Below are 72,089 nucleotides of genomic sequence, written 5' to 3' on the forward strand. Positions count from 1 at the left end.
CTGCACATGGACCAGCCCAGAAGTAGGGCGTCCTGGTAATTGTACCATGGTAGATTTAAGCTGCTTGAGCAGTCATGATGAAGAATTGAAGATATCAAGGGGCGCACTACACTGCAAGCATGGCAAAACGGTTGCTATTTTGGTCATGTCTATCGCATCCCTGAGTGTTCACTGAATCTTCAAAGTCCTTTTGATTCATTGAGAAATGGGATCAAGGCAAGGCCTTTCGTTTTAATAAATACAATAACTGCAGGAATGAACATTAGCTATCGATAACATGAAGAAAAAAAAGTAAGCAAGAAACAATTCACAAATAGAACTAAGAACACATGCAAAGAACTAAGCTCACATCCGAGAAACTTGCAGTAGCATGTTACATGTCTTGCCAAAAAAAAAGGATTGACAAAGATCCCCTGCACATCTCTTCACTATCACAGTATCACTAGTGCCGGAGACGGGCATAGTACATTGGTACTAGTGATCTATAAAAGCTCTTATATGTCTTTACAAGGGAGTACATCATGAGATTCATCTGTACAAAGTATATAGTCACGTGCTCAACTTGTTCGTGCATAAACTGGAATTATTCATCAACAAGTACAGAGGACCCTACAAGTAAAAACAGTCCAGAGAAAACAAGTCCACAGTGACGAAACAGGAAATAATTCTGAATACTAATGGAAATTCCCAGCGGTGATGATTGGTCTCTCAAATCCGTGCAATCTTCAACATATGAAAAACTGGAGGATCACAATGTAGAGACCGATGATTTACAAAAGATGGAATAACCTGTCAACAGATACTCCTACTAAATTTCACCGCTCCAAGGCAACCTGTGTGTGCCGCATTCCACATCATCAAGGTAGCTAGAGTGTCCGAGTCCATTCTAGTCTTCTGAATCACGAGTTGAACATGTGGAGCTTTGGGAGTTGAGGTCCTCACATCTGTTCAAGTGATTATCTACCTTCCAAGAAACGGAGTACCTGCAACCAACAACCAGCATACCACCTCGTCAATTTGATGCTCAATTTGCACTTGCAAATGGCAGATATGTATAACTCACTCACGGGTTTCATACAAGGCCGTGAGCTTGCGCTGTGGTGAATGCACATGAATGCAACTGTTGGGGCGCGTGTTCTTCTCTGGGTAATATGCAATATCATGAGAAGGGTCCACTGGCTCTTTCATGTTGTTCAATCAAGCAGTGGTTTTGCCTATGCAATTGATCAAGAATGGATTGACAATTCGAGAAGCAAAAGTCCGTATGAAAACACAGAAATCTTCTCATTATGATCGCATGCATGCAAGTACTCTGGAGCCATATGCCTGTATTAAGGGTGTAAAGTTACAGTTAAAACAACAATCACACTACTGTTTTGGTCTTCTGGCTAATATGGAATTATCATTAGGCTATCGTAATTCAATGGGAAACACGACACGATTTTTCAAAAAGCCACTCTGCAAGCCCAAAATCAGAGATCCGCACAAGAGAGCAAACTTGACATCCCTAGAAATCACAGGACAGTGTGATAGACGAACACAGAAGACATACCTGAGATTGATACTCTTCAGTTAAGAGCATGAAGTCTTGGCATCTCTGAATTAGGCATCAATGCAAGCCTTCACGTAGGTTACGCAGTCATCCAGAGATTCCAGTTTCCAAGTGCAATGACTGAACCCAACCTTTCACTCGAGGGTGCTCTTTGCACTTGATCAGCTAAACGGCATTTCATCACTAGACTAATAACATCTCAAGTTATACTCTCGTACCTATTTGATTTAGAAAAATGGTGATGCTTCAAACCATGCAGGTGTTATTAACCATGGTAGGATAGGGGGGCTAAGGCCTATATGAGATAGCCCTGGAACCAGGTGGCATGATGGCAGGCCCACTGGCACCACAAGGGCAGAGAGGAAGGAGAGTAGGAATATATTGATTTACCACGCTTATTCAGATTTCTAGTTCATGGTCCAGATGCAACTTGTGCTGCAATTTACTCTTAGGAGTTAAAGTACTGAACTAGTTGTCACTTTGCCAAGTATCACTCTCACTCACTCTCCCTCTGGACCATGAACTAGTTGTCACTTTGAGTTCAAATGAGTGCCTGTCTTGTAGAACGTGTTACCGCATCAAACTATCATGTTTCATGTTGTCAAAGTCTCGCCACGGACGATGAATGATGTCTCCGGTGGCGGAGGCAGAAAATTTGGATTAGGGGGGTCAAGTGCCGTTGAAATAGGTTGGGGAGGGCCGGTCCATAGGAAAATAGATGTTCAATAGTAAAAAATCTCTAATTCAGCACTATTCATCAGTAGTTTAGTAGCAAAACCATGATGTGTCTCTGTGTGTGTGTGTGTGGGCGGGGGGGCGGGGGGGGGGGGGGGGGGGGGGGGGCTGCTGGCATTCCCCTGTCTCCGCCACTGGATGTCTCAATGTGGCAAAATGCAATCCAAACCACTGTTCTTTGTTGGCCAAGATTTGAAAGTATATAAAACATAGCTAAACAAGAAATCCTACTCCATTCACAAATGTATGATGTTCTTTTACAGCCTCTGATGCAGGACTATGACTATAATTTCTGAACATAACATGTTTTATAGAAAACAATAAGCGTGGACAATGTAAAATAATTATGTAAAATGAATAAATTGTACTTTCTCACATATTAGTCATCAAGATTTCTAAAGGTTGACTCTATGCACCCCACAGTGGCATACATTCGAGGACAAAGGTAGTAGTAAACAAGTCTATCTACATATCTATTTTTTACAAAGTAAGTCTGTACCTATCCAATATTTTTTAAGTTTAATTCTTTCAAGTTGATACATTATTTCGCACCACACTAAATGCTCTGATAAGAATCACTACATAATAGGAGTCATATCATTCAAAAATAAACTTCTCCAATGTAAAAAGAACTGTACGGCATCTATACCACCAAAATATGGCAATCAAAGAATGACAGGTATAATTGATTACCCCCAAAGTAAAGCAAGCAATGAGACTCCATAAGCCATAGGTTTGGGTGAGCCTGACACTGACTATCTGCATAAAAGGGAAGGATGATGCTTCTGTAACATCAACATAAGAAGGTAACCAAATGCATAGTAAAGCAAACGTATCACATAGAATGGAGAAGCCATGCAGTACATACCTCCCAACTGCGTGACGAGAAAGTGCCTTTGGTTTGAATATGAATTGGTATGATAATCCTGTTTCTGACAAACAGATCAGCTTGAGCAACATGTATTGGCATTTAGCTGATCAAACGGCATCCTAACTGGATGTTGCTCATCTCAAGTCAGTCATGTAGAACGCGGTGCTGCATGCAACCTGCACATGTGCCTCACTTATATCAAAATTGCACATGTCTTCCTGGCAAAAAAAGGAAGGGATTACCTTTTAGTTAGTTGATGCCTTGATCGAAGTTTTGTACTCCCTCCGTAAACTAATATAAGAGCGTTTAGATTACTATTTTAGTGATCTAAACACTCTTATATTAGTTTACAGAGGGAGTACTGTACAACTTTCTCAACAAAGTATCTGCTTTACTGGACTACCACAATCAATAATTGATCATATTTGCTAAATCGTGACAAGTCTAGCAACCATTATATTCTGCAGGTTTATAAAAGATCAATTATGCCATGAAGGGGTGGAGCTTTCAGCAGATTCGAAACCATATAGAGCCATGTGACATGGTTAGTTTCTAGGGTGAAGGATGATACAGGTTATGATTTGAAAACAACATGACAATTTGTAGGCAAGATTTTCATGGAACGGAAAATCAAGAAAGGAAGGTGTACTGATGGGCAGAAAATTATGTCTACTAAGTTTTAGCAATAACGTGTTTGGATAATTATATAGTACTCCCTCCGTCCCAGAATAAGTGTCTTAACCTTAAAGTTAGTACAAAGTTAAGACACCTAATTTGGGACGGAGGACTCCACATGATTTGTGTGGACACTTACCATCGGACTGAAAGTTACAGACTAAATGTGTGGCCAATGAAACACACCATCTATTAGCATGAACATATCAGTCAAGCTGACTCAAAGAGCTTCTCCTTGGAGTTCACCAACCAGACTGCCAGATGCCTCATGCAAGCCATTGGTCACCATAGCATGTGTCTGAGAACTAATGGAACAGTGTTTATTCTCCATGGTAGACAGCATCTGAGAACATATATCAACATAACCACCTTTGAGCAAACCATCATTTAGAATTTTCCATGCAACTTCATCATGATTATAGCCCAGTTCAAGCAAGTCACAGAACAGTGATTTAGCCTTCTCAAATTCTCCCTCGTTACAAAGTCCCAGTATAAGAAGCTGGTATGATTCAAGATGAGGCTGAAACCTGTGTTGTATCATGTTGTGCACAAATGAAGAGGCCTTCTCAAAGGACTTGGTATCACAACAGCACTTGATAAGTAATTTGTATATCTCTTCATTGGGTGGTATATCTTTACAGCACATATGATCAAAAAGAACACATGCTTCTTCAATGCGGTTGGCTTTGCAGAATCCTGCAATGAGAGAACTGTATGTCGTTATTGTGGGATTCAAACCATGTTTTGACATCCTTTCAAGAAACTGCCAAACAGTATCCAACTCTATGAAGTTCCACATGCCGGAGGTGTCTACATAATGGAAATTAAAATTCTCTTTTAGAAGATGCTTGAGCAGAATGCAGTAGCTCGCATAATCTGGCTCACATGATGCATCCATCATGCGCTTCAGAGTATGAAATGCGCGATCAATATATCCCATATTCCCACAGCCATCAATGAATGTGTTGTAGGTCACTGCATCACGGGCAACACCTTCTCTCTCCATTTCCACAATTAAGTTCTCAGCCTCCTCCACTCGACCTTCCTTGCAGTATGAGTTAATGAATACAGTATATGTGGTTGCACTTGGCTTGTGACCTGATGAAACCATTTCATCATACATCCTTTTAGCATGGTCATGCTTCCCTTCTCTGAGCATTTCGTTGATTAGAGTTGTATAAGCAAAAATGGTACATTTTATTCCCCTTTGAGTCATTTGATCCAGTATCGGCAAAGCTTCCTGCAGCTTCTTTTGTTTGCATAAAGCATGCAGCAGTACACTATACGTGTACGAATCTGGTGTGCACCCCTCACCAATCATGCTATCTATGAGGGTGGCGGCAATGTCACTTTTGCCTGCCTTGCTGAACCCATCAATTAAAATAGTATAGAGTCTCTTGGTTAGGGCTACTCCTTTTCTAACAAGAAATGAATAAGCTTCTTCAGCCCTTCCAGCTTTGCACAGTGCACCAGTTAAGACGGCGTGTAATTGGTCATCGGGTGTCAGACCATTCTGCTCCATCATTTCAAGTAACCTGAAAGCATTATCAAATTCATGCTGATTGCACTGACCTTGAACCAAAGTGGTATAGGTGATAACATCAGGAGTTATTCCATCTTTTTGCATTTTAGTTATCAGCGCCATTGCGTTGTGAAGTTTCTTATCCTGAATTAACCCATACATCAGAGAGTTGTAGGTCCATGCATTTGGCTGGCAATCATCGCGTTCCATCATTTTCAAGACCTCTAGTGCGAAATCAACCTTCCCGATCTTGCAAAAGCCATCAATTACAGATGTGTAGGTGAACACATTTGGAACCAAACCAGTTGCCGAAATTTCAGCTAACAACTCCTTCGCCTCTTTTGACCTATCCTTCTTAATGAGGCTATTGATCAACTTCCCATAAACATGTATATCAAGTTTACACTTACTCAGCATCATATTATTTTTCACCCTGAGTGCATCATCAATCCTTTCAGCTTTGCAGTACCCATCGATCAGGTTAGTGAATGTAACAACCGTAGGTGTAAAACCTCCTTTAACAGCACTATCCAGCAATTGCTCAGCTTCATCCATCTTCCCATCACAGAGGCCATGGATCAAAGTGCCGTATGTCCAGTCATCCGGGCGGCACCCATTTCCTTCCATCAGCTCCTTAATCCCCAATGCATCCTGCATCCTTCCTGCCTTACAATACCCTACGATCATTGCATTATATGTTATAACACTTGGAGCAACACCTCCCCGAGACATCTCATCAAGCAACATCCTGGCGTCGGCGACCCTGCCCTCCTTACATAGGCCGCTGATCAGGAACTTGTATGTGTGTGAATTCGGGGAGCACCCATCAGCCCTCATCATCAAAAACAGGACAAGTGCCTCCCTTACACGCCGCGCCTCGCACAGGCCCTGAATCAAAATGGTGTAGGAGTACTCATTTCTCTGGCAACCGACCAGCGGCATCATCAGCAACAGCCAGCAGGCCCGTCTGATGTTGCCCGCCCGGCAGTAACCCAGCACCAGCGCGTTACACGTGAACGTGTCCGGCTCCAGCCCACACTCCAGCAGCAGCTTGAAGTACCGGTGCGCCTTGGGGAGGTCGCCCTCCTTGCAGTAGGACTTAATCATGGCGTTGTACGTCTTGGTGTCCGGCAGCAGCCCGTCCCCGACGAGCTGCGAGTAGACCCGCTCCATCTCCTCCGTCATGTCGAAGCGGGCGAGCGACCTGAGCGCGAAGTTGTAGCAGGCCGGGGACAGCGCGTGGCGCGCGGCACCCGTTCGGCAGATTGCCCGCAGGGCGTCGGCGGAGGCGCGCGCGTCCTCGGCGGTCCGCGCGCAGCCGAACATGGAGAAGACGAGCGGCTCGTAGCGCGCGGGGGAGCGCCAGCGCGAGAGGAGGTGGAGGAGCGCGGCGTGGGAGGCGGCCGTGTGGCGGAAGCCCTGGCGGCGCGCGACCCAGTCGAAGAAGGCGAGCGCCGTGGCCGGGTCGGGGGCGGCCGAGGGGGCGCGGAAGAGGTCGGCGACGAGGGCCGGGGTCACGGAGGGCGCCAGGCGCTTGTAGGCCCGGCCCTTGTTCCAGCGGCGCGTGGAGAGGACGCGGCCGAGCTCGGCGACGAGGTCGGGGGTGGAGGTGGATGGGGATGGGGATGGGGATGCGGATGCGGCGGCGGCGGCGGCGCGCTGGGGGAGGGGCGGGAGGCGGCGCATGGCGGCGGGGTTTAGGGTTTTGCGGCGGCGGCTGTGAGGGGTTAGTGGGGGTTTAGCCGCGCGGCGGCGCGGGGAGGGGCGGGGGCGGAGGAGGCGGCCGTGCTTCGCTGGCTTTTCTTTCTTTCTTTTTCCCCAATCCACTCTGGTGGTCTGGTCCGTTCGGCGCGACCCGAACCGGAGGCCCCGCTTACTGCAGGGGCAGGCGCGGCGCGCTGATCTGCGCCGTTGGCTGGATCCGACGGCCCGCGCGCTCCCGTCTTGCCCCCAGCCAAAAATTCCCCACTCCCTCCCCCCAACCTTCCGGTCCGACTCCGGCCGCCGTGCGGCTCCTACTCGGAGGGACCAAGCGGCGCCCGCCCCAACTCCGAGTCGCCGTACGCAACTGGAGCCCTTTGCCAATTTATAGGAACCGCACCGTCCACGCCTACACGGCACACCATCCGTCCTCCGCCGGCGTCTCTCTCCGCACGATTTCAGGTACAGGATTGTGCTCAGCATCCACCTTCTGTGCCCGGCGTTGCTTCATCAATCGTTAGAATTAGAGCTGCTTGCTCCGCTGCAGCCAAATCGGATTCCTTTTACACCTCCTTGCAAAGTTACAAGTATAATCTGGGTAACATAAGCATGCACTCCTTAACCGTTGCAAATATAATCTGTGTAATAGTAGAAGTTTGCACTCCTTTGCCTTACAAGAGAAAACGCACAATTTTGTCAAATTTATATAAACGGTAGATTTCACTCAGAGTAGCCTTTGTCAATTAAAACCTTTGGGGGTGGAGGCCTGGGGTGTAAGGTTAACTGTACAAGTCTAGATGTTCAATAGGAGTGTTGGCTTCGGGTAGGATTTTTGTGGCAAAATTTTGTTACTATTTGTTTCTTATAATCAACTATAATAAGTGGCAGATGCATCTGCACCCAGTTTGGCGCCTGGCAAAACTTGGTTTTCATTTTTAAGCAACGATGCTAGTAACCAATTCTTCACAGATTACAGAGGTTTGCAGGTTTATCAGATTCATAATAAGAGTTCCCTAAATCACAAGAGACTCTCTAGTATAGGTTTGCCACCATATATTAATATAAACCCTGTACTCCACTGATGTTCTAATAAGTCCACATTGCTTCTGCCAGGTATCCTTGGGCAATGGAATCAAATGCCGTCAACACAGACGACACTTCTGAAGAGGCGAGGGCACTGCCATTGGCCCTCTTTGCCATGGAACACAACAGCAAGAAGCGGCTGCTGTTCGACGTTTCCAGCGGAAACATCCGGGGGATAACCAGCGCGCTATTTCCAGATGCCTTTGTCGAATTCGAGAGCTGTGGCTGGCTTCTCATGGTCCGGCACAAGCCATTCCACTTCCAAGAGCAGGTCGTCTTCCTAGTCCACCCTAGCACCGGCAGGCGGATCGACATGCCGGTGCTTCGCTCCCCCGACAAGTGCTACTTCGTTTTCTACGCTGATCCTCGTCGTGGAAGTGGAGCTCCCCTGGTCGTTGCGTGCTGTTGACACCTGATTTTGGCACAATGCAGAATGCAATAGAGATGGCCTCAAATGACAAAATATTCTAAATGAGAAATTTCACATTGCCGAGTGGAACAACTTTGATGTTTGGACCATAATCATTCGGCATCATATCAAAGACCAAAACTACACTCAGAGTGTCATGTTTAGGTGTTCTGAGTGCTTTCTGGTCAAGTACGCCTCCAGGACAATCTCGGATGAAGGAATGCTCTACATGAATTGTCTTCGTCTCGTCGAATCGGTCGATTTTGACATAAAAATCATCTCAATCCGAGTTCGTACGCAAAAGTTAGAGCTATCTGGATGCAGCCCTGTCAAGAGGCGAAATATGACGCGGAAGACCAGACATGTCTTGGCAAGTGTCTGATGCAATGCGTGAGTGTTTTGGCCCAGAAGATGGCCTCGAATCGGAAAACGTTCAACACGAAAGTTTTTCGTCTCGTCAAAACGGTCAACTTTGCTTTTGGACACATCTTCATCCGAGGTCGTTTACTGCCTCAAAAACCTTGCCGGGGAAAGCTTGCCGCCGTGAACAGTAACCTTGGGGGGAAAGCTTGCCGCCGTGAACAGTAACCTTGCCAGGGAAAGCTTGCCGCCGTGAACAGTAACCTTGCCGGGGAAAGCTTGTCGCTGTGAACAGTAACCTTGCCGGGGGAGAGCTTGCCGCCGTGAACAGTAACCTGCCGGGGAAAGCTTGCCGCCGTGAACAGTAACCTTGCCGGGAAAGCTTGCTGTCGTGAACAGTAGAAACTGTCGAGGCCAATCCGACCAGATGCTGAAGATGGGCTCAAATACTTATCTAGATGGCTTCGGATGAAGAAGTGTTCAACACGGGAGTTGTTCGTAACGTCGAAACGGTCAACTTTGCTTTTGGAGTCATCATCATCCGACGTAGTATACGACCTGCAGAGACGCTGCAAGAGTCGGACGGTCCAGTCAGCTACGTGAACGAGTCCGACTCGAAATTAGAGATGACCCCGTGGAGTATTCAAGATGGCCTTATTTGGAAAAGTGATCAACATACGGATTGTTGGCCTCGTCGAAGCACACATAATTGATATTTGAACCGTCTCCATCGGAAGTCATATACAGATTCCACAGCCCATGCAAGGAGCAAGACAGAAGATTGGACCAGATTCGGGCTGAATCCGAGTGGGACCAGAACTAGGATTCTAGGACGTGAATTGATGTAATTTTCTTGTAAGGAAAGCTTAGATAAATCCTTTGCTTGTACGGGAAGTCCAGCCGCCTCTTATATATGTTGGGGGTGACGGCCGATTGAACAACACCAATCGAACCAATCAATCTATTACACTTTTGTGCTTATCTATCTTTATTCCCTACCCTTGTATCTTTCTTTCTCGTTCTTCGTTCGTTCTTCGCGTTGGAGGGCAGCGATCCACGAGGCTCTAGGGGCGAGCGAATCGACCTAGGGCAGCCCATAGCCGCCGCAATCCTTGACGGGGTCCCTCCCGGGTGCGCGGGGTTTCGGGTCTGCAAAAACACCCGCCGACTGTCTTGCGTATCGCGCTGTCAGTCGGGTCTCCTTCGACGTGAGCTGCGGTGCATCACCCCCGGCGTCGAGGGTACACGGTGACGTGTTCGTGTGTCAACACACTTTTTGGCGACTCCGCTGGGGAAGAAGATCAATCATCATCATCCACCATGTCCGATCTTCCCAAGCCATCTGAGGTAGACGCCGATAACATCATTAAGCCCAGTCTTGATGAGATATCGGCCGATCATCGCCAAGTCTATGAGGAGTACAAGAAGGCGCGCGAGGAGAAGGACCTGCAGGAGTTCCTTGCAAAATTCAAGAAAGATCGCCAAGGCAACATCACTCCGATTGAAGAAATCAAGTTCCCTCCTCTTCAAACTGAACAGGTTAAACCCTCTGTAAGTACTGCCTTTTCTCCTGAGCAGTGGGCTGAGATTGAAAGTCGTATTGCTGATGGTAACAATCTAGTCTATCAAACTTTCATAGAAAATACTAATGCTCAGAAGAATACATCTCAATCATCTAGTGGTAATGATTGTGTAGCTGCTAGTGTGCAAAACCCTAATCTGGCTTTACCTATTGCATCGGCGCCTCCTGTGCCGATGGCTTATTATCCTACCCATACAAATCAGATTGTGACTGCACCCATCAACCCTATTATGAGCATGCCAGGTTCGGTGGCAACGCCGAACCAAACCCTACCTACAGCTACAACCACTCGACCACTACCAAATTTTGGGTCGACATACATGCCACAATTCTTACCTACAGCTAGTAACCTTACTCCTCCTATGCCACTGCCACAAGCGTCATCGTCCACTATGGATGATGGTCTAGCTAATCTTAGAGAGGAGATGGCTAAGATGCTTCGAGAGAATTTTGGAGTTGAGTTACCTCGGAATCGGATTTACCAAAAGCCGTACCCCGAGTACTTTGATGCCATCCAGTGCCCTTCAGGATATAAAATTCCAGATTTTGTTAAATTTAATGGAGAAGGCACAAAAATCACATGGGAGCATGTTAGTCAATACTTGGCACAACTAGGTGAAGCAGGTTCATTGAATGAATTGAAAGTGCGTTTGTTTCCTTTATCATTAACTGGTACTGCATTTTCATGGTTCTCTTCTTTACCACATGGTTCCATTCGGGTTTGGTCGCAGTTAGAGCAGAAATTTCATGATCACTTTTATAGCGGCGACAATGAACTCAAGTTGTCACATCTAACATCGGTTAAACAGAAGCATGACGAATCGGTCTCCGATTATGTCAAGAGATTTAGAGAAACGAAAAACCGGTGTTTTAGTTTGGTGATAACCGAGAGAGACTTGGCAGACCTAGTGCTGAGTGGTTTGAAAACTCCCATTAGAGAAAAGCTAGAAGGCTGTGAGTTCTTAAATATGAACCAAGTCTTACAAAGGGCTTTGGCTCAGGAAAGCCGAAGCAAAGATCTCAAAGAAGTGCATAGATATAAAGCTGATCGACCAAAGATGAACATGGTGGAATATGATAGTGATCACTCGGACGATGAGGGTGATATTTATGCTACTGAATTTGTTTGGCCATCTAAAGCCAAACCCTTTACTTGCAATGATCTGAAACCGATTGATAAGAATCGTGATGAAGAAATGAAGTTTACTTTTAACATTGCCAAATGTGATAAAATATTTGATGCTTTGCTGCAAGCTAAAATTATTAGGATTTCTCACACTTTACCGCCGTTTGAAGAGCTAAAACGGCGTGCTTATTGCAAGTATCATAATTCTTTTTCTCATGCTACTAACGATTGCAATGTTTTTCGACGACAGATACAATCGGCCATTAATGACGGACGATTGAACTTTTCTGAGATGCAAATTGATAAACAGCCTTTTCCAATGAATACCATGGAGTTGGAGGGGAAGAAACTACTCATTCGGCCAGAGGCTGCCGTATCTGCTAATAAAGCTAATGTCATTGTTGGTGAGCCCAGGAAAGACAAGGAGGGCGACAAGGCCTTGGGGAGACAGGTTGTGCTTGACAAGCAACCCGGTGGCAAGGAAATAATCAAAATCACCATCAAGAATCCTACACTCGGGGGGCAACCGCAAGTGCAAGAAAATATTCGTGCTAAATTCGTCAAGCCCAAGGATCCAGAAGTTGACAAGTGGAAGACGAATGAAGCTAAAGTGCAGCGCAAGAAAATCAAGCCAACTTTTGATATGCTGTTGTCCAAGTATGCCAATCATGCAGCCGGTTCTAGCTCTAACCGGTCATCAAATTTGAAGCGCTCAAGGTCACCTCCTCAGGAAGAATTTCAGCATCATGCAAGGCCATATGGGTCGTGGGCGCCGGGACCATGGATGCCGCCACCCCCCTATGTGCCATACTACGTGGGAGGCTTCGATGGAGGATGGTGGCAGCCCCCAATGGCCCCTTATACTTTTCATCCGGGTTGGGCAGAACCAAGGAGGCCCGTTCATGAGAGACTTTCTTATCCCGCACAAGGCCGTTTGAACAATGGTGTCAATCGGCTAGTGCAAGTTAATCAAAAAAGGGTTGGCAAGCAAGAATGGCGTGTTAAGTCACCAGGTGCTGCAACAGTTGAGTCAAGCAAAGGCAAGGAAAAAACCGATACCGACTCACTTATCTTGGGCACCAAAACATTTGCCATACAGCAGCCAATTGTGCATAGCAAACCGACTGAGCCGATACTTTCTATCGCGCCAAAGCACTCGGCTAATGACCATGAAGCAAGCACCAGCCGAGTAAAAACGAGAGATCCTAAATACACTCAGCCAAAGTGGTGTCCTCCAGGGCTAACAAAGACACAGAAGAGGAAACTACAAAGGTTAAGGAGCCAAGAGATGGCAGAACAAGAGGCTGAGAAGCAAAGGGATAAGTTGTTCAATGACACTCGGCCTATGGTACCTACAAAACAAGTGTGGAGGCCCAAACAAATACGAGATACGGTGGCCTCTACGCCTATCACAGCAGCACCTACACTACCAAAAAAGGACGACGCAATCATTGCATCGTCTACGTTACCTATTGCTTCCTCTTCACTCGAACAAATTTCTGAATCGGTGGATGCACTTGAGGAGGAGGCTGATATGTTGGACTATGAGTCTACACCGGTTCATGAAGGTATGGATATCAATATGGTGTATTACTTGCCTGCTGAGTTTCGTGCTGTAGATGAGGAAGGGGAGGTGGCTCAGCTGGATTTTGGCCCTAAAAACACGATATTCGAGAAGCCAAAAGAACCAGTAACGCATCTGAAACCATTATATCTCAGAGGTCATATCAATGGGTCCCCTCTCACTCGGATGCTTGTTGATGGTGTAGGGTTTCGTAGTAATTTCAAAAAAAATTCTACGCACACGCAAGATCATGTGATGCATAGCAACGAGGGGGAGAGTGTTGTCTACATACCCAACGCAGACCGACTGCGGAAGCGATGACACGACGTAGAGGAAGTAGTCGTACGTCTTCACGATCCAACCGATCAAGCACCGAAACTACGGCACCTCCGAGTTCGAGCACACGTTCAGCTTGATGACGATCCCCGGACTCCGATCCAGCAAAGTGTCGGGGAAGAGTTCCGTCAGCACGACGGCGTGGTGACGATCTTGATGAACTACAGCAGCAGGGCTTCGCCTAAACTCCGCTACAGTATTATCGAGGAATATGGTGGCAGGGGGCACCGCACACGGCTAAGGAATAGATCACGTGGATCAACTTGTGTGTTCTAGGGTGCCTCTACCTCGGTATATAAAGGAGCCAAGGGGGGAGGGGGCGCCGGCCAGGGAGAGGGCGCAGGAGGAGTCCTACTCCTTCCGGGAGTAGGACTCCCCCCCCCAATCCTATTCCAATTAGGATTCCCAAGGGGGGAAAGAGAGAGAGGGGGGCCGGCCACCTTCTCCTAGTCCTAATAGGACTAGGGGAGGGGGAAGTGGCGCAGCCACCTTGGGCTGCCCCTTTCTCCTTTCCACTAAGGCCCATGAAGGCCCATATGGCTCCCGGGGGGTTCCGGTAACCTCCCGGTAACCCGGTAAAATCCTGATTTCACCCGGAACACTTCCGATGTCCAAACATAGGCTTCCAATATATCAATCTTTACGTCTCGACCATTTCGAGACTCCTCGTCATGTCCGTGATCACATCCGGGACTCCGAACAACCTTTGGTACATCAAAATGCATAAACTCATAATGTAACTGTCATCGTAACCTTAAGCGTGCGGACCCTACGGGTTCGAGAACAATGTAGACATGACCGAGACATGTCTCCGGTCAATAACCAATAGCGGGACCTGGATGCCCATATTGGCTCCTACATATTCTACGAAGATCTTTATCGGTCAGACCGCATAACAACATACGTTGTTCCCTTTGTCATCGGTATGTTACTTGCCCGAGATTTGATCGTCGGTATCTAGTTCAATCTCGTTACCGGCAAGTCTCTTTACTCGTTCTGTAATACATCATCTCACAACTAACATATTAGTTGTAATGCTTGCAAGGCTTATGTGATGTGTATTACCGAGAGGGCCCAGAGATACCTCTCCGACAATCGGAGTGACAAATCCTAATCTCGAAATACGCCAACCCAACATCTACCTTTGGAGACACCTGTAATGCTCCTTTATAATCACCCAGTTACGTTGTGACGTTTGGTAGCATCCAAAGTGTTCCTCCGGTAAACGGGAGTTGCATAATCTCATAGTCATAGGAACATGTATAAGTCATGAAGAAAGCAATAGCAACATACTAAACGATCGGGTGCTAAGCTAATGGAATGGGTCATGTCAATCAGATCATTCAACTAATGATGTGACCTCGTTAATCAAATAACAACTTATTGTTCATGGTCAGGAAACATAACCATCTTTGATTAATGAGCTAGTCAAGTAGAGGCATACTAGTGACACTTTGTCTGTCTATGTATTCACACATGTATTATGTTTCCGGTTAATACAATTCTAGCATGAATAATAAACATTTATCATGATTATAAGGAAATAAATAATAACTTTATTATTGCCTCTAGGGCATATTTCCTTCAGTCTCCCACTTGCACTAGAGTCAATAATCTAGATTACATTGTAATGATTCTAACACCCATTGAGCCTTGGTGCTGATCATGTTTTGCTCGTGGAAGAGGCTTAGTCAACGGGTCTGCAACATTCAGATCCGTATGTATCTTGCAAATCTCTATGTCTCCCACCTGGACTAGATCCCGGATGGAGTTGAAGCGTCTCTTGATGTGTTTGGTCCTTTTGTGAAATCTGGATTCCTTTGCCAAGGCAATTGCACCAGTATTGTCACAAAAGATTTTCATTGGACCCGATGCATTAGGTATGACACCTAGATCGGATATGAACTCCTTCATCCAGACTCCTTCGTTTGCTGCTTCCGAAGCAGCTATGTACTCCGCTTCACATGTAGATCCCGCTACGACGCTTTGTTTAGAACTGCACCAACTGACAGCTCCACCGTTTAATGTAAACACGTATCCGGTTTGCGATTTAGAATCGTCTGGATCAGTGTCAAAGCTTGCATCAACGTAACCTTTTATGATGAGCTCTTTGTCACCTCCATATACGAGAAACATATCCTTAGTCCTTTTCAGGTATTTCAGGATGTTCTTGACCGCTGCCCAGTGATCCAATCCTGGATTACTTTGGTACCTCCCTGCTAAACTTATAGCAAGGCACACATCAGGTCTGGTACACAGCATTGCATACATGATAGATCCTATGGCTGATGCATAGGGAACATCTTTCATATTCTCTCTATCTTCTGCAGTGGTCGGGCATTGAGTCTTACTCAATTTCACACCTTGTAACACAGGCAAGAACCCTTTCTTTGCTTGATCCATTTTGAACTTCTTCAAAATTTTGTCAAGGTATGTGCTTTGTGAAAGTCCAATTAAGCGTCTTGATCTATCTCTATAGATCTTAATGCCTAATATGTAAGCAGCTTCACCGAGGTCTTTCATTGAAAAACTTTTATTTAAGTATCCCTTTATGCTATCCAGAAATTCTATATCATTTCCAATTAGCAATATGTCATCCACATACAATATCAGAAATGCTACAGAGCTCCCACTCACTTTCTTGTAAATACAGGCTTCTCCGAAAGTCTGTATAAAACCAAATGCTTTGATCACACTATCAAAACGTTTATTCCAACTCCGAGAGGCTTGCACCAGTCCATAAATGGATCGCTGGAGCTTGCACACTTTGTTAGCTCCCTTTGGATCGACAAAACCTTCTGGTTGCATCATATACAACTCTTCTTCCAGAAATCCATTCAGGAATGCAGTTTTGACATCAATCTGCCAAATTTCATAATCATAAAATGCGGCAATCGCTAACATGATTCGGACGGACTTAAGCATCGCTACGGGTGAGAAGGTCTCATCGTAGTCAATCCCTTGAACTTGCCGAAAACCTTTTGCGACAAGTCGAGCTTTGTAGACAGTAACATTACCATCAGCGTCAGTCTTCTTCTTAAAGATCCATTTATTTTCAATTGTTTGCCGATCATCGGGCAAGTCAACCAAAGTCCATACTTTGTTTTCATACATGGATCCCATCTCAGATTTCATGGCTTCAAGCCACTTTGCGGAATCTGGGCTCACCATCGCTTCTTCATAGTTCGTAGGTTCATCATGATCTAGTAGCATGACTTCCAGAACAGGATTACCGTACCACTCTGGTGCGGATCTTACTCTGGTTGATCTACGAGGTTCAGTAGTATCTTGATCTGAAGTTTCATGATCATTATCATTGGCTTCCTCACTAACTGGTGTAGGTGTCACTGAAACAGTTTTCTGTGATGAACTACTTTCCAGTAAGGGAGCAGGTACAGTTACCTCATCAAGTTCTACTTTCCTCCCACTCACTTCTTTTGAGAGAAACTCCTTCTCTAGAAAGGATCCATTCTTGGCAACGAATGTCTTGCCTTCGGATCTGTGATAGAAGGTGTACCCAACAGTTTCCTTTGGGTATCCTATGAAGACACATTTCTCCGATTTGGGTTCGAGCTTATCAGGTTGAAGCTTTTTCACATAAGCATCGCAGCCCCAAACTTTAAGAAACGACAACTTTGGTTTCTTGCCAAACCACAGTTCATTAGGCGTCGTCTCAACGGATTTTGATGGTGCCCTATTTAACATGAATGCGGCCGTCTCTAGAGCATAACCCCAAAACGATAGCGGTAAATCAGTAAGAGACATCATAGATCGCACCATATCCAGTAAAGTACGATTACGACGTTCGGACACACCATTACGCTGTGGTGTTCCGGGTGGCGTGAGTTGCGAAACTATTCCACAGTTTTTCAAATGTACACCAAACTCGTAACTCAAATATTCTCCTCCACGATCAGATCGTAGAAACTTTATTTTCTTGTTACGATGATTTTCAACTTCACTCTGAAATTCTTTGAACTTTTCAAATGTTTCAGACTTATGTTTCATTAAGTAGATATACCCATATCTGCTTAAATCATCTGTGAAGTTGAGAAAATAACGATATCCGCCACGAGCCTCAATATTCATCGGACCACATACATCGGTATGTATGATTTCCAACAAATCTGTTGCTCTCTCCATAGTACCGGAGAACGGTGTTTTAGTCATCTTGCCCATGAGGCACGGTTCGCAAGTACCAAGTGATTCATAATCAAGTGGTTCCAAAAGTCCATCAGTATGGAGTTTCTTCATGCGCTTTATACCGATATGACCTAAACAACAGTGCCACAAATAAGTTGCACTTTCATTATCAACTCTGCATCTTTTGGTTTCAACATTATGAATATGTGTATTACTACTATCGAGATTCAATAAGAATAGACCACTCTTCAAGGGTGCATGACCATAAAAGATATTACTCATATAAATAGAACAACCATTATTCTCTGATTTAAATGAATAACCGTCTCGCATTAAACAAGATCCAGATATAATGTTCCTGCTCAACGCTGGCACCAAATAACAATTATTTAGGTCTAATATTAATCCTGAAGGTAGATGTAGAGGTAGCGTGCCGACCGCGATCACATCGACTTTGGAACCGTTTCCCACGCGCATCGTCACCTCGTCCTTTGCCAGTGCTCGCTTATTCCGTAGTCCCTGTTTCGAGTTGCAAATATTAGCAACAGAACCAGTATCAAATACCCAGGTGCTACTGCGAGCTCTAGTAAGGTACACATCAATAACATGTATATCACATATACCTTTGTTCACCTTGCCATCCTTCTTATCCGCCAAATACTTGGGGCAGTTCCGCTTCCAGTGACCAGTCTGCTTGCAGTAGAAGCACTCAGTTTCAGGCTTAGGTCCAGACTTGGGTTTCTTCTCCTGAGCAGCAACTTGCTTGCCGTTCTTCTTGAAGTTCCCCTTCTTCTTCCCTTTGCCCTTTTTCTTGAAACTAGTGGTTTTGTTAACCATCAACACTTGATGCTCCTTTTTGATTTCTACCTCCGCAACTTTCAGCATTGCGAAGAGCTCGGGAATAGTCTTGTTCATCCCTTGCATATTATAGTTCATCACGAAGCTCTTGTAGCTTGGTGGCAGTGATTGGAGAATTCTGTCAATGACGCAATCATCCGGAAGATTAACTCCCAATTGAATCAAGTGATTATTATACCCAGACATTTTGAGTATATGCTCACTGACAGAACTATTCTCCTCCATCTTGCAGCTATAGAACTTATTGGAGACTTCATATCTCTCAATTCGGGCATTTGCTTGAAATATTAACGTCAACTCCTGGAACATCTCATATGCTCCATGGCGTTCAAAACGTCGTTGAAGTCCCGATTCTAAGCCGTAAAGCATGGCACACTGAACTATCGAGTAGTCATCAGCTTTGCTCTGCCAGACGTTCATAACATCTGGTGTTGCTCCAGCAGCAGGCCTGGCACCCAGCGGTGCTTCCAGAACGTAATTCTTCTGTGCAGCAATGAGGATAATCCTCAAGTTACGGACCCAGTCCATGTAATTGCTACCATCATCTTTCAACTTTGCTTTCTCAAGGAACGCATTAAAATTCAACGGAACAACAGCACGAGCCATCTATCTACAATCAACATAAACAAGCAAGATACTATCAGGTACTAAGTTCATGATAAATTTAAGTTCAATTAATCATATTACTTAAGAACTCCCACTTAGATAGACATCCCTTTAATCTTCTAAGTGATTACGTGATCCAAATCAACTAAACCATAACCGATCATCACGTGAGATGGAGTAGTTTTCAATGGTGAACATCGTTTATGTTGATCATATCTACTATATGATTCACGCTCGACCTTTCGGTCTCCGTGTTCCGAGGCCATATCTGCATATGCTAGGCTCGTCAAGTTTAACCTGAGTATTGTGCGTGTGCAAAACTGGCTTGCACCCGTTGTAGATGGACGTAGAGCTTATCACACCCGATCATCACGTGGTGTCTGGGCACGATGAACTTTGGCAACGGTGCATACTCAGGGAGAACACTTCTTGATCATTTTAGTGAGAGATCATCTTATAATGCTACCGTCAATCAAATCAAGATAAGATGCATAAAAAGATAAACATCATATGCAATCAATATAAGTGATATGATATGGCCATCATCATCTTGTGCTTGTGATCTCCATCTCCGAAGCACCATCATGATCACCATCGTCACCGGCGCGACACCTTGATCTCCATCATAGCATCGTTGTCGTCTCGCCAATCTTATGCTTCCACGACTATCACTACCGTTTAGTAATAAAGTAAAGCATTACATCGCGATTGCATTGCATACAATAAAGCGACAACCATATGGCTCCTGCCAGTTGCCGATAACTCGGTTACAAAACATGATCATCTCATACAATAAAATTCAGCATCATGCCTTGACCATATCACATCACAACATGCCCTGCAAAAACAAGTTAGACGTCCTCTACTTTGTTGTTGCAAGTTTTATGTGGCTGCTACGGGCTTAAGTAAGAACCAATCTCACCTACGCATCAAAACCACAACGATAGTTTGTCAAATAGACTCCGTTTTAACCTTCGCAAGGACCGGGCGTAGCCATACTTGGTTCAACTAAAGTTGGAGAGACAGTCGCCCGCAAGCCATCTATGTGCAAAGCACGTCGAGGGAACCGGTCTCGCGTAAGCGTACGCGTAAGGTTGGTCCGGGTCGTCTCGTCCAACAATACCGCCAAACCAAAGTATGACATGCTGGTAGGCAGTATGACTTGTATCGTCCACAACTCACTTGTGTTCTACTCGTGCATATAACATCAACATAAATAACCTAGGCTCGGATGCCACTGTAGGGTTTCGTAGTAATTTCAAAAAAAATTCTACGCACACGCAAGATCATGTGATGCATAGCAACGAGGGGGAGAGTGTTGTCTACATACCCAACGCAGACCGACTGCGGAAGCGATGACACAACGTAGAGGAAGTAGTCGTACGTCTTCACGATCCAACCGATCAAGCACCGAAACTACGGCACCTCCGAGTTCGAGCACACGTTCAGCTCAATGACGATCCCCGGACTCCGATCCAGCAAAGTGTCGGGGAAGAGTTCCGTCAGCACGACGGCGTGGTGATGATCTTGATGAACTACAGCAGCAGGGCTTCGCCTAAACTCCGCTACAGTATTATCGAGGAATATGGTGGCAGGGGGCACCGCACACGGCTAAGGAATAGATCATGTGGATCAACTTGTGTGTTCTAGGGTGCCTCTACCTCAGTATATAAAGGAGCCAAGGGGGGAGGGGGGCGCCGGCCAGGGAGAGGGCGCAGGAGGAGTCCTACTCCTTCCGGGAGTAGGACTGCCCCCCCCAATCCTATTCCAATTAGGATTCCCAAGGGGGGAAAGAGAGAGAGGGGGGCCGGCCACCTTCTCCTAGTCCTAATAGGACTAGGGGAGGGGGAAGTGGCGCAGCCACCTTGGGCTGCCCCTTTCTCCTTTCCACTAAGGCCCATGAAGGCCCATATGGCTCCCAGGGGGTTCCGGTAACCTCCCGGTAACCCGGTAAAATCCCGATTTCACCCGGAACACTTCCGATGTCCAAACATAGGCTTCCAATATATCAATCTTTACGTCTCGACCATTTCGAGACTCCTCGTCATGTCCGTGATCACATCCGGGACTCCGAACAACCTTCGGTACATCAAAATGCATAAACTCATAACGTAACTGTCATCGTAACCTTAAGTGTGCGGACCCTACGGGTTCGAGAACAATGTAGACATGACCGAGACATGTCTCCGGTCAATAACCAATAGCGGGACTTGGATGCCCATATTGGCTCCTACATATTCTACGAAGATCTTTATCGGTCAGACCGCATAACAACATACATTGTTCCCTTTGTCATCGGTATGTTACTTGCCCGAGATTTGATCGTCGGTATCCAATACCTAGTTCAATATCATTACCGGCAAGTCTCTTTACTCGTTCTGTAATACATCATCTCACAACTAACATATTAGTTGTAATGCTTGCAAGGCTTATGTGATGTGTATTACTGAGAGGGCCCAGAGATACCTCTACGACAATCGGAGTGACAAATCCTAATCTCGAAATACGCCAACCCAACATCTACCTTTGGAGACACCTGTAATGCTCCTTTATAATCACCCAGTTACGTTGTGACGTTTGGTAGCATCCAAAGTGTTCCTCCGGTAAACAGGAGTTGTATAATCTCATAGTCATAGGAACATGTATAAGTCATGAAGAAAGCAATAGCAACATACTAAATGATCGGGTGCTAAGCTAATGGAATGGGTCATGTCAATCAGATCATTCAACTAATGATGTGACCTCGTTAATCAAATAACAACTTATTGTTCATGGTCAGGAAACATAACCATCTTTGATTAACGAGCTAGTCAAGTAGAGGCATACTAGTGACACTTTGTCTGTCTATGTATTCACACATGTATTATGTTTCCAGTTAATACAATTCTAGCATGAATAATAAACATTTATCATGATTATAAGGAAATAAATAATAACTTTATTATTGCCTCTAGGGCATATTTCCTTCAGATGGTGGTGCTGTGGTAAATCTTATGCCCTATTCGGTCTTCAAGAAATTGGGTTTGCCTGATGAAGAATTGATCAAGACCAATATGGTGCTTAACGGGTTTGAAGGCAAAGAGAAAACTGAAGCCAAAGGTGTGATGTATGTGGAGCTTACAGTCGGAAGCAAAACTTTGGCTACTGCATTCTTTGTCGCTGAGGTGCAAGGTAACTACAACGTCATACTAGGCCGTGATTGGGTTCATGCAAACCAGTGCGTGCCATCCACTATGCACCAGTTTTTGATTCAGTGGGTTGATGATGAAGTGGAAGTCATTCATGCGGATAACTCGGCCTGTGTTGCTTTGGCCGATGCATCGGTGGATTGGCAACATCCCAATGCTACTTGCTTGACGGGACATGACTTATCAGAGTTTGATTTTCTCAGTGCAACCAAGAATGGTTTTATGCCCGTCTCTTTAAAGCCGACTGAATGCAATCGGCTCCAAGGTATGATATGTTTAAATGGATTCTAGCTCTGAGTGGTTACAAAAACGTCTTGTGAAATATCGGTCCAGCGAGAACGATATGTATGAGTCTATAGAGGAGTTGGATGACATGGATAAACTTGGACAAGGTTTTACGTCGGCCGATCCATTAGAAGAGGTAGATATTGGAGATGGTTCAGTCACTCGACCGACATTTATAAACAAAAATTTGAAAGCCGATTGTAAAGCTAAGTTAATCAAGCTATTGAAAGAATATGTTTGTTGCTTTGCATGGGAATATCATGAGATGCCAGGGTTAAGCCGAGAGCTAGTGGAGCATCGGTTGCCTATAAAGGCAGGTTTTAGACCTTATAAACAGTCGGCCAGAAAATTTAATCCGAAAACATATGACCGGATCAAGGAAGAGATCGGTCGACTGCTTGAAGCTAATTTCATTCGACCTTGCAGGTACGCCGAGTGGATTTCTAACATTGTCCCAGTGGAGAAGAAAGGATCCGGCAAGTTGAGGGTGTGCATTGATTTCAGAGATTTGAATAGGGCTACACCCAAAGATGAGTATCCTATGCCAATAGCCGATATGCTTATTAATGATGCTTCCGGGCATAAGGTTATTAGCTTTCTAGATGGTAATGCCGGATACAATCAAATTTTTATGGCCGAAGAGGACATGTACAAGACTGCTTTTCGATGCCCTGGTTTCATTGGTTTATTCGAGTGGACAGTGATGACATTCGGATTAAAAAATGCTGGAGCCACATATCAAAGGGCTATGAATTTGATTTTCCATGATTTACTCGGTATCATACTTGAAGTTTATATTGATGATATTGTTGTCAAATTGGATGCTTTTGAATCTCACTTGGCCGATTTGCGTTTAGCTTTTGAAAGAATGAAAAAGTATGGACTGAAGATGAATCCTTTGAAGTGTGCTTTTGGCGTGTCAGCTGGAAAGTTTTTGGGTTTCATTATTCATGAAGATGGCATAGAGATTGATCCCAAAAAGATAGAGGCTATACAGAAAGTGGAGGCTCCAACATGCAAGAGAGATATGCAAAAGTTCCTTGGCAAGGTCAACTATTTGAGAAGGTTCATAGCTAATCTGTCAGGGAAAGTTGATGCATTTACTCCTATCCTTCGGTTAAAGGATGATGCTGATTTCACTTGGGGGGCAAAACATCAAGAAGCATTTGATATGATCAAGAATTATTTGTGCACTCCTCCGGTGATGAGAGCACCCAAGCATAGGGAACCCTTCAGACTTTACATTGCAGCAGAGGAAGAAGTTATTGGTGCTGTTCTAACTCAAGAGACCGAAGAAAAAGAGCATGCCATCACTTATTTGAGCCGCCGCTTATTGGACGCAGAGACAAGGTATACATTTATTGAGAAATTATGTCTATGCTTATATTATGCTTACACAAAACTGAGACATTATTTAGTGCCGAGTGCTTGTGTAGTAGCTTGTCAAACCGATGTCATTAAATACATGTTGCATAAGCCAATTCTTAGTGGTAGAATTGGCAAGTGGGCTTATGCTTTGATTGAATATGATTTGGCTTATGAATCTCTAAAGTCCATGAAAGGCCAAATTGTTGCTGATTTCATTGTTGAACATCGGATTAATGACAAGAATGATGTTGATATGAACCTTATTTCATTAGTACCATGGATATTATACTTTGATGGGTCAGTTTGTAGCAATGGACAAGGTGTTGGTATTGTTTATATATCTCCTCATGGTGCTGTTTTTGAAGCCTCATGCCGCTTAGAATATTTTTGCACAAACAATCAAGCCGAATATGAAGCATTGTTATTCGGCCTAGAGATGTTACTTGCTATAGGTGTTACACATATTGAGGCTTATGGTGATTCGTTACTAGTGGTACAACAAATATCCAAAGTCTTTCAATGTTTGGACGAATCACTTAATGTTTATCTTGATAAATGTCTAGATATAATCTCTACTTTGGATTGTTTTAGCATTGCACATATATCTAGACATGACAACTGGAAAGCAAATGAGTTGGCACAACAAGCATCTGGATACCATGTTGATCATGGCATGTTTCATATTTCTCAAGATCCGATGTCTTGTCTTACCAGTATAGAAGAGGCCGAACCGGAACCCACTGATTTGGTCATTAACAAAAAATCTGGTGCAGGTGACAATTCCGACTGGAGGAAGCCCGTTGTTGCTTACTTGCGTAATCCGAGTGAAAGGGTGGACAGGGCTGTTCGGCGTATGGCTTTTAAATATACTATGAGGGATGATGATCTTTATCGCCGAACAGTTGATGATGTTCTTTTAAAGTGCTTGGATGAGGACCAAGCAAGAGTTGCTATGGGAGAGGTACATGAAGGCATTTGTGGTACTCACCAGTCGGCTCCCAAGATTAAATGGTTATTACGACATGCTGGGTTTTATTGGCCGACCATGATTAATGATTGCTTCAGATATTATAAAGGGTGCGAAGCTTGTCAAAAATTTAGTGATATTCAATTGGCTCCCGCTGCTATGTTGCATCCTATTATCAAGCCGTGGCCTTTCAGAGGATGGGGTTTAGACTTTATTGGGCAAATCCATCCGTCTTCTTCAAAGGGGCATCGGTTCGTATTGGTGGCAACTGATTATTTCACTAAGTGGTCTGAAGCAGTACCTCTCAAGAACATGACGCATACGGAGGTAATTAAATTCATAACCGAGCACATTATTCATAGATTCGGTATTCCTCAAACGTTAACTACAGATCAAGGTTCATCTTTTATGTCACACCAAGTCAGAGAGTTTGCCGAATCTTATAACATAAAATTGCTCAATTCCTCCCCATATTATGCCCAAGCTAATGGACAAGCTGAGTCTAGCAATAAAATTTTAATCAAGCTCATCAAGAAGAAGATTGAGGATAATCCAAGGAGATGGCATGATTTGTTGTCTGAGGCATTATGGGCACATAGAATCTCAAGGCATGGTGCTACGAAAGTGACTCCATATGAGCTAGTATATGGTCAGGAGGTTGTTTTACCAGTGGAAGTAAATTTGAATGCTTTGAGAATAGCCAAACAAAATGATTTATCGGCAATAGACTTCTATAACTTGATGATGGACAACATTGATGAGGTTGCTGATAAATGTTTGGCTGCTTTGAATGCCATAGAGAGAGATAAGTTGAGGGTGGCAAGGGCTTACAATAAGAAAGTCAAGTTGAAGAATTTTCAAGTTGGTGATCTCGTCTGGAAAGTGATTCTACCGATTGGTTCAAGAGATAGAAAATTCAGGAAGTGGTCTCCAAGTTGGGAAGGTCCTTTTAGGATTACAAGAGTTGTTCCCGGAAATTCATATTTGGTGGAATCAATACAGGGGGTATTGTTACCTCGAGCTCTCAATGGCAAATATTTGAAGAAGTACCACCCGAGTGTGTGGCAGGAAGCCTAAGTAGGCAACGGCCGATATACGATTATCGCCCTTAGCACAAACATGGCCGATAAATAATTATCGCCCTGAGAAAAATGAATGGCCGATGGAGTGTTGACATCGTCCTTAGAACAAACATGGTGCGAATTATTTTTCGGCATGCAAGCTTTGCCGAAAAACAGGGGGGCCTGTGTTGACACCTGATTTTGGCACAATGCAGAATGCAATGGAGATGGCCTCAAATGACAAAATATTATAAATGAGAAATTTCACATTGCCGAGTGGAACAACTTTGATGTTTGGACCATAATCATTCGGCATCATATCAAAGACCAAAACTACACTCAGAGTGTCATGTTTAGGTGTTCTGAGTGCTTTCTGGTCAAGTATGCCTCCAGGACAATCTCGGATGAAGGAATGCTCTACATGAATTGTCTTCGTCTCGTCGAATCGGTCGATTTTGATATAAAAATCATCTCAATCCGAGTTCGTATGCAAAAGTTAGAGCTATCTGGATGCAGCCCTGTCAAGAGGCGAAATATAACGCGGAAGACCAGACATGTCTTGGCAAGTGTCTGATGCAATGCGTGAGTGTTTTGGCCCAGAAGATGGCCTCGAATCGGAAAACGTTCAACACGAAAGTTTTTCGTCTCGTCAAAACGGTCAACTTTGCTTTTGGACACATTTTCATCCGAGGTCGTTTACTGCCTCAAAAACCTTGCTGGGGAAAGCTTGCCACCGTGAACAGTAACCTTGCCGGGGAAAGCTTGCCGCCATGAACAGTAACCTTGCCGGGGAAAGCTTGCCGCCGTGAACAGTAACCTTGCCGGGGAAAGCTTGCCGCCGTGAACAGTAACCTTGCTGGGGGAGAGCTTGCCGCCGTGAACAGTAACCTGCCGGGGAAAGCTTGCCGCCGTGAACAGTAACCTTGCCGGGAAAGCTTGCTGTCGTGAACAGTAGAAACTGTCGAGGCCAATCCGACCAGATGCTGAAGATGGGCTCAAATACTTATCTAGATGGCTTCGGATGAAGAAGTGTTCAACACGGAAGTTGTTCGTAACGTCGAAACGGTCAACTTTGCTTTTGGAGTCATCATCATCCGACGTAGTATACGACCTGCAGAGACGCTGCAAGAGTCGGACGGTCCAGTCAGCTACGTGAACGAGTCCGACTCGAAATTAGAGATGACCCCGTGGAGTATTCAAGATGGCCTTATTTGGAAAAGTGATCAACATACGGATTGTTGGCCTCGTCGAAGCACACATAATTGATATTTGAACCGTCTCCATCGGAAGTCATATGCAGATTCCACAGCCCACGCAAGAAGCAAGACAGAAGATGGACCAGATTCGGGCTGAATCCGAGTGAGACTAGAACTAGGATTCTAGGACGTGAATTGATGTAATTTTCTTGTAAGGAAAGCTTAGATAAATCCTTTGCTTGTACGGGAAGTCCAGCCGCCTCTTATATATGTTGGGAGTGACGGCCGATTGAACAACACCAATAGAACCAATCAATCTATTACACTTTTGTGCTTATCTATCTTTATTCCCTACCCTTGTATCTTTCTTTCTCGTTCTTCGTTCGTTCTTCGCGTTGGAGGGCAGTGATCCACGAGGCTTTAGGGGCGAGCGAATCGACCTAGGGCAGCCCATAGCCGCCGCAATCCCTGACGGGGTCCCTCCCGGGTGCGCGGGGTTTCGGGTCTGCAAAAGCACCCGCCGACTGTCTTGCGTATCGCGCTGTCGGTCGGGTCTCCTTCGACGTGAGCTGCGGTGCATCACCCCCGGCGTCGAGGGTACACGGTGACGTGTTCGTGTGTCAACACGTGCATCCAGATCATGAGTGTCGTTCCGACTGTCCATGTCGCGTGCCCTGGAGACGTGTACTGGTGCGTCCACAAGCATACCTGCCAACTGCACCTGTCGGAAGCAATGTGCAGATCCTTCCACAACACTTTGATCATGGACGTGGCACTGGTCGGGACACAGGCCGTCTGCGCCGAGTTTCTCGGCCAGATCCTGGTCTTCGACATCACAGAAATGACCTGGAGGGCGGCCTCTTGTCCAGAGTGGAGCATACAAGACGCCCACTACCTTGTTGCGTCCATTGGGAAAGTTGTGATTGTATCGTGTCCCCGTGCGAGTGCTTTCAAGTTCTTACAGCTGGACATGGAACCGCTAGCGTGGTCGCCCCTCCATGACCAGGAGCTTGAGGACACCAGCTGGTTTCTTTCCAAGGGCCAGTCCATCCGTGTGAAGGAGGAAGGCAGGAGGAAAGTCTACACTTTCCATCCAAGAGGACGTGGTAACTTGGAGACAGAGAGCTCGGATGGATGGACAATAACATCAGGGCCTGCCACATTGAAGACCATCACGAATATTTATGCATATGATTTAGTTGCTGGGACTATCGAAACGGTTATACCAGCGTCGATCGTCACGGAAGTGAGCTGCTGGGTTCGGCCTAGTACATTCGCTACTCCAAGATAAACCAATATATTGAGTGTAAGGTCTCCCTGAAGTTCCATGCAAAAAAAAGGTCTCCATGAAGTTGGTTTACTTTTGCTTTTTTTCTCACTCTTTAGAGAGCATCTTCCTTCTTTTAGCTGAAGCAGCTTTGTACTGCTCAACAAATGATGATTAGAGACTAATCTTTATTATTGTTATGAAATCCTCTTGTAAATTTGGTTGTATAATTTATAAGCAATTGATAGCAAGCATAGTTTGAATGATCAGAAAAGGAAAAGTTGAGATCTCTCCCTTGGTCTAGTGGTAGAAAGCTCCGAGGTGAGTTGTCGATGACCAGGGTTCGAGGACTCATCTTCTATAAGAATAAGACAGGGGGGTCATTTCCCCTCTGTTCTCATCTTTTTTAAGGAAAATACTAAATATCATGATAAATCTTCATATAATGGTGACTGGGATAGGTCAGGGTGTACCAGAGCTGCCTCCTAGAGACCCAAGGGCCAGGGCATCCGCTCGGCTCATCGATAGGGTGGTGCCATCCCAAGTATTGTCACTATTTCTCTAGGTCGAGTCCTAGGTTGTCAGTTAAACATATTTAACTGGGATCTAGTTTTGGTCGCGTTGTTGAGCCGCTCGCTCGACAACAGGCTTGTGGTGATGCGAGATGGTGTGCATCATTCTTGGCCTGGTAGATCATCCAATGAGCCTCCTCCTCGGGTGGGGTCTGACATTGCTCCTTTGGGGTGGGAACTTGGCTTTTCCGCGATATGCTTTGGCGTGGGTCATGCGATGTCTCGCCGCTCCTGAACGCGTTTGCTGGTACCGGTTCGCCGGCTGTCATGGCGGGCGGGTGCGCGCACGGGGGGGGGGGGGCTCCCGCACCGTGGTTAGGGTTTTTCGCCCACGTGTGTTTGAATATCACATTGTGGTCTGCTGCGGCATCCAAGCCCTTGATCAGGTTTTGGCCGTGCCCGACCGGTGCCTTCTTGGGTGCCTTCGGATTGTGATCATCCTTCAGGTTCTCCTCGTATTGGAGGATCTGCTGCCAACGATCCTCAAAATCTTGAATCTGCCTGAGCAGCTCATTATTGTCTTTGGCCACCTTCCTTGATGACTAGAGTAGCCTCAGACGAGCTTCATTGTGGTGAGGGCTACCCAATGATTTGTTCGGTATTTCCTCGTCCTAGGGGGTGGCTCGCTTAGCGGCCGAGGTTCCCCCTCTTTGCCACATGTGCTTAGCACGTGGTGGACTCTCCCTCTCGGGGTCATAATCGGGGTCGTCCTCGGGGTTGTTACAGTTGCCAGTTTCGTTGCCGTTGGTTGTGTCCACCATGTAGCACTCATAGGTCGAGGTTGCCCGCCACTTACCCAAGGGCACTGTGGCTGGTGGTCAGCTATTTGCAAAATCACCGACTTCCTCTTCTGTCTTCTGCCTCCTCGGAGGCTCCTTCGAGGACGTCTGTGAGATCTTCGATGTTGGAGACGATATGGGTGGTGGGTGAGTCGAAAAAATTGACTTCTTCTGGTAGTTTCAAGATCAATGTGACATAGAGATCGAGAGAACAAACGTCTGCTGCTCTGGATATGGCGAGATGCCAAACCCGTGAAGATCATCTCTTCGCAGCAGTCCGCGGTGTACTCCATGTCGCTAAGTCTTACAACCCGCCCTGGAGAGAAGGTCTCGACCTGGTCGAGGTGGCCAGTCGAGTTGGCGATGAGGGTGATACCAGCGAAGACGAACAACTGTCCCGGTAGAAAGGTCATGTCGAAATTGATCCAATAGTTGATCTGAACCTCCATCGAGCCACGACATTCACCTAGCAGGACCACCACTATCGGAGCTAAATCTGTCAGATCCCTCGCTAGAGTATCCTAACTTGGCATGAGGGTGACATGGATAAGGGTTTTACCTAGGTTTGGGCTCTCAAGGAGGAGATAATACCCTACGCCTTGCTCTTGGTTTTACCGCGTTGGAGTGTATACAGAGTACAAAGTACCAAGGGATTGTAACATGTCCTATCGATGAGCCTGTCCCCCGGTCTATATAACACACCAGGGGTCCCAGGGTTACAGAACTTGGCAGGCTACATCGACGAAGGTAGAGTCCTCCACATCTACCATATACTTGGATTATACTCCAAGTCTTATGGAATCTTCACGTATCTCGCCATGGGCCTCCCAACACGGCCCAGGGCTGAACCAACTTAGGGGTCCTCATCCCGGGCCACCAGACAAGGAACCGTCATGGTGAGAGGCCCCTAAACCGGGACACTGACACTTGCTATAGGCTTAACACTGTCATGAGCATTCTTTGGATCACGCCTTGCATATCACTTTGTCATCAATTAATCTTCTTCTTTTTCTATCACAATCTCTTGAGATACATAATGAATTCTTCACTTGAACTCTTCTTTTGTAATCATGTTCTCAAGATCTTGACCCTCCATCGCTTAACTCATATGCTAGTGTAAGACAATATTTGAGTCACACACAAGAACTCCATCTTCTTTCACTTTCCTCTTCTTTCAACCTTGAATCCAACATATGGTCCCCAAACATTTGCTTATGGAAAAAATTTCAAGTATAACTCAATACAAACACTAGTCCATATGGATTGTCCTTAATTACCACAACCATACATGCCGGCACCATGCAGTTTCATTGTGAAACTTGTCATCTCGGGAGTGGAGGAAGAAGCCAGCAATAAGGATTGATAACCAACTTGTGGTGGAGGCTCAAGGAGAAAAAATGTGAGCCTTTAGTGGCGTTCCAGGAACTTCGTGGTTACTTGCACCACTCTAACTCTGATTAGGTTCCTTCATTATCAGGATAAACCTTCATCTCCTCATGTCTCGATTATCCCTATACTCGAGTTTATTTACTTGTGCTTTGTATTTGATAGTCTTGGCGCTTCAAGTTATTTATCTTCTTATAGGTTCTTTATCACTTGTGTTATTATATAACTTGTGCTCAACTTGTTTAATTTAAGTTGTTGGTACACTTAGTTGAGCCTCAACTTGTATTTGTGTTTGAAAACTAAATGAGTAGTTTATTTATACATTTCTTGAAACCAAATCCATAATTGTTTTATAACACCTATTTTGCTTCTCTATGCGACATGGTCATTTCACCACGCACTCTTCCACATGGGTCGTAGCACAATAACATTGTCTGTACTATATTTTTTCCTTATTCTAATTCTATATTCCCATTTTCTCTTTACTCATCTTAACTTTTGTTTTTCATCCTTTATATTTTGTGTCTAGTTTTATTGTTATTAACATTTCCTTCACATGTAAGAATCCTTCTGAAATAGTATGAGGTAATTCTTTTTTTGATAATTAAATATGACGTAATTCTTATTGATGTGCATGTACATTTATTTCTACATGCAAGGACATTTATGAAAATACATGTCCACTTTTCGATAAACGCAAACATTTATTTTGATACATGTGAACATTTTTCGTCACACATGAACATTTATTTTTTGCATACAAGAACATTTAAAAAAATTATAGACATTTTAATAAGTACATACATGTTAATTTTTATTCATGGACATGGAAAAAATTTAATACGCCTTAAAATTTTACTTATTTATTACTGAAACGATTATATGAACATTTTATATTTTCTCCTATTTTCTTTCTTATTACTTTTAGATTTTTCCGTGTTTTTGAGAAAAAAAGTCTAGAAGGCCGAAAATAGCGCGCGTCGGCCCGCAGGCATTCCTGGTGTGGCCCATGTGAGCGCGGCACCACCGCTGCAGCTCGCAATGCGCCCCACATCTTCCTCCGCTTCCGCTGGAAAAGAGACTAGGGCTTACACTCTCCTCTCCTCTCCTCCGAATCAAAGAAGCGGGGGCATTGTCCTCCGCTGCGGGCCGAGGTCGAGCGGCGGCGGAGATACCCTCCTCTCCTACGGTCTTCGCCGCCGTTTCTATCTCCCGATCGTGCTCAAGGTACCGCCGTTTTTCGCTTCTCCTGACCCCTGTTCCGCTGTTCGTTGCGTTGGTTCCCCGATTCGACATGTACACGGTTGTTTTCTCGATTCGCTCTCTTGATTGATAGGGGAAACCAAACCGGTAGTATCATCCATAGATTTATTGCTGTAAAGCCATTCTTCTAGTTCTAGGTAGAAAGTAAGCTTTTTGCAGCTGAGGACTAGCCTATGGTGGCAACAAATACTAGTATTTCTAGTTGAACAGATATTAGATTGGCCTTATCTATTGATAATCACTGCACCCTGTGAACTCATCGGCTGTGGCTAAATGATTTCCCTACTTTCTTTCTTGCCCAAGCACGCTACAAGTACCAACTATTTTGCATATATGCTCTGGTTTTCATGTTATTAATTGTTAGGTGCCTCCGAATAAGTTCTAAAAAAAGTTGGTTCAGATTCAGCACGTGGGTCTTCTTGCGGAATTGCTTGCGTCAATTCTGGCTCGTTTCTTTGTATTCTCTTGGTTAGTTCATTGTTCAGGCTCTGCTACTTAATTACGGTTCTAGTTTAATTCAATGATGTGGCCTGCCTGTAGCGTCATTTTTTCTTTCCAACAACCTAGAGACAGATAAGGTGCTAGCTACTTTAATAAATCTCCATGCTTATGAAGAACAAACGAGTTTTGGACGGGTACAGAAAATGCTCAAACTTCATCAGTATTTTCTTCGTAGCAATAAGTGTTGCCAGTGTGATCTCCATCTAACTTCACATGCATTATTTTGATATATCATAAGTTTGAGTCCAGCTCTTCCGGTTGTTTTCTGAACCTTGATATTTATATATTACCTGATTTGTACAGCTGAATTTGTTCGATGGAGGACCTACCGGAGGCTCTGCTGACAGAGATTCTCAAGAGGATCACCAGGACAAGTGATCTGAATTCTCTTTCCCTTGTGTCAAAGCAGCTCTACAAGATAGAGGGGAATCAAAGGGGTGCTATCCATGTTGGTGCCGGTCTTTGCACTGCTACAAAAGCACTGACATCATTGTGCGTCCGGTTCCCAAATTTGCAGAAAGTGGAAATCGATTACTCTGGTTGTATACCTGGACATGGAAAGCAGTTGGACAACAAAGGCCTTTTTGGGTTTTCATCTCACTGTTCCTCGCTGATTGACCTCACTTTAAGCTTCTGCTCATGCATTGATGACTCTGGGCTTGGTTGTTTAACTTATTGCAAGACATTGGTGTCTCTCAGGCTGAACTCCGTACCAAAAATAACTTCAAGTGGGCTTTTCTCGGTTGCAGTTGGTTGCACAAGTCTATCTGCTCTCCACCTTATTGATTGCGAAAAAATCACTAGTGTAGAATGGCTGGAATACCTTGGTAGGGATGGATCGTTGGAAGAGCTTGTAGTGAAGAATTGCAGAGGAATCAATCATTATGACTTCCTTAAGTTTGGTTCAGGATGGATGAAGCTCCAGAAGTTTGAGTTTGAAATGAAAAGACATGATCGTCTTCCAGGTGATGTGGTCTATGACTCCTCATACGATGCTCACAGCATGGATATATATGATTTCTGCTGTGAGAGTTTGAAGGTTTTAAGGTTGGCGCATATTAGAACTTGGCCAGAACTAGGACTTCGTGTTGTCCTAGGGAAGTGTAAAGCATTGGAGAAGCTTTGCCTTGAGTATGTTCATGCCCTAAATGACAATGACATGATTGCATTATCTCGGAGTTGCAGCAACCTTAAAAGCATCAAACTTTGGCTCAACCTGCAGCGCTACTCTATTGATGTCAGCGATTGGGAAACCAGGACGCCATTTACTGATAACAGCCTTTACGCTCTAGCCCTCAATTGTCCCATGCTTCAGGTCGTAGACCTCAGCTTTATACCATGTTCCCCTGACTGGCCATCAGAAATTGGATTCACACAGCAGGGTTTTCTGGCACTCATTCAGTCCTGCCCAATTCGTGTTCTCATGCTAAACACCGCCAACTTCTTTGATGATGAGGGGATGAAGGCCCTCTCATCCTCACCACATCTGGAGACACTCGAGCTTATAGCGTGTTTTGCAGTAACTGATGCTGGGATGCGCTTCATTGCGCACACCCCATGCTTGAGTCATCTCACACTTCGGGTGTGTCATAAGGTTACTGATGTTGGATTGGCTGAACTGGGATGTGCACGTAAGTTAGAGTCTTTGGTCATTGAGTATTGTGGTGAGATCTCTCTGCAAGCTGCGCAGGGTGTTGCCAAGTCAGTTCACTACTCCAGCAAGTTTCCAGATTCCCTTATGTATTGATGAAGTGATCTCCAAAATTTTCAGTATGAATTTGCTGCTGAAGCCATTAGCTTGTTCAGTGTGCATCATTGGACAAGGCTGTGCATCATCAGACCTAGATTCACTTGTCTGGACTTTCTATTGCTTCTACCTTTACTGCTATAATTTTTCTGTATGAAACTTTTATAGTAGGCACCACTCGAGTACTGTAATTCTTGTTGCTTAATTTCTTACTCTCTCTATACCGATGTTTTGTAATCCACACAAATCGGCCCAGATTCCCTATTTTTGCTGTTTGGTTTCTACTCTAAGAAATGTCGTGAACCCTTTTTTACTACACAAGGGATTTTGAAGATCTGCCTCTGCCTGCTACTCCCTCCGTTTCTAAATATTTGTCTTTCTAAACGTTTCAAATGGACTACAACATACGGATGTATTTAGACATATTTTAGAGTGTAGATTCACTCATTTTGCTTCGTATGTAGTCATTTGTTTAAATCTCTAGAAAGACAAATATTTAGGAACGGAGGGAGTATTTGCGTGTGGCAACTTTGGTATGGATCAGTGTAGTAATGGTCAATGTTTCACATGGAGACCTGTACTACAAAGGCGACATGCTTGTTTTGTTGATGTTGATTCTGTTTGGGAATGTCTTTTCATTTGCTTCTCAAAATATAAGTTACGAGTAGTTACTACGTAGCATAATTTGGGTTTTTAGATTACAAATGCAGTGTACTCATCTCATTGAAGTTGAGTACAACTGAAACTTGAGCCACTGAAGGCAAATAACATAGCTGTGTGCTAATTACAGGCTTCTAGAAATTTAGAGGGGGTAGCGTTTCTTATACATATCACAAGAGTATGATGAGTGTGGAAAATCAGAATTGGGTACACCATTTGAGAAGATCGTGTCCTAAAATTGGAGAAGCCAGTGCTGAACTTTTGCTGTGATTGTCGTGTACTAAGTTATAATCTGGCTGAAAACAATTGAACTCTAAAAAGTATTACCTCTGTTTGAAAATATATGTAAAACTTTTGATAGGCTAAAGGTCGTACTTTGAGAATATTTGCTTCTCCTGGAGCTTTAGTTTTGCTTCCGCGACAGGTACAACTGTGTCTATCTGAAAGAGAGAGAAAACACGTTTTTCCTTCTGCGAGAGGCACATATTTGCTTCTTGTGGAGGCTCCGCTCTTTCCGGGTTTTTTTTGTGAAAAAAAGTTCGTCAAAACTTATTAACATGGATCTAGTTTTGAAGATCTCGAGGCAAAATATTCAATGGTGAAAACAGTTGGCGATTTGGGTGCATGCTTAAAAGATAAAGCATTTTGAATAAATAAATCTACGAAAACAGAAAAATTTCTAGGTTGCGACAAGCGGCGCACTACATGTGCACCATTTGTTGCAAGCTGGGAAGGTGGGAGTGACCTTTGCAGGGTACCTTTTAATTATTAGGGATCTTCTATCTGCCACATTCTGTGGCATAATGTTGTGGCCTCGCACAGGGCGGTCCTTCGACGGGGCCGCCATTTATTGCAAGCTGGGAAGGTGGGAGTGACCTTTTCATGGTACCTCTTAATTATTAGGGATCTTCTATCTGCCGCATTCTGCGGCAGAATGTTGTGGCGTCGCATAGAGCTGTCCTCCGACGGGGACGGGGCCGCCATTTGTTGCAAGCTAGGAAGATGGGAGTGACCTTTTCATGATACCTCTTAATTATTAAGGATCTTCTATTTGCCGTATTCTGCGGCAGAATGTTATGGCCTCGCATAGAGCTGTCCTCCGACGGGGACGAGACCGCCATTTGTTGCAAGCTGGAAAGGTGAGAGTGATCTTTGCAAGGTCGACAATAGATAGAATGCGGCAGAATGCGAGGCCACAACATAGAGACGTCTTTGCGCGCGTCGTCAACGGGGCCGTACCCCCTATACAGAGGTCTGGGCCGCGATCATGGCCCCGCCGTCAGAAAAGGCACCGGGGTCGGACGGCTTCTCCGGCGCTTTCTTTCGTGCATGCTGGGGCACAATCAAGGATGATATTATGGCTGTCTTCGACCGATTCCACGGGTTGGCCAGAGGCAACTTCTCGGTGCTCAACCACGCGAAGATCGTCCTGCTTCCCAAAAAGGACGGCGCCACAGCACTAGGGGATTACAGGCCAATAAGCCTGATCCACTCGATCGCAAAACTGATGGCTAAAGTGCTCTCTATCCGGCTCGCCACCGTCATCGATCAGATTATCTCGCCGGCACAGACTGCTTTCCAGAAGACCAAGTGCATCCACAACAGCTCCATGTTCGTACAGAACTCCGTTCGCGCCCTGCACCGCCGCAAAACCCCGGCCCTCTTAGTGAAGCTCGACATCGCCAAGGCGTTCGACTCGGTCTCCTGGGAGTATCTCTTGGAGTTGCTACAAAGGCTAGGGTTCAGCGCACGGTGGAGGGATTGGATGGCCACTCTGCTGTCCACTGCATCCTCGACATGCTCGCTCAACGGGACACTCGCCGGCAACATCCTCCACCTTCGCGGCCTCAGGCAGGGGGATCCGCTCTCCCCCTGTTGTTCATCATCGCCATCGACCCGCTACACAGGTTGCTTGAGCAGGCGACGACCGTGGGGATTCTAAAACCACTGCCAGGAAGTCTGGCCAGGTTGCGGGTGAGCCTCTATGCCGACGACACGATCGTCTTTGCAAACCCCGAGAGGCGCGAAGTGGACGCGCTGCTCGACATCCTGAGGTTATTTGGTGACTCCACAGGGCTGCAGATTAGTCTTCCCAAATCTTCAGTAGTTCCAATCCGCTGCGACGACATCGACCTCGCCTCCGTCCTCGAGAATTTGGCCGGCCAAACAGCGGCTTTCCCCATCCGCTACCTTGGCCTGTCGGTCACGTTAGGTAAAACTAGGTTAGTGCACCTACAATTCGTCCTATATAGGATAAAGGCTCGGCTCGCCGGTTGGAAGGGCAAACAACTTCCGCTAGCCGGGCGGCGCGTCCTCATCTGGTGCGTGCTTTCGACCATGCCCACCTTCGCGTTGACAGCACTCAAGGCGCCCAGGAAATTCCTCAAGGAGATCGACAAGGCACGCCGACGATTCCTTTGGGCACATGATGAGGACATCTCCGGCGGAAAATGCAAGGTGGCATGGAAGGACGTCACGGAGCCGGAGGGCCACAGCGGCCTGGGCATCCACGAGCTCTCATGTTTCGCGCGGGCGCTTCGTCTGCGATGGCTCTGGCTATCTTGGCAACGGCCAGCACGCCCCTGGGTGGGCACGGGGACACCCTGCGACGAGGGGGACCGCGCCCTGTTCACGGCTTCAACGGCAATCACCATCGAAAACGGCGACACGGCCACCTTCTGGCATTGTCCCTGGCTGGGCGCGCGCCCACTTCGGCTGGCGTACCCGGTGCTATTCGCCCTCTCCTCCAGGAAGGCTCGAACGGTTCAGGCAGCGCTGCAGGGGGACAGATGGGTGTTGGACCTGCGGCGCGGCACCACGGACGACACTGTGCACCAAGTCCTGCAGCTCGCCAGGGAGATCAGGGCGGCGGCCACGACGTTCAACCCCAGCTCCAACGACACCATTTCGTGGCGCTGACCGCATCAGGATGCTACTCTGCAAGGTCGGCTTACCAGGCACAAGTCTCGACGAGTAGCTGCTGTTTCAGGTCGATCATATGGAAGATCTGGGCGCCGGGCAAGCACAAGATGTTTCTATGGCTGCTACATCGCAATCGCCTGTGGTGCAACGATCGGCTGCAGAGAAGAGGATGGCCGAAGGGATATTTCTGCCCACTCTGCCTGCGCAATCTGGAAACCGCCGTGCACCTCTTCTGTGATTGCCCGATGGCGAGGCAGGCATGGAGTACATCGGCCTCCTGGTCTGGCTGCTCTGCTCTCCACCCAAACATATGGGATGGTGGCGCCTCGTCCACGGACAAGGTCCAGCGCATGATCGCGGCCTCGACGCCGGCAGCAAGGAAGGGCACCAAATCCATGCTTGCACTTATCTGTTGGCGCATATGGATGGCTAGAAACGGTGCTGTTTTCAGAGGCCAAACCCCGCTCCATGACAACATCATCAGCGAATGCCGCAGTGACATGGAGCAATGGCGCCTCGCGGGAGCGTCATGCATTGAGCACCCCTTTGGGCACACCGTGAGAAATCCGCATGTGGAGCCTAGGCCTTTTTCTCTTGGTCAGCTTCGACCACCTCTGTCATCCACCGATCACTTGATCATCTGTTTCACCATTCTCCTCTGCTAAATCAATGAAACGCCAGCAATGCTGGCCAGTTCAAAAAAAAATCTTTGCAGGATACCTCTTAATTATTAGTGATCTTCTATCTGCTGCATTCTGCGGCAGAATGTTGTGGTCTCGCACAGAGCTGCCCTCCAGCGGGGCCGGTCATGCGGGAGCTGCGAGCGGTGTAAAAAAAATACTAAGCATCAGCTAGGATTCGAGCTCACGGTCGCTTCGCCGTAGACACAGGTGGCTAGCCACTATGGCCGATTATAGTTCATGATGAATATATGGCGCGATTACTTTAGAACTAGTAACAACCGTAGATTGAATTATTTTACCTTTTCTTAATCATTCTTGAATATTCTGAATAATTTTTCAAAAAAATCTGAACCATTTTGACAAACACGCATAAGTTTTGAATATTATTTGACAATTTTGAATTTGTAACCAAATTTTAAAAGGGGGACAATTTCGGAAATTGTGAACATTTTTTTAAAAAAGGAACAATTTAAAATTCCGACCAATTTTGATAAACATGAACATGTTTTTTCAAAAATGTGACCAAATTTTCAATTTATGAACAAATTTTTCTAAAAAGGAATATTTTTTAAATTTTTGAACAAATCTTGAAACATGGGAACATTTTTTTAAAATTCTGAATAATTTTGGGAAAACACAAACAAGTTTTGAAAAAAGGGAATAATTTGTGTACAAATTTTGGAAAATACGAACTTTTTTAGCATTTGTGAACAAATGTTGAACAATGAAACATTTTTTAAAATTTCAAACATTTTTTTACAACAAGGAACAAGTTTTAAAAAAATGTGAACACCTTTTGAAATTCTAAACAAAATTTGAGAACGGGAGGATTTTTTAAATCTGTGAACAAATTTTGAAAATGGAAACATTTTTGCAACATTTCTGTGAATCTCAAACAAAATAATCAGACATCGCAATTTATTCTGAGATTCCAAACATTTATTAAAATTAGTAAGCATTTTTACAAAAAAATTGAACATAATTTAAAAATTGGAACAAAATTTTGAATTCCAAACAATATTTGAAATTTCCATGTATTTTTCTTGAAAATAGTAAAAAGAACTTGAAAAGAGAAGAAAGGAAATGAAAAGAACACCGGAGAAAAGAAATAGGATAAAAAGAAAAATTAAAATCGGGGGAAAAATGTTCCAAACTGGAACGAATGAACTTCTCAAGCGGGCCAGCCCAGTCACTTCGCTAGTGCGCCTCCTTGTGCGATGCGGCAACAATTTGCCGCAGCGCGCGGCAAATAGGGATTCAAGTGAGGGAGCAACTAATTAAGGAGCGCCCGTTCGGGAGCCTTCCCAAAGGTCAAGCGCGCTCTCAGACATCGCCACATGTCGCGCTCTAGGTGCTCCTTCCAATTTTATTTTTTATTTTTACCGCACTAGTTTTTCGGCTTTTTAAATTGTTTTTTTCTAGGGTTTTTTTCCGGCCTTTTGGGTTTCCATCAGTCTTTCTTAACATTTGGACAAGGAAAATTTTCGACTTTTTTTGCACAAAGAAACATGTTTTTTTTGCTTCCTCGATAGACATGGCTTTGCTTCCCGAGAGGCATGGACGTACCTCTCGGAAACGAAAAAAATACGTTTTCTATTTTTTCTCTTCCGCGAGAGGTACGACCGTGCCTCTCAGAAATGGAAATAAGCTTTTTTTTCTTCCACGAGAGCTACGGGTTTGCTTCCGCGAGAGACACATTTTGCTTCCGCGAGAGGCACGGGCGCGCCTCACGAAAACGAAAAAAAATATATTTTTTTTCCTTCCGCGAGAGGCATGGGTTGATTTCGCGAGAGGGACAGATTTGCTTCCGCGAGAGCCACGGCCCTGCCTCTTGGAAACGAAAAAAATGTGTTTTTCCTTCACTGAGAGAGACACGGATTTGCTTCCACGAGAGGCATGGTCGTGCCTCTTTCGGAAAAGGAAAACAATGCTCTTAGTTCGTGCTTTTCGCCCGGTTCTTTTTTGTGGAAAAAAGTTCGTTAAAACTTATCAACATGGGATCTAGTTTTAAAGATCTTAACGCGAGGAATCCAACTCTGAAAATGTTTCGGGATTTAAACGCACGGTTTAAGAGATAAAATGTTTTGAATAAACAGATCTACGAAAAAGGGAAATCTTCCGGGTTGCGACAAGTGGCACAATGCAGCCTAGCCACATGTCACAATTTGGGAGGTGGAAGTGATTTTGGAAGGAGTACATCTTAATTAGTGATTTCAATATTTTTTTGAGAATACTCGTCAGTTTTTATTTAATCCAAGAGAATGTTTGTGGGTACAAGGATAGGGTCGTAAGGCATGCCCAGCCAGACATGACGACCAACCGAAAGAGTACTAACAAACTTGGCGAGATCATGAGCCTCAAAATTAAAATTTCTACGTTCGAAACAAAGTTACAAGAAAGAAAAAGACTCCTTCGTTGTGATATTTCATGTAGAATTGATGCATGTGGTCCTCTGCTTCCGGAGTTGATGTCCGCGACCACTCCTTGACAATCATTTGCAATGCATAGCCTGTGAATGTTGAGATCTTCTACCAAGGCCATTGCCTCTCTGCATGCATAGACTTCAAGGATCGAAGGTTCCATGATGCCCCGGAACACAACAGCTGATGAGCCAAGGTACCCTCCTGTGTGATCTCGACATATCGCAGCCGCCACGCCCACGCCCACATCACCATCAACAGAAACGGCCCCGTCCGCATTCAGCTTAGCTACCCCCTCTTCAGGCGGAAGCCATCTATGAGTAGCCCGTGGTTGTGAAACAACTATATGCGCCTGTCTAGGCTCTTTTGGGACGGTTTGTAACTCCTGAAGATAAGAGTTAACAAAAGAACTAGTTTGTTGCGGGCTCTGGAAAATGTCTTCGTGAATCGCTTTTCGCCTTGCATACCAAATAGCCCACAGGGTCACCGCCATTTTGGTGTACTTGTCATTGCTCAAAGTGTCATAGAGATCAAACAGCCAATGCTTGGCACTTGACTGAACATTCTTCCTCATCCCGTCCATAGTCTCCTCGTCTGATAACGCCCATGTGCATCTAGCCATCATGCAAGAGACAAGGGCGTGCCTCCATGAATCTTCTCCTCCGCACAAGGGGCAAGCATCTTGAAATGACATGTTTCGGTTATGAAGAACATCTGTTGTTGCTAAAGAATGTCGTGCCAGCCTCCACAGGAATACTTGAACTTTGGACGGGACTTTCAGCTTCCAGAGAGAGCTCCACGCCTTCTCTTCAGCTGAGGTTTCAGAATGGCTCCCGCGTCCCTCCAACCAGCTCTCTCTTTCTATCTTGGTGCTGATTATCATTCGGTAGGCCGAGCTAACCGAGAAGTTACCTTTCTTGTCAGGGTACCATGCCCAGGAATCAGGAACGTCTCGCATGCAGACAGGTATCTTGAGTATTTCTTCCGATTGCTCTCCAAATTTGTGATGGTCTAGACCCCAGTTTTGCACTGAGAATGGTTCCATTGGGATAATAAGAAGCCTTCAAAATCCTAGCACTGAGCGAGGTAGGCTCCTGAAGAAGCCTCCATGCCTGTCGCGCCAATAAGGCCAAGTTAAAAAGCTCGAGATATCTGAAGCCCAATCCTCCCAAATATTTAGGCCTAGTCATCACCTCCCAAGATACCCATGCTGGTTTTCGTTTTCCTTATTTGCAGCCCCACCAAATTTTTTGAATAGTGGCATTTATGTTCTCACACAACCCCCTACGGAGTTTGAAACATGATATTGAAAATACTGGCATAGCCTGGGCTACGGACTTAATTAGCACGTCCTTCCCACCTGCTGACAGCAACTTCCCCATCCAACCTTTAACCTTCTCCCAAATTCTATCACTTAAATATTTGAAAGTCCCCTTCTTGGAGTGCCCCACATCCGTAGGTAACCCAAGATATTTGTCACTCAACGATTCATTGGGTACATGAAGATGGCCCTTCACTGCAGTTTTTACAATCTTAGGGCACCCCTTGCTGAAAAAGATAGAAGATTTCTCTCTGTTTATTCTCTGTCCCGATGCAACACAATAGGTCTCCAGTAGGTTTGATACCTCTTCAGCTCCATTAACACTCGCCCTGAAAAATAGCAGGCTATCATCCGCGAATAAATAGGTGGTTAACTGACGGTGCCGTCGGTGCCACCTTAATTCCGCCGAGCTGGGATGACTGTTTTTGTGATTTCAAAAGGCACGAAAGGCCCTCTGCTGCCAACAAGAAAAGGTATGGAGAAATAGGATCTCCCTGCCGAATACCTCTGGAGGGTTTGAACTCCTCCAATTTCACGCCATTAAATAAAATTGAGAAAGAGACTGAAGATACCAGGTTCATGATGATGGAGACCCATGGTGCTGCGAACCCCAGTTTCTCCATTATGGCTTTCAGATAACTCCACTCAACTCTGTCATAGGCCTTCATTATGTCTAACTTCAACGCACAATAACTGTTGTTCTTTGACCGGTTTCTCTTCATAAAATTTAGGCACTCATAGGCTGAGATTATATTATATGTGATAAGCCTCCCCGGGACAAAAGCCGATTGCTCCTCTGATATAATATCTGGTAAGATCACTTTGAGCCGATTTGAAAGGACCTTCGATGCTATCTTGTAGAGAACATTACATAGGCTAATCGGTCGGAACTGAGTCAAAAGTGTAGGGTTAGTTGCCTTTGGTATTAAAACCAGTAGAGTATCATTTATACATTTGGGACTCTCTTCACCCCTCAGTATACCAAGAACTGCATTGGTGACCGAAGCCCCACAGATGTCCCAATGTCTTTGGAAGAAGTGGGCTGGGTACCCATCTGGCCCCGGGGCCTTCGTGGGAAACATTTGGAAAAGTGAGGTTTTTACTTCCTCATCCTTGTAAGGAGCCATAAGACTTTCATTCGTTTCATTTGTTACCTTTGATGGTACATGTTGCAGCACTTCTTCCATGCCCTGAACCCCCTCCGAGGTATATAGCTGCTGATAGAACTGCCACGCCATTTGTTGCATCTCAGTTGGGTCATCCGTGAGTTGTCCATCCTGTCTCTGTAGAGATTTGATCAAGTTTTTTCTGCGTCTCATTGATGCCCTAAGATGAAAGAAGTGTGTATTCTAGTCACCCGCCGATAGCCAGTCCACCCGTGACCGTTGTCGCCACATCAGCTCCTCTCGGAGGTACAGTTCGATTAAGCGATCATTGATCTTCACCTCAACGGCACTAGGGCCGGCCCTTGCATTGACATTTCTCAGCCTATCCAACTCTTTTTTCAAACTCCTGATCTCACCTCGAACACTGCCGAAAGTGTGTTTGCTCCATTCTCCTAGATTGCTAGCAAGCGATGCTAGCTTTGCTCGTATTGCACTTGCCGAAGGGTTTTGCTGTTTGGATCCCATGCTGATCTCACGGTTTGCTTCAGTTCTGCATGGGAATCCCACATAACTTCATATCTGAACAGGTTTCCTCTCCTTTGGTGCCTTCCTGTGGAATCCAGCTTCAAAAGAATGGGCGAGTGATTAGAGGTCGCCGCCGTAAGGTGTTCCACCGCTGCACCCGAGAACATAGAGCTCCATTCCGCCACTGCTAGGGCTCTGTCTAGCCTCACCCTAGTGTAAGTGCCGCCTGTAACTTTCTTCTCAAAAGTCCACATCCTCCATTGGTAACCCAAGTCAATCAATCCACAAACATCCACGGCTTCCCGGAAACCTTGCATTTGTGCTTGGCATCTTTGGCCTATCCCATCATGTTCATCCTGTCTTAGTACCTTGTTGAAATCGCCCACGCATGCCCATGGAAGGGAGCTATGAGCAGACAGCCCCTTCAGGGTGTCCCATGACGCCTGATGAAGATGTGTTTGTGCCTCCCCGTAAAAGCATGTCAAACGCCATGGTTCTGGACCAAAATCACATATTTTTGCATCAATATGGAACCTCGAGTAACCCAAAATTTTCATCTTTATTCCATTATTCTAGAAAAGAACTAAGCCCCCGCTTCTTCCAGCGGAGTCAACAGCAAAAGACGAATCAAAACCTAAAGTGTTTGCTAGATTTTCTGCTCTAACCCTTCCTATCTGAGTTTCGACTATACAAAGCACTTTAGGGGCAAACTTTACCGCTAACTCGCGAAGCTCTTGAACTATCGGGGCGTTGCCAATACCCTGGCAGTTCCATCATAACAAACTCATTGCGCCCGGCGGTCCTCCGCCAAGGAGGCTGCCGATCTAGCATCAACATTCTTGCCCTGTGGGAGGGTCTTCTTCATCACTCCAGCAGTACTTTTATCAGCTTGCAGTGTGGGTCTGGACCTTTTGGGGTCCTGTTTTGGAGGCAGGCTAAGAGGAGTATCTCCACTCTTTGTTACTGGTATTATCTCCATGCCACAGCCGCCCCCGGGTTATGGTTCTGCAACACCTGATCCGAGTTGCGCTTGCGGTTTTCATCATTCACATCCATATCAACGTCAGCCGGCTCTTCCGCTCCTGCACTTTTCTCCTGCTCATTGCCACATGATGTCTACTACACAACCTTCTTCTTGTAGACGTTGTTGGGCCTCCAAGTGCAGATGTTTGTAGGACAGTAGCAAATTTCCCTCAAGTGGATGACCTAAGGTTTATCAATCCGTAGGAGGCGTAGGATGAAGATGGTCTCTCTCTCAAGCAACCCTGCAACCAAATAACAAAGAGTCTCTTGTGTCCCCAACACACCCAATACAATGGTAAATTGTATAGGTGCACTAGTTCGGCGAAGAGATGGTAATACAAGTGGTATATGGATGGTAGATAAAGGTTTTTGTAATATGAAAATATAAAAACAGCAAGGTAACTAATGATAAAAGTGAGCACAAACGGTATTGCAATGCTAGGAAACAAGGCCTAGGGTTCATACTTTCACTAGTGCAAGTCCTATCAACAATAATAACATAATTGGATCATATAACTATCCCTCAACATGCAACAAAGAGTCACTCCAAAGTCACTAATAGCGGAGAACAAACGAAGAGATTATGGTAGGGTATGAAACCACCTCAAAGTAATCCTTTCTGATCGATCTATTCAAGAGCCCATAGTAAAATAACATGAAGCTATTCTTTCCGTTCAATCTATCATAGAGTTCGTACTAGAATAACACCTTAAGACACAAATCAACCAAAACCCTAATGTCACCTAGATACTCCAATGTCACCTCAAGTATCCGTGGGTATGATTATACGATATGCATCACACAATATCAGATTCATCTATTCAAACCAACACAAAGAACTTCAAAGAGTGCCCCAAAGATTCTACCGGAGAGTCAAGACGAAAACGTGTGCCAACCCCTATGCATAGGTTCATGGGCGGAACCCGCAAGTTGATCACCAAAACATACATCAAGTGGATCAATAGAATACCCCATTGTCACCACGGGTATCCCACACAAGACATACATCAAGTGTTCTCAAATCCTTAAAGACTCAATCCAATAAGATAACTTCAAAGGGAAAACTCAATCCATTACAAGAGAGTAGAGGGGGAGAAACATCATAAGATCCAACTATAATAGCAAAGCTCGCGATACATCAAGATCGTACCACCTCAAGAACACGAGAGAGAGAGATCAAACACATAGCTACTGGTACATACCCTCAGCCCCGAGGGAAAACTACTCCCTCCTCATCATGGAGAGCGCTGGGATGATGAAGATGGCCACCGGTGAGGGGTTCCCCCTCTGGCAGGGTGCCGGAACGGGTCTAGATTGGTTTTCGGTGGCTACAGAGGCTTCTGGCGGCGGAACTCCCGATCTATTCAGCTCCTCGAAGTTTTTAGGGTATATGGGTATATATAGGAGGAAGAAGCACGTCGGTGGATCTCCGGGCTGCCCACGAGGTAGGGGGCGCGCCCCCCACCCTCGTGGGCAGCCCGGGACTCTCCTGGTCCATCTCCGATACTCAGTGGGCTTCTTCTGGTCCAAAAATAAGTTCCGTGAAGTTTCAGGTCAATTGGACTCCGTTTGATTTTCCTTTTCTGTGATACTCTAAAACAAGGAAAAAACAGAAACTGGCACTAGGCCCTGGGTTAATAGGTTAGTCCCAAAAACAATATAAAAGTGCATAATAAAGCCCATAAACATCCAAAACAGATAATATAATAGCATGGAACAATCAAAAATTATAGATACGTTGGAGGCATATCAGCATCCCCAAGCTTAATTCCTGCTCGTCCTCGAGTAGGTAAATGATAAAAACAGAATTTTTAATGTGGAATGCTACCTAACATATTTCTCTAAGTAATTCTCTTCATTTTGGCATGAATGTTCAGATCCATAAGATTCAAGACAAAAGTTTAATATTGACATAAAAATAATAATACTTCAAGCATACTAACTAAGCAATCATGTCTTCTCAAAATAACATGGCCAAAGAAAGTTCATCCCTACAAAATCATATAGTTTGGTCATGCTCCATTTTCGTCACACAAGAATGCTCTCATCATGCACAACCCCGATGACAAGCCAATCAATTGTTTCATACTTTAGTAATCTCAAACTTTTTTCAACTTTCACGCAATACATGAGCGTGAGCCATGGATATAGCACTATGGGTGGAATAGAATATAATGAGGGGGTTATGTGGAGAAGACAAAAAGGAGAAAGTCTCACATCGACGCGGCTAATCAATGGGCTAGGGAGATGCCCATCAATTGATGTCAATGCAAGGAGTAGGGATTGCCATGCAACGGATGCACTAGAGCTATAAATGTATGAAAGCTCAACAAAAGACACTAAGTGGGTGTGCATCCAACTTGCTTGCTCATGAAGACCTAGGGCACTTGAGGAGACCCATTGTTGGAATATACAAGCCAAGTTCTATAATGAAAATTTCCCACTATATATACCAATATAAAAGGACTCAAATGGGCAGATCCAGACCATCTTGACCGTCAAATCATGTTATCTAGCGGTTCAAATCACTCCAATGTTGAGCACCAAACACGTTTAACGCTTTAATTGCCCACCACTGCCATTGGTTATAAATACATTTTGAGTCAATGCTATCCTTTGAAATCTGCCATGTAATTAATATCCTACCATTCCCGTGAAAAAGTAATTGATATCTTACCAAATACCAACATGCAACAGATATATCTTACCTAATATAATGTGGAACTAATATCCTACCTAATATAAACGTGCATTGCACGTACATTATTACTAGTATATGAAAGTGACAAAACAAGAGACTCTCTATCATGAAGATCATGGTGCTACTTTGAAGCACAAGTGTGGAAAAAGGATAGTAGCATTGTCCCTTTTATTTTTTTTATTTGGCCTTTTTTTATTTTTTGGCCTTTTTTTGGGACAATGCTCTATTAATGATGATCATCACACTTCTATTTATTTACAACTCAAAGATTACAACTCGATACTAGAACAAAGTATGACTCTATATGAATGCCTCCGGCGGTGTACCGGAATGGGCAATGAATCAAGAGTGACATGTATGATAAATTATGCATGGTGGCCTTGCCACAAATACGATGTGAACTACATGATCATGCAAGGCAATATGACAATGATGATGTGTGTCATGTTGAACGGAACGGTGGAAAGTTGCATGGCAATATATCTCGGAATGGCTATGGAAATGCCATAATAGGTAGGTATGGTGGCTGTTTTGAGGAAGATATAAGGAGGTTTATGTGTGACAGAGCGTATCATATCACGGGGTTTGGATGCACCGGCGAATTTTGCACCAACTCTCATGGTGAGAAAGGGCAATGCACGGTACCGAAGAGGCTAGCAATGATGGAAAGGTGAAAGTGCGTATAATCCATGGACTCAACATTAGTCATAAAGAACTCATATACTTATTGCAAAAATCTACAAGTCATCAAAAACCAAGCACTACACGCATGCTCCTAGGGGGATAGATTGGTAGGAAAAGACCATCGCTCGTCCTCGACCGCCACTCATAAGGAAGACAATCAAAGAACACCTCATGTTTCAAATTTGTTACATAATGTTTACCATACATGCATGCTACGGGACTTGCAAACTTCAACACAAGTATTTCTCAATTTCACAACTACTCAACTAGCACAACTTTAATATCACCACCTCCATATCTCAATACAATCATCAATCATCAAACTTCTCTTAGTATTCAACACACTCATAAGAAAGTTTTTACTAGTCTCGAATACTTAGCACATTAGGATTAATTTCCCAATTTAAGCAAATTACCATGCTGTTTAAGACTCTAAAAATAATATAAGTGAAGCATGAGAGAATAATAGTTTCTATAAAACAAATCCACCGCCGTGCTCTAAAAAGATATAAGTGAAGCACTAGAGCAAATGACAAGCTACTCCAAAAGAGATAAGTGAAGATCAATGAGTAGTTGAATTATTATGCAACTATGTGAAGACTCTCTAACATTTAAGAATTTCAGATCTTGGTATTTTATTCAAACAAAAAGCAAAACAAAATAAAATAAAATGACGCTCCAAGCAAAACACATATCATGTGGTGAATAAAAATATAGCTCCAATTAAAATTACTGATGAACGAAGACGAAAGAGGGGATGCCTTCCGAGGCATCCCCAAGCTTAGGCTTTTGGTTGTCCTTAAATATTACCTTGGGGTGCCTTGGGAATCCCCAAGCTTAGGCTCTTGCCACTCCTTATTCCATAGTCCATCGAATCTTTACCCAAAACTTGAAAACTTCAGAACACAAAACTTAACAGAAAACTCGTAAGCTCCGTTAGTATAAGAAAATAAATCACCACTTAGGTACTGTAATGAACTCATTCTAAATTCATATTGGTGTAATATCTACTGTATTCCAACTTATCTATGGTCCATACCCTACGATACTACTCATAGATTCATCAAAATAAGCAAACAACACATAGAAAACAGAATCTGTCAAAAACAGAACAGTCTGTAGTAATCTGTATCAAACGTATACTTTCGGAACACCAAAAAATTTTAAAATAAGTTTCTGGATGTGGGGAATTTATCTATTAATCATCTTCAAAAAGAATTAACTAAATAGCACTCTCCAGTAAAAAAATGGCAGCTAATCTCGCGAGCGCTAAAGTTTCTGTTTTTTACAGCAAGATCGCAAAGACTTTCCCCAAGTCTTCCCAAAGGTTCTACTCGGCACAAACACTAATTAAAACATAAAACCACATCTTAAATAGAGGCTAGATGAATTATTTATTACTAAACAGGAACAGAAAGTGTCGGGGGATGGACCCCAGGCAGGCAACGGAACCCGAATCCTCTTCAAAAACAATGGGGTTAGCACTGCCCCTCAATACCGGCACGCGCTTGGCCGGGTCGCTCGACCCGGCCAAGCCCCGCAAGCCGGCCAGACGAGCCGACCCGGCAAGACACGTCGACTCGGCCCCAACAACTAGCGCAAGACAGCCGAACCCGGCACGACCAAAGCCTCCTCAACAAGCCAGGGCCACCCGTGGCGTGCTACGCAATCCAGCCGCGGGTCAGCTCCCGTCCCATCTAGGCCGTATGATGGGGACAAGACTTCAATCAATGATGACCGAGGTAACAGTGCCCCGCCCATGCCTTTGGTCAGCGGGTACGTAGCAACAGTGCCCCTCACCTACCTGCTGACCAGGGCCGGCGTGGCTACAGTGCCCCCGCCTTCACCGCTGACAACAGCAAGCGGCGACTTGACAGAGAGCACTGTACGCGACTCGACTTGGCCACGCCCTGACGATCGACAAGACGGCGCACAGTCCCCCTAGGAATGCGGGGCCCGCACCTAGGGGAACCCGGCGAACCACAAGCCCTCAGCGGGACTCAGCCCGGGTCCCCAGACACCGACAATACGGACCCACCGACTTGCAACATTACCATTGTACCCCTGGGGGTTGACCTATAAACCCCCCCAGGAGCCCTCATGCACACAGAGAGGCTCACACACAAGAGAACTCATTCCATCACACACACCTAGTCAACAACACCCCAGGAGAGGGAACTGCCTAAGCCTTGGCCAGCTTCCTTCCTCCTCCATACAGCTCTAGGAGCAACATTGTACTATCAATCATCCAACAACACTCGGCAGGACTAGGGGTATTATCTCTCTGGAGAGCCCCGAACCTGGGTATGTCTGGCGTCCCGCGCCCGCTCATGCCAACCTCGCCTCTGGAGTCCACCAGCGCCCTCGAGCCTCCTCCTCTCTTTAGCCATCCCTTGGCATCTGCCGTGCGCCCACCACGATAGTTGGCGCCCACCGTGGGGCAGCTCGAGGAGCTGGCCGGGAGCATGCTTCAGACGGGGCCCTTCTCCTACACCGACGAGTCCGTCGCACTGGCGGACGACATCATTGGCACGCTCGCCGCCTCCTTCTCCGTGTTGCACATCTCCGATGCGTTCGCGACCGACGAGTACCCCAGCGAGGTGCTCAGCTACTCCGACTCTCCCCTCTCCCTCGGCGGCGACGTTTCCGTCGGGGCAGCGGACATTCATGTGGAGGTCTTCGTCACCGGCGACGGCGCCTCCTCCTCGTCGAGCAAGACGAGGAGGGCTGCCGAAGCCAGGGCCACGGCGGATCGGATCGAGCCGTCCGATCCGTTGCGCGCAGTGATGCAGAGCCTCCGCATCCCCATCGGCGCCGACATCGATGCCACCAACGCCGCTGAGGCCCGAACCCAGCTCGAGGAAGGCGCCAGCAGATGCTGGACCTGTTCGAGATGCTTGCCGCCACTCAGCGTCGCCTGGACGCCGCTCAGCTGGAGCGCGATGCCGCCTACGGATTCACGCCCGCCGCGGCCGACCCAAGCCGGGTCGCTGATGTGCGTTCCTGGGGAGGAGCGATCGGCCGGGCCCTCGGCGCCATCCCAATCGTCTACGAGACCCAGTGAAGAACATGCGCGCTGCTCAGGCAGCCGCAGCCGGCCTGGACCAACTCGCGGGTGAGGAGCTGAAAGAGTGCATCGGGCGGATGCGCGAACTCCTCCACGCCGCCAACACCCAGCAGGACCGCCTCAACCAGCTCGCCAAGCCGGCGGGATCTGGCTCCACCCACCTTGGCGGGTCTGGCGAACTTCTGCACACCGCTTCCTCGCCACCCGGAGAGGCGCACTCCGGCCGAACCCGGACTCGGCGCGACCCGGCCCCTACAGCCGCCAATGGATTGGGCGACGAGCCCATCCTAGATATCCAGCGCGGACCCGACCAGCATGGCCGGCGTCTGATGACCCACAAGTATAGGGGATCTATCGTAGTCCTTTCAATAAGTAAGAGTGTCGACCAACGAGGAGCAGAAGGAAATGATAAGCGGTTTCCAGCAAGGTATTCTCTGCAAGTACTGAAATAAGTGGTAACAGATAGTTTTGTGATAAGATAATTTGTAACGAGCAAGAAGTAACAAAAGTAAATAAGGTGCAGCAAGGTGGCCCAATCCTTTTTGTAGCAAATGACAAGCCCGGACAAATTCCTATATGATGTAAAGCGCTCCCGAGGACACATGGGAATATTGTCAAGCTAGTTTTCATCACGTTCATATGATTCACGTTCGGTACTTTGATAATTTGGTATGTGGGTGGACCGGTGTTTGGGTACTGTCCTTACTTGGACAAGCATCCCACTTATGATTAACCTCTATTGCAAGCATCCGCAATCACAACAAAAGTATTAAGGTAAACCTAACCATAGCATGAAACATATGGATCCAAATCAGCCCCTTACGAAGCAACGCATAAACTAGGGTTTAAGCTTCTGTCACTCTAGCAACCCATCATCTACTTATTACTTCCCAATGCCTTCCTCTAGGCCCAAATAATGGTGAAGTTTCATGTAGTCGACGTTCACATAACACCACTAGAGGAGAGACAACATACATCTCATCAAAATATCGAACGAATACCAAATTCACATGACTACTAATAGCAAGACTTCTCCCATGTCCTCAGGAACAAAAGTAACTACTCACAAAGCATAAACATGTTCATAATCAGAGGGGTATTAATATGCATATAGGATCTGAACATATGATCTTCCACCAATTGACCCAACTAGCATCAACTACAAGGAGTAATTAACACTACTAGCAACCTACTAACACCAAGCCCGGACTTGGAGACAAGAATTGGATACAAGAGATGAACTAGGGTTTTGAGATGAGATGGTGCTGATGAAGATGTTGATGGAGATTGCCCTCTCCCGATGAGAGGAGCGTTGGTGATGACGATGGCGATGATTTCCCCCTCCGGGAGGGAAGTTTCCCCGGCAGAACAGCTCCGCCACAGCCCTAGATTGGTTCCGCCAAGGTTCCACCTCGTGGCGGCGGAGTTTCGTCCGAGAAGATGGCTTATGATTTTTTCCCAACGAAAGACTCCATATGGGCCCACGATGTAGGGGGCACGCCCAGGTGGGTAGGGCGCACCCCCCACCCTCGTGGGCAGGGTGTGGCCCCCCTGGTGAAGTTCTTGCTCTTAGTATTTTTTATATATTTGGAAAACATCTTCCGTGAAGTTTTAGGACTTTTGGAGCTGTGCAGAATAGGTCTCTAATATTTGCTCCTTTTCCAGCCCAGAATCCCAGCTGTCGGCATTCTCCCTCTTTATGTAAACCTTGTAAAATAAGAGAGAATAGGCATAAGTATTGTGACATAATGTGTAATAACAGCCCAATATGCAATAAATATTGATATAAAAGCATGATGAAAAATGGACGTATCAACTCCCCCAAGCTTAGACCTCGCTTGTCCTCAAGCGAAAAGCCGAAATCGAAAAATATGTCCACATGTTTAGAGAAAGAGGTGTCGATAAAAATAAAATACGGACATGAGGGCATCATGATCATTCTTAGAATAGCAACTCATATAATTCTTTGTCATATAATCTCTAATGCTAGAGTAATAATTCAATCACAATATCAAGTATGAATCATAAACCTCATTGAAAACTAACAAACTACAATCTCAGTCATTGAAGCAATTGCAATTTATCATAACATAGGAAAGAGTCAATGTATAAGAGCTTTTCAGCAAGTCCACATACTCAACTATCATATAATCTTTCAGAATTGCTGACACTCACGCAATACTTATGGGTATGGAGTTTTAATCGGACACAAAGAAAGATAGGGGCTTATAGTTTTGCCTCCCAACGTTTTACCTCAAGGGTAATGTCAACAGTAATAGTTCATGAAAACTCACATCCAATTAGCCATATATACCAGGATCTTTCCAACATATTGTGCTTGCCAAAGGATAAAATGTAAAAAGGAAGGGTGAAGATCACCATGACTCTTATGCAATGTAGGAGATAAAAGTAAAAGATAGGCCCTTCGCACAGGGAAGCAGAGGTTGTCATGCGCTTTTATGGTTGGATGCACAAAATCTTAATGCGAAAGAACGTCACTTTATATTGCCACTTGTGATATGGACCTTTATTATGCAATATGTCGCTTTTATTACGTCCATATCACACGATCGTATAAAGCTTATTTCCTCCACACCAATCAATCATACATATTTAGAGAGCAATTTTTTTTTGCTTGCACCGATGACAACTTACTTGATGGATCTTACTCAATCCATAGGTAGATATGGTGGACTCTTATGGCAAGACTGGTTTAAGGGTATTTGGAAGCACAAGTAGTATCTCTACTTGGTGCGATGAATTTGGCTAGCATGAGGGGGAAAGGCAAGCTCATCATGTTGGAAGATCCAAGATAATATAATTTATCTCAGATGTAAGAAAACATAACCCATTACGTTGTCTCCCTTGTCCAATGTCAACTCTTTAGCATGTCATATTTTAATGAGTGCTCACAATCATAAAAGATGTCCAAAATAGTATATTTATATGTGTAGACCTCTCTTTCTTTATTACTTCCTATTAATTGCAACGATGACCAAAACTGTGTTTGTCAACCCTCAACAACTTTTATTCATCATACTCTTTCTATGTGAGCTCATTACTCTCCATAAGACTCACATGATCTCTTTGTTTCTTTTTATTTCTTTCTCTTTTCTTTTATTCACTTAGGATCATGGAAAAATAATCAAGCCCTTGACTCAACACTAATCTTTATTATATAGCTCATGGACTCGATTACATAGAAGGATAATAAAGCAAAACTCACAACTAGATCATACTAAGAACTTTTATTCTACTAGATCAAGATATTACCAAAAGGATCGAACTAAGAAAAATGGTAAAGATAAAATGATGGTGATACAATACCGGGGCACTCCCCCAAGCTTGGCAATTGCCAAGTGGAGTGCCCATACGAGATACTCAATTCTTCTTTGTTGGTGGAGACGGTGGTGATTTTGTTGATGGCGTAGGCTTGTCGTCCTTCTTCCAAGGCATAGGCTCACCATCATAGAAGGATGACCGAGCCTCCGGGATCCTCAAATCTGCAGCCAAACTCATCCTTTTGAATCTATATTCATACTCACAGTTTTGGTTTTGCAGGTCATAGATTTGAGCTTGAAGGTGCTCGATTTTCTCGTGAAGCTTGAAGATGGTCTCCCCGATGTTGTCGGCATCCAGTTTGTGTTTGTTGGTGAACTCTGCGATCATCATGTGGTTGGATTTGAGTCCACGCTCCACCATCCCCTGACACTTGAAAACTTGTTGCTCCATTGCTTCGAGCCTCGTCTCCATGCTTCCGGTCCCCTTTGGTCCCTTCGCATCACGGATGTGCAGCAACCCATCACGCATCTCAATGGTTTGAGGGTGTCGCTGCACCTCCGCGAGGTAAGGGTTGATGACCTTCTCGAAGAACTTGTCCTTGGGAGCACTTGGAGACGTCATGATAATCTAGATCTGTCAGAAAAACAGCTCGAAACAAAGACATGAGATTTTTGCGTGATACGGGAGTCAAAACCCCCGGGGGATTATATAATGAATTTTTACCGACCAAAATACGTGTTGTGTACGAAAACGGAGTCCGGAGGGCACATGAGGTGCCCACGAGGTAGGGGGGCATGCCTAGTAGGGTAGGGCGCGCCCTCCACCCTCGTGGAGCCCTCGTGTCCTTCCCGGACTGCTACTTATTTTTCTATTTTTCTAAATATTCCAAAATGGAGAAATATTGCCTTAAAAACTGTTTTGGAGTTGGTTTACTTACCGTACCACATACCTATTCCTTTTCGGAGTCTAAAACGTTCTGGAAAGTGTCCCTTATGTATTCCTTCGGGGTTACGGTTTCAATAACATTGGTTTCAACATTTATGGGATTACCTGAGATATAGTGTTTGATTCTTTGATCGTTCACCACCTTCAGATTTGTGCCTTCGAAGTTGTTGATTTTCATGGCACCGGAGTGGTAGACCTCCTCGATAATGTAAGGACCTTCCCATTTAGAGAGAAGTTTTCCTGCAAAAAATCTTAAGCGAGAGTTGTATAGCAATACATAATCACCTACATTAAACTCACGCTTTTGTATCCTTTTGTCATGCCATCTTTTTACTTTTTCTTTAAACAACTTGGCATTTTCGTAGGCTTGGGTTCTCCATTCATCAAGTGAGCTAATATCAAATAATCTCTTCTCACCAGCAAGTTTAAAATCATAATTAAGTTCTTTAATAGCCCAATAAGCCTTGTGTTCTAGTTCAAGAGTAAGTGACATGCTTTTTCATAGACCATTTTATACGGAGACATACCCATAGGATTTTTATATGAAGTTCTATAGGCCCATAATGCATCATCAAGTTTCTTGGACCAATTCTTTCTAGATCTATTAACAGTCTTTTGCAAAATTAATTTGAGCTCTCTATTACTCAATTCTACTTGACCACTAGACTGAGGATATTAAGGGGATGCAATTCTATGATTAACATCATACTTAGCAAGCATTTTACGGAAAGCGCCATGAATAAAATATGAACCACCATCAGTCATTAAATATCTAGGGACTCCAAATCTTGGAAAAATAACTTTTTAAAGCATTTTAATAGAAGTGTTATGATCAGCGTTGGAATAGCTTCTACCCACTTAGTAACGTAATCAACAACAACTAAAATATGTGTATATCCATTAGAGGAAGGAAGGGGTCCCATATAGTCAAAGCCCCAAACATCAAATGGTTCAATAACAAGTGAATAATTCATAGGCATTTCTTGACGTCTACTAATATTACCAATTCTTTGACATTCATCACAAGATAAGACAAACTTATGGGCATCCTTGAAGAGAGTAGGCCAATAAAACTAGATTGCAATACCTTATGTGCATTCCTATCTCCAGCATGGTGTCCTCCATAAGCTTCGGAGTAACACTTGCGTAGGATCTGTTCCTGTTCATGCTCAGGTACACAACGTCTAATAACACCATCTACTCCTTTATAAAGATGTGGGTCATCCCAAAAGTAATGCCTCAAATCATAGAAGAACCTGGTATAAACTTAGCAACAATGTAATTAGCATAATCAGCATACCATGGAGTAGTATGAGAAGCATTTATGACATTTAATTGCTCATCAAGAAAGCTATCATCAATAGGTAGTGGGTCATCAAGCACATTTTCTAACCTAGACAAGTTGTCAGCAACGGGGTTCTCAGCTCCTTTTCTATCAACAATATGCAAATCAAATTCTTGTAGCAAGAGAACCCATCTAATAAGTCTAGGTTTAGCATATTTCTTTTTCATAAGATATTTAATAGCAGCATGATCAGTGTGAATAGTTACTTTAGAATCAACAATATAAGGTCTAAACTTATCACAAGCAAATACAACTGCCAAGAATTCTTTTTCAGTAGTAGCATAATTTCTTTGAGCATTGTCTAGAGTTTTACTAGCATATTGAATAACATTTAATTTCTTATCAACTCTTTGTCCTAGAACAGCACCTACAGGATAATCGCTAGCATCACACATAATTTCAAAGGGTAAATTCCAATCAGGTGGCTGAACAATAGGTGCAGAAATCAATGCTTTCTTAAGTATTTCAAATGCTTCTACACAATCATCATCAAAGACAAATGGTATATCGTTTTGTAATAAATTAGTCAGAGGCCGAGAAATTTTTGAGAAGTCCTTAATGAACCTCCTATAAAAACCGGCATGACCAAGGAAACTTCTTATACCTTTGATGTCCTTGGGACATGGCATCTTTTCAATAGCATCAACCTTGGCTTTATCAACTTCAATACCTCTTTTAGAAACTTTATGCCCCAAGACAATACCTTCATTAACCATAAAGTGGCACTTTTCCCAATTCAAGACAAGATTAGTTTCTTCACATCTCTACAAAACTCGATCAAGGTTGCTCAAGCAATCATCAAAAGAAGATCCATAGACGGAAAAGTCGTCCATGAAAACCTCACAAATCTTTTCACAGAAGTCAGAGAATATAGCCATCATGATCTTTGAAAGGTAGCAGGTGCATTACATAAACCAAAAGGCATACGTCTATAAGCAAAAGTACCAAAAGGGCATGTAAAAGTAGTCTTTGATTGATCTTTGGCTGACACATGTATTTGAGAGAAACCAGAATAACCATCTATAAAGCAAAAATGTGTATGTTTGGACAATCTTTCTAGCATTTGATCGGTAAAAGGTAAGGGGTAATGATCTTTTTTAGTAGCCTTATTTAATTTGCATAAATCAATTACCATCATGTAACCTGTAATAATTCTTTGAGGAATCAATTCATCTTTATCATTAGGAACAACAGTAATACCTCCCTTCTTAGGGACACAATGGATAGGGCTTATCCACTGACTATCAGCAACGGGATAATGCTTTAGTATCTCCTTTCTTACCACTTCTTTCATTTTAGGATTCAGCCGGCGTTGATGATCACGAACTGGTTTAGCATCTTCTTCCAAATTAATTTTATGTTGACATAGAGTGGGACTAATGCCCTTAAGATCATCAAGAGTATACCCAATAGCAGCATGGTGCTTCTTCAGAGTTTTCAATAATCTCTCTTCATGTTCTGAAAGGTTAGCACTAATAATAACAGGATATATCTTTTTCTCATCAAGATAAGCATATTTAAGAGTATCAGGTAACGGTTTAAGCTCAAATACGGGATCACCCTTGGGTGGAGGAGGATCCCCTAGGATTTCAACAGGCAAATTGTTTTTCAGAATAGGTTCCTGTTTAAATAATACTTCATCTAATTCCCTTCTTTCATTCATAAACATGTCATTTTCATGGTCTAGCAAATATTTTTCTAAAGGATCACTAGGAGGTACGACAATAGAAGCAAGACCAATAATTTCATCCTTACTAGGTAATTCTTCTTCACGGTGTTGTCTACTAAATTTAGAAAAATTAAATTCATGAGTCATATCATCTAAACCGATAGTAACAACATCCCTTTTGCAATCTATGGTAGCATTAACAGTATTTAGGAAGGGTCTACCAAATATAATGGGACAAAAGCTATCTTGTGGGGAACCAAGAACAAGAAAATCAGCAGGATATTTAGTTTTCCCACACAAGACTTCAACATCTCTAACAATTCCCATTGGTGAAATAGTATCTCTATTGGCAAGTTTAATTGTGACATCAATATCTTCCATCTCAGCAGGTGCAATATCGTGCATAACTTCTTTGTATAAGGAATAAGGTATTGCACTAGCACTAGCACCCATATCACATAAGCCATGATAACAATGATCTCCTATTTTAACAGAAATAACAGGCATGCCTACCATAGGTCTAGGTTTATCTTTATCACAGGGTTTAGCAATTCTAGCAGTTTCATCACAGAAATAAATAACATGCCCATCAATATTATCAGACAAGAGATCTTTAACAATAGCAATATTAGGTTCAACTTTAACTTGCTCAGGAGGTGTATATGTTTTAATATTGCTTTTACGAACCACAGTTGAAGCTTTAGCATCATCCTTTATCCTAATAGGGAAATGTGGTTTCTCAACATAGGAAGTAGGAACAATAGGATCATTATAAGTGATAATCTTTTCTTCAACTTTAATAGGTGCATGTACTTTTACTTCTATGGGAGGATGATATTTAAACCACTTCTCCTTGGGGAGATCAACATAAGCAGCAAAAGATTCACAGAAAGAAGCCACTATCTCAGAGTCAAGTCCATATTTAGTGCTAAATTTACGAAAAATATCGGTATCCATAAAAGATTTAACACAATCAAAACTAGGTGTCATACCTGACTCCTTACCATTGTCGAGGTCCCAATCTTCAGAGTTGCGTTTAATTCTTTCCAATAAATCCCATTTGAATTCAATAGTCTTCATCATAAAAGAGCCAGCACAAGAAGTATCAAGCATGGTGCGATTGTTACCAGAAAGCCGAGCATAATTTTTTTGAATAATCATTTCTCTTGAGAGCTCATGATTGGGGCATGAATATAACATTGATTTAAGCCTCCCCCAAGCTTGAGCGATGCTTTCTCCTTCGCAAGGCCAAAAATTATATATGTAATTGCGATCACGATGAACAAGGTGCATAGGGTAAAACTTCTGATGAAATTCCAATTTCCATCGTTTGTAATTCCAAGACCTCATATCATCACATAGCCTATACCATGTTGATGCATATCCCCTCAAAGATAAAGGGAAGACCTTCTTCTTGACAACATCACCGGGTACACCTGCAAGCTTAAATAATCCACAAACTTCATCCACATATATCAGATGTTCATCAGGATGTTTTGTTCCATCTCCTAAAAAGGGATTAGCTAGCAGTTTTTCTATCATACCCGAAGGAACTTCAAAGGAAGCATTTTCATTTTCATTTTCATTTTCAGTAGGTTCAGTAGGTTGAGGAGAAACTCTTTGCTCTACTGGTCGGGGTGAATATACCCCGAACAAGCCCCTCAAAGGATTACTTTCCATGGTAACAAGTGACAGTAAATTTCAGCACACTATATAAATTTTTCCTTACCAAATTCCACCTACCAAAGGCGCTTCACTCCCCGGCAACAGCGCCAGAAAAGAGTCTTGATGACCCAAAAGTATAGAGGATCTATCGTAGTCCTTTCGATAAGTAAGAGTGTCAAACCCAACGAGGAGCAGAAGGAAATGATAAGCGGTTTCCAGCAAGGTATTCTCTGCAAGTACTGAAATAAGTGGTAACAGATAGTTTTGTGATAAGATAATTTGTAACGAGCAAGAAGTAACAAAAGTAAATAAGGTGCAGAAAGGTGGCCCAATCCTTTTTGTAGCAAAGGACAAGCCTGGAAAAATTCTTATATGATGTAAAGCTCTCCCGAGGACACATGGGAATATCGTCAAGCTAGTTTTCATCATGTCGCGTTCGGTACTTTGATAATTTGGTATGTGGGTGGACCGGTGCTTGGGTACTGTCCTTACTTGGACAAGCATCCCACTTATGATTAACCTCTATCGCAAGCATCCGCAACTACAACAAAAGTATTAAGGTAAACCTAACCATAGCATGAAACATATGGATCCAAATCAGCCTCTTATGAAGCAACGCATAAACTAGGGTTTAAGCTTCTGTCACTCTAGCAACCCATCATCTACTTATTACTTCCCAATGCCTTCCTCTAGGCCCAAATAATGGTGAAGTTTCATGTAGTCGACGTTCACATAACACCACTAGAGGAGAGACAACATACATCTCATCAAAATATCGAACGAATACCAAATTCACATGACTACTAATAGCAAGACTTCTCCCATGTCCTCAGGAACAAAAGTAACTACTCACAAAGCATAGACATGTTCATAATCAGAGGGGTATTAATATGCATATAGGATCTGAACATATGATCTTCCACCAATTGAACCAACTAGCATCAACTACAAGGAGTAATTAACACTACTAGCAACCTACTAGCACCAATCCTGGACTTGGAGACAAGAATTGGAATCAAGAGATGAACTAGGGTTTTGAGATGAGATGGTGCTGATGAAGATGTTGATGGAGATTGCCCTCTCCCGATGAGAGGAGAGTTAGTGATGACGATGGCGATGATTTCCCCCTCCAGGAGGGAAGTTTCCCCGGCAGAACAGCTCCGCCACAGCCCTAGATTGGTTCCGCCAAGGTTCCGCCTCGTGGCGGCAGAGTTTCGTCCGAGAAGATGGCTTATGAGTTTTTCCCATCGAAAGACTCTATATAGCAGAAGATGGCCACCGGAGGGCCACCAGGGGGCCCACGAGGTAGGGGGCGCGCCCACAGGGGTAGGGCACGCCGCCCACCCTCGTGGGCAGGGTGTGGGCCCCCTGGTGAGGTTCTTGCTCTCAGTATTTTTTATATATTTGGAAAACATCTTCCGTGAAGTTTCTGGACTTTTGGAGCTGTGCAGAATAGGTCTCTAATATTTGCTCCTTTTCCAGCCCAGAACCCCAGCTGTCGGCATTCTCCCTCTTTATGTAAACCTTGTAAAATAAGAGAGAATAGGCATAAGTATTGTGACATAATGTGTAATAACAGCCCAATATGTAATAAATATTGATATAAAAGCATGATGCAAAATGGACGTATCAGCATCCGGCTCCAACCGACCCGCCCCCCCGTGGCTTGGCCACAAGTTGACTCGGCCCGCGTGCCATCGACGATGCCGACGCTCGCCACCGCCTTGATTGGCTCGCTCGCTCCCTGGAGATGGAGGAGAGCAGCGCTATCGGGCCGGCATGCTTCGGACCTCGCATCCGGGAGGAGCCTTTCCCCAAAGGATTCTTGCTCTCCCGCGACACCCCCAAGTACAACGGGACGGTGAAGCCAGAAGACTGGCTCACCGACTACACCACGGCCATTGGCATCACCGGTGCCAATCGTCGTCTCGCCGTGCGCTACGCACCGCTCATGCTCCAAGGATCGGCCCGCACATGGTTGAACAGCCTGCCGACGGGCAGCATCAACACGTGGGTGGACTTCGAGGAAGCCTTCATCCGCAACTTCACGGGGACCTACAAGCGACCCGGCCGCCCTAGCCAGCTCGCCATGTGCGTGCAGGGGCCTACGGAGACCAGTTGCGAGTACCTTGCACGCTGGACCGAGCTCCGGAACAGCTGCGAGGGCGTCCATGAAGTCTAGGCGATCCAGTACTTCGTCAACGGGTGCCGAGATGGCACCCTCCTCAAGCACAAGCTCTTATGCTCCGAGCCGACCACCATGGCCGCGCTCATGGTGACGGCGGACAAGTACGCAACGCCGACTCCGCCATGAAGATCCAGGTGGCGCTGGATGAAGCCCGCAAGGCGAAGCCGGTTCCCCCTCCGAAGCCGGCCGGCGAAAGCAGCCGGCAGCAGCATCACCAGAACAACAAGCGCAAGGCCGACCAGCCGGCGCCGCGTCGCGACAACTGGCTCGTCGCGGCCACCGAGCCCGCGGCGGTCCCGGCGGCGAAGCGCCGACAAACCGGCAAGACGGCATGCCAACCCGCCATGAGCTTCGAGCAGATGCTCGACGCCCCCTGCAAGCACCACAGCGGCACAAAACCCTCCACGCACACGCTTCGGCAGTGCGCCATCACCAAGAGCATCATGAGGGGCGACGTCCCGCCCCCTCTGGCTCCGGCTCCAAGTGCGGGACAGCCGCCTTCGCCTCCACCGCCGCCTCCAGCTGGCGGCGCGATGCGCGACGACGCCTACCCAGACCAGAACGCAGCCTACGCCATCTTCACCAGCCTCGGCGACAACAAGCGCAACGAGCGCCTCCTCCGGCAGGAGGTGAACACCGTCGTCCCGGCCAAGCCGGAGTTCATGCATTGGTCGGATCGCCCGATCACCTGGACCCGGGAGGATCACCCGGCAGTCATGCCGAGTCCGGGTGGTTACGCCCTTGTCCTCAACCCCACCATCGCCGCGCGGCACACATGCAAGTTCTCCCGAGTCCTCATCGACGGCGGCAGCAGCATTAACATCCTCTACCGCGACACGATGACCAAGCTCGGCCTCAAGGCCGAGGACCTGGAGCCGACCCGAATGATCTTCCACGGCATCGTGCCCGGCCTCTCCTGCTCACCCATTGTCCGAGTCCGGCTAGACGTCATGTTCGGTGACAACAGCCACTTCCGGCGCGAACCGATCTGGTTCGAGGTGGTGGACCTGTCCAGCGCGTATCACGCGTTGCTGGGACGGCCCGCGCTCGCCAAGTTCATGGCGGTTCCCCACTACGCGTACCTGAAGATGAAGATGCCGGGTCCCAAGGGCCTCATCACCATCACTGGCGATTACCGGAAGTCCCTGGAGTGCGCCCGAGACAACGCCAAGTTGGCCGAGTCGCTGGTCATTGCCGAGGAGCGGCGCCAGCTCGACCGGATCGTCGCCCTGGTAGGCGAGGCCTCCGCCGCGTCGATCCCGACCTCGGACCCGGCCGACGAAGCCACCTTCAAGCCCTACAAGGAGATCAAGAAAATGAAGCTCAACCCAGAAGACCCCAGCTGCAGCAAGTACGTTGTCGTAGGCGCCCGCCTCGACAGCAAATAGGAAGGCGAGCTCGTCGACTTCCTCCGTGAGAATCAGGATATCTTCGCATGGACCCCCAAGGACATGCCGGGTATCCCGAGCAAGTACGCCGAGCACAAACTTCACGTTCGCAAGGAAGCCAAGCCTGTCCGTCAGCCGCTACGTCGATTTTCCGAAGAAAAGAGAAGAACCATTGGTGAAGAGGTCGCCAAGCTTTTGGCGGCCGGCTTCATAACGGAAGTATTTCACCCCGAGTGGCTGGCCAATCCAGTCCTCGTCCTAAAGAAGAACAAGACCTGGCACATGTATATCGACTACACCAGCCTCAACAAGGCCTGTCCCAAGGATCCGTGCGCCCTCCCGCGGATCGACCAAGTCATCGACTCGGCCGCCGGGTGTGAGCTCCTGTCCTTCCTGGACGCCTACTCCGGCTACCACCAGATCAAGTTGGACCCGGCCGACGCCCTAAAGACGTCCTTCATCACGCCCTTTGGGGCGTATTGCTACATCACCATGTCGTTCGGCTTGAAGAACGCCGACGCCACCTTCCAGCGCTGCATGCAAAAATGCATGCTGCCGCAACTCGGCCGCAATATCCACATGTACGTGGACGACATCGTGGTGAAGACCAAGCAGCACCTCACACTCCTCGACGATTTGAAGGAAACATTCGCCAACCTCCGCGAATACAAGGTCAAGCTTAACCCGGAAAAATGCGTCTTCGGCGTTCCCGCCGGAAAGCTACTCGGCTTCCTCGTCTCGGAACGCGACATTGAGGCGAACCCGGAGAAGATCAAGGCCATCGAGCGCATGCGCAAGCCGGTCGGCTGCGCGATGTCCAAAAGTTCACCGGATGCGTGGCCTCGGTCAGCCGGTTCCTAAGCCGGCTGGGCGAGAGGGCGCTGCCCCTGTACCAGCTGATGAAGAAGACGAGCCCGTTCGAATGGAACGGCAAGGCAGACGAGGCCTTCCAAGACCTCAAGCGCATGCTCTCCACCGCACCAGTCCTGGCCGCGCCGACCGACAAGGAGCCGTTGTTGCTCTACATAGCCGCGACCTCGCGGGCGGTCAACACGATGCTGGTGGTCGAGCGACCAGAGAAGGGCAAGATCCAAGCCGTCCAGCGCCCAGTCTACTACCTGAGCGAGGTGCTCTCCAACTCCAAGCAGAACTACCCGCACTACCAGAAGATGTGTTACGGCGTCTACCTCACCGCCAAGAAGCTGAAGCAGTATTTCCAAGAGCATGTTGTCATCGTGGTCAGCACGGCGCCTATCGAAGAAATCATCGGGTGCCGGGACGCCTCTGGCCGGGTTGCCAAGTGGGTGATCCAGCTAGCTGGCCACACCATTCTCTACGAGCCATGCACCATGATCAAGTCTCAAGCCCTGGTCGACTTCCTCGTCGACTGGACCGAGACCCAGTACTTGCCGCCGCCTCCCGACTTGACGCATTGGCGCATGCACTTCGACCGGTCCAAGATGTGACTCGGCTTAGGGGCCGGCATCGTACTATCATCCCCGAAGGGCGACCGGCTCCGCTACGCGCTCCAGATCCACTTCACTGCCTCCAACAACGTTGCCGAGTACGAAGCCCTTGTGCACGGCCTTCGGCTTGCCAAGGAACTCGGCATCCGGTGCATCCTGTGCTACGGCGACTCGGACCTGGTGGTGCAGCAGTGCTCCGGCGAATGGGACGCCCGTGACCCCAACATGGCAAGCTACCGCTTCCTCGTCCAGAAGCTATCCAGATCATTCGAGGGCTGTGAGTTCCTCCACGTCCCACGCGTGGAGAATGAAGCAGCCGACATGCTCGCCAAGATCGCCTCGTCACGACAAGCCATCCCGTCCGGCGTCTCCCTCGAGCACCTGCGCAAGCCATCCGTCAAGCCATCGCCGAACTCCGAGTCCATCCACGTTCTAGATGACCCGGACGCACCTCAACCCGGCCCGGGGACTGCTCATCTCGGCCTGGGGACTGCTCAACCCGGCCCAGGGGCTGCTCAGCTCGACCTGGCCACCCTCGTCCCAGACCCGGCCGTCGCCATACCCGACCCGGGGACCGCTCAACCCGGCTCGGGGGCTGCCGACTCGGAACACACCCTGGTGGCCGTCTTCGCCCTGGTTACGGCTCCATCTTGGGCCCTCCCAATATCGTAATTTTTGGAGAATAGGGTTCTCCCCATGGATGAGACCAAAGCTCGGCAAGTGCAGCATCGGGCGTCCGCTTACATCATCATCAACAACGAGCTCGTCAAGCGCAGCTCCACCGGCGTGTTCCAGCGCTGCGTCGAGCAGGAACGGGGCATCGACATCCTCCGCGACATACATCAGGGCGAGTGCGGCCACCACACCGGATCACGATCCCTGGTGGCCAAGGCGTTCCGCCACGGTTTCTATTGGCCCACGGCCCTCGAAGATGCCGAGTCACTCATCCTCAAGTGTGAAGGATGCCAGCGCTTCAGCAAATGCAGCCACCAGCCGGCGTCAGCACTTCGCACCATACCGATCGCCTGACCCTTCGCGATCTGGGGACTCGACATGGTGGGACCCTTCAAAACCGCTCGAGGCGGCATGACGCACTTGCTGGTGGCAGTGGACAAATTTACCAAGTGGATCGAGACAAGACCAATCAAGAAACTGGACGGGCCAACAGCCGCCCGGTTCATCAAGGACATAGCGGTGCGCTACGGCATGCCAAACAGCATCATCACCGACAACGACACCAACTTCGCCAAGGGCGCGCTCGAACAATACTGCTCCGTCTCCGGCATCCGCCTTGACCTGGCCTCCGTTGCGCATCCGCAGTCCAACGGGCAGGTCAAGCGGGCCAATGGACTCATCCTGTTCGGCGTCAAGCCACGACTCGTCGAGCCACTCATCCGCTCACCCGGCAGCTGGCTTAACGAGTTGCCAGCCGTTCTCTGGAGTCTACGCACCACGCCGAATCGGTCGACCAGGTTCACCCCATTCTTCCTCGTCTATGGAGCCGAAGCCGTCATCCCGACTGACGTCGAGTTCGACTCGTCGCACGTCGTGATGTACACCGAAGCCAAAGCCATAGAATCCCGCGAGGATGGCGTCGACCTGCTCGAAGAAGCACGCCTCCTGGCGCTCAGTCGCTCAGCCATCTACCAGCAAGGCCTGAGGCACTACCACAGCAAGAAGATCAAGCCCCCCGCGTTCGGCGAGGGCGACCTCGTCCTCTGACTCGTCCAAGAGCAGGCAGGCCAGCACAAGCTGTCCCCTCCATGGGAGGGCCCATTCATCGTGAGCAAGGCCTTGCGCGACCGCAACGCCTACTATCTCATCGACGCACGCAAGTCAAGGAAGCGCAAGAGGGACACCGCCGGTGAAGAAATGACCCGGCCGTGGAACGCGGAACTCCTCCGTCCGTTTTACAGTTAGCCGCACGTGCGTATGTATCGTCGCCTTTTGTAAACGCATGAAACTATGGGGTCCCCGAATGAGACTCGGGGGCTGCCTTTTGTCGACCAATTTATTGTGTCCCTATTTTCTTGCATCACTATACCACCGAACCCGACCACCGGTCCGACTCGCTCGACCCGGGGGCTCGGGGGCTGGCCGGCTCGGTCGCCACCCCGCCGCCTTACTTGGTGATTCCTGATAAAGTTAGGATGCCGCAGTCCCCCACTTCGCCCTAAAGCCACAGATCCAGCTTTGGCTGTCGGCTGGCAAGCACAACGGGCCAAAGCTCCTTTACGCTTCATACACTAAGTCAAAGGCTGCCGGGTCGATCAACCCGGCCCACCATTCATCAAATGAACAGCCGCACGACCTGCTGCTTGCCAACCAGCTTCGCCGGATTGCCGCCAGCCGGCCTAGTGGGTGTTTCGCTCGCGCTCAACGCTTCGAGGGACCCAAGTCCTGCGCGCTCCTTTCAAAGAACCGAGCTCCTTGTCACAGACCGGAGCCTCGGCCGGCTGACTCGCAGGGGGGGAGGTTTGAGAAAGGAAAAGCGCATGAAATTGGTCCAAAAACGGAAGGCAAAAAGCAAAAGCACCCACGACATCCACACGAGTATTTAAATAAAGGCCCACGGCCCGAGTTCATTACACCCTAAAACCCCCAGTGGGTGGGTGGACCTGCTATTTAACAAATTTTACAAAGTGTCTCAGGCATCTCCAGCGCCGCCTCGCGACGTCGACGGCTCTCCCCTGGCAGCCTTCGGGTCTAGCGTGGCGCCGGTGTCCTCCTCAGCACCCGTGTCACGGTAGACGCCCGTCTCCTCCGAGCTCTCCTTCGGATCGTGGAAGAGCAAGCCGTAGTCGTCGCCGTCCATGGCCCTACCGTCTTCCGTCCGCTCCGGATGGAACTCGTCGTGGAAGGCGAACTCGGCGATGTAGCTGGCCCGGGAGGCGATCCAGCTAGCTTGCTCCTGCAAGTGCTGCTCCGAACCGGCCCGCTGGCCCATCAACGCGTCCAGCTGCAGGTCCGGATGCCAGGACAGCGTGAACCGGAGCGCCATCTCAGCACTAGCACGAGCGGCGGAGACGCGCCACTCGTCAAGCCGGTCCGGCCCCATCTCCAGCCAACGCGCCAGGCGCGAGAAGCTGCTCGGTTGGACGGAGTCCGGCCATAGGGCCGCCGTCATCGCGGTACCGGCCTGGGACAACCGCCCCAACTGCGTTCCCAGGACCTACAGGCGGGCCTCAGTGGCGGCGACGATCTCCGGGAAGGTCCAGGCCACCCGCGGATCCATCCTGGACCCAACGACGTCGGTCGGGTCGCACTGATGGCGGACGGCTTCCTCCGCCAGCCGCTGCATCTCCGGGAAGGCCCGTGCCGCAAAGGAAGAAGCAAGTTAGAAGAAGAACAACAAGGAAGAAAGGCCGGATCCCGACCCGGCAAACGACAGAAAAAGCACTTACTGGAGAAGGACTCTTCCAGGTGTTGCGCTTCAAGCAACGTACCACGCCGCTCCCGTTCGATGGCGCGATCGCGCTCCTTGAGCGCCTTCTCCAGATCGGTCGCCTTGGCAAGGGCCGTCTTCAGCTCGGTGTCCTTGTCCCCGGCCGCCTTCTCGGCCGCCTCGCGGCGACGGGCCTCGTCCTGACGGGCCCCCTCAGCCGTGGCGACCTGCTCCCGCAGGCGACCCACCTCGGCCTGGAGCCGGCCCTTGTCATCGGCCAGCTGGCCGCGCTGCTGGTCCGCCTCCACCAGGACCTGCTGTGCCTCTGACACCTTGGCGGCTTCCACCTTAAGGTGCTCCACCTCGGCCTCGAGGCGGCTCTTGTGACCCACCAGCTGCTCATGCAGTCGGTTGGCCTCATCAAGAGACCGCCGAGCCGCGGCCGCCTCCGCCCTCGCCTGCGCTGCCTCGACGCTAAGACGGCCGGTGTCGGCAACGAGCCGGTCGTAGTGATGACCGGCCCGGAGCAGACGAGCCCGCCAGGACAGCACCTCGGCTGCGAAAAAGGACTCAGCAGAAGAAAAAGCAAAACTTAAGATTTGGCCCAACTATTACACAGTTGGCCCGAATCTCGGGGGCTACACCCAGTGGGTGCGCTAGCACGCCCCCACTAGAAAAGAGCACGAGAATACCTGCGGCGACGCGGAGCTCCTCCTCCTTGGTGGCAAGCCGCTCCTTGAGCTCCCGGTGCTTGCCCAGAAGACGATTGAAGGCAGCAACCCGGAAAGCGTCGAGATGCTGAAGAAAGCAGAAGTCAGAACAAGGCCAGCACTCTAAAGATTCGACCCAACTACTACGTAGTTGGCCCGAACCTCGGGGGCTACACCTAGTGGGTGCGCTGGCACGCCCCCACAAAGAAGAAATTACAAGAAAACTTACCAGAACGGCACGCTCTAGGTCACGCGTTCGCTCCACCTCGGCCTGGGCAAAGGCCTCCCGTCCGGCCTCGCAGGCGGCGACTGACGGAGTCCACCGCCGCCTCCTCCTGGGTTTGGGGCCCAAAGACAACGATGCCCCCGCTCCGCGCCGGCTGCGGCACGGCAGCTGGGCGCCCTCCCTGCCGGGGCACCAAGGCGTACTCCCCGCTGGCCGCTCGCGGCGCGGCCAGCACCTCCTCTGACGCCCCTCCCGGCGCCGACGACTACCCGGACGCCGGGACGCCCTGCGTCGCCATCTCCAACCCGGTCGCCGGGACGCCCTGCGTCGCCGGCTCCGGCCCAGCTGCCGGGGTGGCCTCCGGCACCGCCGCTCGCAGCGTCTCCTCCAGAACGGCGCCACCTCCACCACCATCAGCCCCCGCTCGCCCGACCACGTCGGCCCGCGGCGGGGAGTCGTCCGCCACTTCCACGACCGCCCGATCGAGGATCACCACCGCAGCCCAGCCTCCACGGCCACGCTCCCTCACCAGCAACGGCTCAAAGACCGTCGCCGCCACCATCGTGCCCTACGGCATCTCGCGCCAGGCCGGCTCCGCGCCGCCTCACGCCCATGCCGTCACCATGTCAGTCCAAGCACGGACCGACGTCGCCTTCAGCTCCGCCTCGGCTCGGTTCCTGTCCCGCCAGGCCACGTCTTCGGCGTCGTTCGGATCCAGGCCAAGGTCTGAGTCGGCCTGTTCCTCCACCTCAGCCTGGTCGACGAGGTCGGACTGGCTCCTGCGGAACTTGGCCTCTTCGGTGGCCGCGGCTTCCGCCGCCGCCCTCGCCAGCGCGATTGACGACCTGAACAAGAAGACAGAATAAGCAGAAAAGAAACAAGACTAGCTCAAGAAAAGAAAAGCTGAGAACAAATGAGAGACGAAGCTTACCCCGCCAAGATCGGGACGGGGGTTGGCCCCCCGTGCCCGCCGCTACGCTTCCTCTTGGCCGGCCTCCCGGCCCCGACAGGGTCCGCCGTGCACTTCGGGGCATGGGGTCGCGGCGCGACGCTGTCTTTCCCATGCAGGCGGCTCGGCGCCGCCCCATGCGAAGACCCGGCTCCGCCCGCGTCGCCGCCTCCCCCACCCAACGCCGCTACACCAACAACTGGCGTCAGCATCGACCGTTCCGAGCCGCTATCAGCAAGTCAAGGCACATGAAGAAAAACATGAGACTTACCCGCACGACGCCCAGCGCCGGCGTCGGACTCGGCCTCCTCCTCCCCGCCTCGAGCCGCGGGCTCCTCTGGCTCCACCAGCGCCACTTGCGACGAGGCCCAGGCGTAAGGATGCCGAATCGCGTTCAGAAGTACCACCCGGGTCGCGTCAGGACGGACGAGAAGGTGCACGGTGGCAAAGTAAGAAGACCAGACACTCACCTGCGGTGCCGGGTTCGAGCGGCTGTACGGTGCCTTGCCGAACTCCCAGTCCTCCCCAAGGTTGGCCTTGGAGATTTTGTTCACGCCGCGCGCGATCTGCGCCACGGACAGCCGCGTCGACCCCATGCGATTGGGGTCTTGAAGGCCGACCATCTCGCCGATGAGGCAGGAGCGCCCCTGAAGCGGAAGGACCCGGCACTTGATGAACGCGGCGAGGAGGTCGGTGCCGGTGAGCCCCTCCCGCGTCCTCATCACCGTCACCCGCTCGCAGAGGTTGATGATCTCCTGCGACGGGCGCCTGGGCGAGTAGCCCCAGTTCGTCTTCGCCTGCGGCTGTGCGATGGCGAAGGCCGGAAGGTTGATGCGATCCGCACCAAGGTTGCGGACGTAGAAGGAGTTCTGCCACTTCTTGGCAGAGTCCTCCAGCGGGATCTTGGGGAAGTCCGCCCCCGACCGCTTCGAGATGACGGCGGCGCCGCAGTCGGCGAACTCCCCGGCCGACGGGCCCTGATGCTTCAAGGAGAAGAAGCGCGCCCAAAGGTCGATCGAAGGCTCGACCCCCAGGTACCCCTCGCAGAGGGTGACG

General features: G+C 47.1%; 5 protein-coding genes across 11 annotated transcripts in view; 3 read left to right on the forward strand and 2 right to left on the reverse strand.

The window, feature by feature from the left end:
- Positions 1-314: 314 nt before the first annotated feature.
- On the reverse strand, positions 315-7,155 carry LOC125525675 (uncharacterized). 7 transcript variants are annotated; one of them, XM_048690677.2, is made up of 5 exons: positions 3,973-7,154; positions 3,156-3,376; positions 2,981-3,046; positions 1,068-1,326; positions 315-983 (listed from the first exon to the last, which is right to left on the reverse strand). In XM_048690677.2, exon 1 carries the CDS (start codon positions 7,039-7,041, stop codon positions 4,054-4,056), a length of 2,988 nt encoding a protein of 995 aa, XP_048546634.2. In that variant the 5' UTR covers positions 7,042-7,154; the 3' UTR covers positions 315-983; positions 1,068-1,326; positions 2,981-3,046; positions 3,156-3,376; positions 3,973-4,053. The 7 variants fall into 7 exon arrangements, with proteins under 7 accessions (XP_048546634.2, XP_087393342.1, XP_048546632.2 ...); XM_087537216.1 differs by having other exon boundaries at positions 1,068-1,735; XM_048690675.2 differs by having other exon boundaries at positions 1,068-1,770.
- A 22-nt stretch (positions 7,156-7,177) lies between these two features.
- LOC125519192 (uncharacterized) lies at positions 7,178-28,479 on the forward strand. Its single transcript, XM_048684068.2, has 4 exons — positions 7,178-7,518; positions 8,170-8,538; positions 16,021-16,030; positions 27,826-28,479. The coding sequence occupies exons 2-4, from the start codon at positions 8,183-8,185 to the stop codon at positions 28,477-28,479; spliced, it is 1,020 nt and encodes a 339-aa protein (XP_048540025.1). The 5' UTR covers positions 7,178-7,518; positions 8,170-8,182.
- Positions 28,480-32,248: 3,769 nt separating this feature from the next.
- LOC125520328 (F-box/LRR-repeat protein 14-like) lies at positions 32,249-34,987 on the forward strand. The gene is made up of 2 exons (XM_048685218.2): positions 32,249-32,419; positions 33,260-34,987. Exon 2 carries the CDS (start codon positions 33,273-33,275, stop codon positions 34,701-34,703), a length of 1,431 nt encoding a protein of 476 aa, XP_048541175.1. The 5' UTR covers positions 32,249-32,419; positions 33,260-33,272; the 3' UTR covers positions 34,704-34,987.
- Positions 34,988-66,459: 31,472 nt separating this feature from the next.
- Positions 66,460-66,792, forward strand: LOC147960846 (uncharacterized). Its single transcript, XM_087533566.1, has one exon. It carries the CDS (start codon positions 66,460-66,462, stop codon positions 66,790-66,792), a length of 333 nt encoding a protein of 110 aa, XP_087389692.1.
- Positions 66,793-71,272: 4,480 nt separating this feature from the next.
- Positions 71,273-72,089, reverse strand: part of LOC147960847 (uncharacterized) — a 1,101-nt gene continuing 284 nt past the window's right edge. Inside the window, exon 1 of the mRNA XM_087533567.1 lies at positions 71,273-72,089. This exon is cut by the window's right edge and continues 284 nt beyond it. Within this exon, the coding sequence (XP_087389693.1) occupies positions 71,273-72,089 (817 nt within the window).

This window comes from Triticum urartu, chromosome 7A, assembly GCF_056163025.1.
Source record: "Triticum urartu cultivar PI428250 chromosome 7A, HENAU_Tu73, whole genome shotgun sequence".
NCBI classification, from domain to species: Eukaryota; Viridiplantae; Streptophyta; class Magnoliopsida; order Poales; family Poaceae; genus Triticum; species Triticum urartu.

Bases quoted from the DNA above. Each gene is read 5' to 3' on its own strand.
- LOC125525675 (XM_087537217.1), bottom strand. From the start codon at position 7,041: ATGCGCCGCCTCCCGCCCCTCCCCCAGCGCGCCGCCGCCGCCGCCGCA.
- LOC125519192 (XM_048684068.2), top strand. From the start codon at position 8,183: ATGGAATCAAATGCCGTCAACACAGACGACACTTCTGAAGAGGCGAGG.
- LOC125520328 (XM_048685218.2), top strand. From the start codon at position 33,273: ATGGAGGACCTACCGGAGGCTCTGCTGACAGAGATTCTCAAGAGGATC.
- LOC147960846 (XM_087533566.1), top strand. From the start codon at position 66,460: ATGGATGAGACCAAAGCTCGGCAAGTGCAGCATCGGGCGTCCGCTTAC.